General features: G+C 55.3%; 4 protein-coding genes across 4 annotated transcripts in view; 1 reads left to right on the top strand and 3 right to left on the bottom strand.

Annotated features, from left to right (window-relative positions):
* The window catches only part of LOC148809316 (steroid 21-hydroxylase-like), a gene marked incomplete at its 3' end in the record, with an annotated part of 4,684 nt that extends 3,043 nt beyond the window's left edge, over positions 1-1,641 (bottom strand). The window contains exons 1-2 of the mRNA XM_088909287.1: positions 1,528-1,641; positions 340-408 (exon numbers count right to left, since the gene is read on the bottom strand). Coding sequence (XP_088765413.1) covers positions 340-408; positions 1,528-1,641 — 183 coding nt within the window. The remainder of the gene's footprint in view (positions 1-339; positions 409-1,527) is intronic.
* Positions 1,642-1,774: 133 nt separating this feature from the next.
* LOC148809315 (LIM/homeobox protein Lhx9-like) lies at positions 1,775-7,659 on the bottom strand. Its single transcript, XM_088909285.1, has 7 exons — positions 7,549-7,659; positions 5,237-5,436; positions 4,460-4,568; positions 3,761-3,893; positions 2,621-2,841; positions 2,002-2,088; positions 1,775-1,939 (listed from the first exon to the last, which is right to left on the bottom strand). The coding sequence occupies exons 1-7, from the start codon at positions 7,657-7,659 to the stop codon at positions 1,775-1,777; spliced, it is 1,026 nt and encodes a 341-aa protein (XP_088765411.1).
* A 10,193-nt stretch (positions 7,660-17,852) lies between these two features.
* Positions 17,853-51,944, bottom strand: LOC148809313 (uncharacterized). Its single transcript, XM_088909284.1, has 19 exons — positions 51,904-51,944; positions 51,245-51,440; positions 50,639-51,113; positions 47,196-47,708; positions 44,852-44,967; positions 40,505-40,658; positions 39,882-40,151; positions 32,998-36,927; positions 29,186-29,308; positions 28,441-28,584; positions 28,216-28,335; positions 27,345-27,491; positions 26,056-26,198; positions 25,170-25,302; positions 24,646-24,797; positions 24,244-24,340; positions 22,903-23,064; positions 22,165-22,328; positions 17,853-17,987 (listed from the first exon to the last, which is right to left on the bottom strand). The coding sequence occupies exons 1-19, from the start codon at positions 51,942-51,944 to the stop codon at positions 17,883-17,885; spliced, it is 7,185 nt and encodes a 2,394-aa protein (XP_088765410.1). The 3' UTR covers positions 17,853-17,882.
* Positions 38,564-39,806, top strand: LOC148809314 (uncharacterized). Its single transcript, XM_088909283.1, has 2 exons — positions 38,564-38,633; positions 38,863-39,806. The coding sequence occupies exons 1-2, from the start codon at positions 38,564-38,566 to the stop codon at positions 39,804-39,806; spliced, it is 1,014 nt and encodes a 337-aa protein (XP_088765409.1).
* Positions 51,945-69,401: the final 17,457 nt, after the last annotated feature.

Genomic DNA, 69,401 nt, shown 5'->3' with positions numbered 1-69,401 from the left:
ACCCCTTTCTCATGCCCTAGGAAAGCCTGCGGTCAGTGTCCAGTGTTCAGAGAGAGCCTGTGATCAGTGTTAAAAAGCCTGCGGTCAGTGTCCAGAGCAGGACCTGATAAATTCAATTCAACTTTATTGTCATGAAACTTACACAGGTGCACAGTACAGTGAAAAGTGTTTCTCATGAGTCCCTCAGGTGCAGTATATAAATAGGACAGAAGATAAGACAGCAGACAGTAACACAATAGCAATAACAGTAACATGTAATAACATAACATAAATAACACGTAATCAGAGAGCAGAGAGACAGGCAGGAGAAGAGCACTCTCCTCCGCTGGTGACACACACCAGCCGAAACGCCGCCCCCCCCCCTTCTCTCTCCAGCAGGGACCGGGAGGTCCGGGCGGGCCGCGTGAACTGGGCTCGAGCAGCAGGAACCACACGGAGACGTGTCTGTCTGTCTGTCTGTCTGTCTGTCTGTTTATTTATCGACCCTCGGGGTGCTCGCACTGGGACACCCCCATCCATCACAGAGATCGGGTCAGGGACACCCCCAGATTACAGAGGAGGAGGGGAGGAGAGGGGGAGGAGAGAGACAGGAGAGACAGAGAGGAGAGAGAGGGGAGAGAGACAGGAGAGAGAGGGGAGAGAGAGAGGAGAGACAGGAGAGAGAGGGGAGAGGGAGAGGAGAGACAGGAGAGAGAGGGGAGAGATAGGAGAGAGAGGGGAGAGAGAGAGGAGAGACAGGAGAGAGAGGGGAGAGAGAGGGGAGAGACAGGAGAGAGAGGGGAGAGAGAGAGGAGAGACAGGAGAGAGAGGGGGAGAGAGAGAGGAGAGACAGGAGAGAGAGGGGAGAGACAGGAGAGAGAGGGGAGAGAGAGAGGAGAGACAGGAGAGAGAGGGGAGAGGGAGAGGAGAGAGAGGGGAGAGAGAGAGGAGAGACAGGAGAGAGAGGGGAGAGAGAGAGGGGAGAGAGTGGGAAGAGAGAGAGGAGAGAGAGACAGGAGAGACAGAGAGGAGAGAGAGACAAAAGAGAGAGGGGAGAGAGAGAGGAGAGAGACAGGAGAGAGAGGGCAGAGAGAGGGGAGAAGAGAGGGAGGAGAGAGGGAGGAGAGAGGAGAGAGAGGAGAGAGAGGAGAGAGAGAGGTGAGAGAGAGAGGAGAGAGAGGAGAGGAGAGAGAGAGGTGAGAGAGAGAGGGGAGAGAGAGAGGAGAGAGAGAGAGAGAGAGGAGAGAGAGAGGAGAGAGAGAGGAGAGAGAGGAGAGAGAGGAGAGAGAGAGGTGAGAGAGAGAGGAGAGAGAGAGGAGAGGAGAGAGAGAGGTGAGAGAGAGAGGAGAGAGAGAGGAGAGAGAGAGGAGAGAGAGGAGAGAGGAGAGAGAGGGAGAGGAGAGAGAGAGAGGAGAGAGAGAGGGGTGAACAGGGATTTCTCACACTGAAGGAGAAACACACACATAATAAGCTCCACAGGGAGCAGAACGACACACGACACACTGCTACAGTTCTACACACACACACACACACACACACCACACACACAGCCCGGCGCGTCTCTGCCCATGGCCCAGCAAGCAGGGGGACCCCCGATGGCGGCCCACCCCCGTTCACGTCCTCACTCTGCAGGGGGGTGGGGGAAACCAGGAGCCTCGCCATCGTGGGGGGGGGGGCAGGACGTGCAGACTCCACACCGACAAGCGTCCAGACTGGCCCCCGGGGAGCGCTACACAGCAGGGGCCCCCAACCCACCGAAATCGCCCCCCGCCCCCCCCCCCCTCCCTCCAGGCGATCAGTAGTAGCTTCCAGATGCGGGGCTGCCCAGGTGGCCCCCCCCGTCCCCGCCGCTGATGGCCTCCCCCAGCTCGAAGCCCACGAAGGGGGGCGGAGTCAGGAGAGGGGCGTGCTGGGCGGGGCAGGGGTCCAGCAGGGGCGCGGTCAGCAGGGAGAGCTCCGACTGGTCGATGGTGGAGGCGAGGGCTGGCGCGGGCCCGGGGGGGAGGGGCTCCCGGAGTCGGCGGAGGCGGGGGGCGGGGTCCCCGAGTCCTGGGAGTCGTCAGCGCAAAGGCTCCGACGCAGCTTAGCCCTGGCGTTCTGAAACCACACCTGAGAGAGAGAGACAGAGGGGTTCATACAACTGGAGAGAGAGAGAGACAGAGGGGTTCATACAACTGACACTGACCTGAGAGAGAGAGACAGAGGGGTTCATACAACTGACACTGACATGAACACTGCACTGAGAGAGAGAGGTTCATACACACACTGACTGGACACTCCAGTACATGAACACTGCACTGAGAGAGAGAGGGGTTCATACAGACACACTGACTGGACACTCCAGTACATGAACACTGCACTGAGAGAGAGAGGGGTTCATACACACACCCTGACTGGACACTCCAGTACATGAACACTGCACTGAGAGAGAGAGGGGTTCATACACACACACTGACTAGACACTCCAGTACATGAACACTGCACTGAGAGAGAGAGGGGTTCATACACACACACTGACTGGACACTCCAGTACATGAACACTGCACTGAGAGAGAGGGGGGTTCATACACACACACTGACTGGACACTCCAGTACATGAACACTGCACTGAGAGAGGGAGGGGTTCACACAGCGGTCGGACCTGCAGCACTCTCTTGGGCAGGCCGGTCCGGGAGGCCAGACAGGCCCAGTCCTTGCCATCCGGGTTGTGCTTCATGGCGAAGTAGGACTCCATCGCCCGCAGCTGGTGGCTCTTGAAACAGGTCCTGATTCGCTTGGCTCGGCCGCCCGCCCCGCCCCCCTGCTCCCCGCTGGCCAATCGCGGCTCGGGGCTGCTCACGGGCTCCTCCCCCTCGGCTGGCTCTGCGAGAGAGAGAGAGATGTCTGTAGATTTTATTTTACTTCTATTTTTGTTTTGTTTCATGTAAATATAATTACTTTCATTTGCTTTGGCAACACTGATTGTACCCATCGGTCATGCTAATAAAGCACCTTGAATTGAATTGAATTGAATTGAGAGAGAGAGAGAGAGAGAGAGAGAGACTCTCGTTAACAGAGAGCTATATTCCCGGATTTTCGGAATTCTGTCCTCGGTGAATGATATTATTTCAAGTGGGGTCAGTTCCAAGGGGTGCTGTCTGTGTGGAGTCTGCATGTTCTCCCCCCTGTTCCTGTGGGTTTCCTCCGGGTGCTCCGGTTTGGACTGGTGTCCAGTGAGGGGCTGGTGTCCTGTCCAGGCTGTGCCCTGCCCTGTGCCTAGTGCCTGCTGGGACAGACCCCAGACCCCAGTGTCTGCTGGGACAGACCCCAGACCCCAGACCCCAGTGCCCAGTGCCTGCTGGGACAGACCGCAGCTCCCCTGTGCCCAGTGCCTGCTGGGACAGACCCCAGCTCCCTGTGCCCAGTGCCTGCTGGGACAGAGTGCAGGCCCCCTGTGCCCAGTGCCTGCTGGGACAGACCCCAGCTCCCCCGTGTCCAGTGCCTGCTGGGACAGACCCCAGACCCCCTGTGTCCAGTGCCTGCTGGGACAGACCCCAGCTCCCTGTGCCCAGTGCCTGCTGGGACAGACCCCAGCTCCCCTGTGCCCAGTGCCTGCTGGGACAGACCCCAGCTCCCCTGTGCCCAGTGCCTCCTGGGACAGACCCCAGCTCCCTGTGCCCAGTGCCTCCTGGGACAGACCCCAGACCCCCTGTGTCCAGTGCCTGCTGGGACAGACCCCAGCTCCCTGTGTCCAGTGCTGGGTGAAGGGTGAGGCTGCCCGGCCTGTCGGTCTCTCACTCACCCCCCTCTGGCTCCTGGTCCCTGAGGCGCTGTCTCCGGGGGCGTGGCCTGTTGCCGTGGCAGTGCGCCTGGCAGTACAGGCTCCTCCCCCTGAGGCTGTACAGGTCCCCCGGCAGCAGCACCGTCCCGCAGGCCTGAGGCAGACAGCGCAGGATCACTTCCGGGTCAGAGGGCATCGGTGGCATCACACGCCCACACAGATACACCCACAGATATACACTCACACTCACACACACACACACACACACAGACACACACACACAGACACACACACACACAGATATACACTCCCACGGACACACTCACAGGCACAATCACGCACTCACACTCACACTCACACTGACAGGCACAATCACGCACTCACACTCACACTCACACTCACACTCACACTCACACTCACACAGACACACACACACAGATATACACTCCCACGGACACACTCACAGGCACAATCACGCACTCACACTCACACTCACACACACACACACACACACACACACACACACACACAGATATACACTCCCACGGACACACTCACAGGCACAATCACGCACTCACACTCACACTCACAGGCACAATCACGCACTCACACTCACACTCACACTCACACTCACACTCACACTCACACACACACACAGATATACACTCCCACGGACACACTCACAGGCACAATCACGCACTCACACACACTCTCGCTCACCTGGCAGGAGAAGCAGTGGGGGTGAAAGGTCAGAGCCCCCGACCTCATGACCAGGGCGCTGGAGGGAATGGGCTGAGCACAGCGGGCACAGCGGCCCACGCTGAACAGCCTGCAACACAGGGCACAGTGAGGAGACACAGGGAGAGGAGACACAGGGAGGAGAGGAGAGAGACACACAGGGAGAGGAGAGACACAGGGAGGGGAGACACAGGGAGGGGAGGAGAGAGACACACAGGGCACCGTGAGGAGACACAGGGAGAGGAGACACAGGGAGGAGAGGAGAGAGACACACAGGGCACCGTGAGGAGACACAGGGAGAGGAGACACAGGGAGGAGAGGAGAGAGACACACAGGGCACCGTGAGGAGACACAGGGAGGGGAGAGAAACACACAGGGCACCGTGAGGAGACACAGGGAGGGGAGAGAAACACACAGGGCACCGTGAGGAGACACAGGGAGGAGAGGAGAGAGACACACAGGGCACCGTGAGGAGACACAGGGAGAGGAGACACAGGGAGGAGAGGAGAGAGACACACAGGGCACCGTGAGGAGACACAGGGAGGGGAGAGAAACACACAGGGCACCGTGAGGAGACACAGGGAGGGGAGAGAAACACACAGGGCACTGTGAGGAGACACAGGGAGGGGAGTGAAACACACAAAGCACTGTGAGGAGACAAAGGGAGAGGAGAGACACACACAGGGAGAGGAGAGACACAGGGAGGAGACACAGGGACAGGCGAGCTCACGGGACAGAGGGCCAGACAGACAGACAGACCTGCAGTAGTCCTCCCGGCAGTAGATGGCGCTGTTCTTGCTGAAGCAGGTGAGCTGGGACTCCAGCTCCTCCTGGCACACGCTGCAGCGCAGGCAGGCCCGGTGCCAGGCCCGGTCCACCGCCAGCAGGAAGTACCGGTCGCTGACCCGGCCCCTGCAGCCCGCGCAGACCACACCCTCGCCGAGGGGCTCCCTGGGGCACTGCAGGGGGAGAGCAGGGCAGGGGCCACAGTCAGACTGGCACTGGAGACCAGCTGTACTGCACTGTCCTGTAGTATACTGCACTGTACTGCACTGCTGAGAGAGAGCAGGGCAGGGGCCACAGTCAGACTGGCACTGGAGACCAGCTGTACTGCACTGTACTGTAGTATACTGCACTGTACTGCACTGCTGAGAGAGAGCAGGGCAGGGGCCACAGTCAGACTGGGACTGGAGACCAGCTGTACTGCACTGTACTGTAGTATACTGCACTGTACTGCACTATACTGTAGTATACTGCACTGTACTGCACTGCTGAGAGAGAGCAGGGCAGGGGCCACAGTCAGACTGGCACTGGAGACCAGCTGTACTGCACTGTACTGTAGTATACTGCACTGTACTGCACTGCTGAGAGAGAGCAGGGCAGGGGCCACAGTCAGACTGGCACTGGAGACCAGCTGTACTGCACTGTCCTGTAGTATACTGCACTGTACTGCACTGCTGAGAGAGAGCAGGGCAGGGGCCACAGTCAGACTGGCACTGGAGACCAGCTGTACTGCACTGTACTGTAGTATACTGCACTGTACTGCACTGTCCTGTAGTATACTGCACTGTACTGCACTGCTGAGAGAGCAGGGCAGGGGCCACAGTCAGACTGGCACTGGAGACCAGCTGTACTGCACTGTACTGTAGTATACTGCACTGTACTGCACTGCTGAGAGAGAGCAGGGCAGGGGCCACAGTCAGACTGGCACTGGAGACCAGCTGTACTGCACTGTCCTGTAGTATACTGCACTGTACTGCACTGCTGAGAGAGAGCAGGGCAGGGGCCACAGTCAGACTGGCACTGGAGACCAGCTGTACTGCACTGTCCTGTAGTATACTGCACTGTACTGCACTGCTGAGAGAGAGCAGGGCAGGGGCCACAGTCAGACTGGCACTGGAGACCAGCTGTACTGCACTGTACTGTAGTATACTGCACTGTACTGCACTGTCCTGTAGTATACTGCACTGTACTGCACTGCTGAGAGAGAGCAGGGCAGGGGCCACAGTCAGACTGGCACTGGAGACCAGCTGTACTGCACTGTACTGTAGTATACTGCACTGTACTGCACTGCTGAGAGAGAGCAGGGCAGGGGCCACAGTCAGACTGGCACTGGAGACCAGCTGTACTGCACTGTACTGTAGTATACTGCACTGTACTGCACTGCTGAGAGAGAGCAGGGCAGGGGCCACAGTCAGACTGGGACTGGAGACCAGCTGTACTGCACTGTACTGTAGTATACTGCACTGTACTGCACTATACTGTAGTATACTGCACTGTACTGCACTGCTGAGAGAGAGCAGGGCAGGGGGCACAGTCAGACTGGCACTGGAGACCAGCTGTACTGTAGTATACTGCACTGTACTGCACTGTACTGTAGTATACTGCACTGTACTGCACTGCTGAGAGAGAGCAGGGCAGGGGCCACAGTCAGACTGGCACTGTAGACCAGCTGTACTGCACTGTACTGTAGTATACCGCACTGTACTGCACTGTACTGTAGTATACTGCACTGTACCGCACTATACTACATTGCACTGCACTGCACTGTGCCATACTGTACCACACCATACCTCAGTATAGTGCATTATACCTCACTATACTACACTGTACTGCACTGTACTACACTGTATCGCACTATACTACACTGCACTGTGCTATACTGTACCTCAGTATAGTGCATTATACCTCACTATACTACACTGTACTGCACCGTACTACACTGTACCGCACTATACTACACTGCAGCACACCATACCTCAGTATAGAGCATTATACCTCACTATACTACACTGTACCCCTGTACTGCAGTATACTACACTGTACTGCACCGTACTACACTGTACCGCACTATACTACACTGCAGCACACCATACCTCAGTATAGAGCATTATACCTCACTATACTACACTGTACCCCTGTACTGCAGTATACTACACTGTACTGCACTGTACTACACTGTATCGCACTATACTACACTGTACTGCACTATACTGTAGCACACCATGCCTCAGTATAGAGCAGTATACCTCACTATACTACACTGTACCCCTGTACTGCGCCCCGCTCACCGCCTGCGGCTGCGATGTTCCGGGGGTGCCGGTGTCCCGCGCGCCCTCCGCACGGGCCCCCGCCTCTGTCTGCGCCGCCGCCGCGTCGTCATGGAAACCGCCCAGCAGCATCGCGTGAAGCCGCCGCCGCCGGGTCAAAGGTCACTGCGAAGACACGCGCACGTGAGCGGAGCGGACCGGACAGGACCGGACAGAACCGGACCGGCGAGCGGGGCCCACGGACAGCGGCGCGGCCCGGCTGCGTTTCCACTCGTGTCGGCGCGGGACTCGCGGCGGAAACACGCGCGGCTCGCGGTGAGGAGTGGAGCGACGCTCGCTCAGGCCCCGGTGTCGGGGTACCGGGGTACAGGGGTGTCGGGGTACCGGGGTGTCGGCGCGCCCCTGCTCCGCCTGTCTGTCCGCCTGTCTGTCTGTCTGTCTGTCTGTCTGCGGTTTTAGTTTCGGTTTCCAGGCGGAGCTTCAGCGCCGGACGCGCGGCTGAGACACAAGGCGCCGCTTCTTCTCGGCAGCCGGGCCGGGCGGAACCGAGCCGAGCCGAGCCCCGCCGAGCGGCACCGGGCCGAGCCGAGCCCCGCCGAGCCGGGCCGGGCGGAACCGAGCCGAGCCGAGCCGAGCCCCGCCGAGCCGGGCCGGGCGGAACCGAGCCGAGCCGAGCCCCGCCGAGCCCCGCCGAGCCGGGCCGGGTCACACCTCCCTCCCCGCCTGCAGGGGGCAGCACGGACCTCTCTAGAGGCCGGAGCAGAGCTGCAGTCCAGCGGACTCACCTGGGCCGGTCCTCTGGGTCTGAGCGGTCAGCGACACTGTCCACTCTCTCTCTCGCAGTGTCCAGCTGGCCAGCTCCACGCTGGAGTGTCGTCTGTGTGCGATCCTCTCTCTGCTCTGTCTGACAGAGACACCCCTGGGCCGGTCCTCTGGGTCTGAGCGGTCAGCGAGCCCGCGGACAGTGTCCACTCTCTCTCAGTGTCCACTCTCTCTCTCTCTCTCTCTCTCAGTGTCCAGCTGGCCAGCTCCACACCGGAGCTCAGCGCAGTGTCGTCTGTGTGCGATCCTCTCTCTGCTCCGTCTGACAGAGACACACCTGGGCTCGCAGCAGGATCCTCAGGTGAGACAGCAGCTCACCTGTAAACAGCCCGGGGGTGGGGGGGGAGGGGAGACTCACCCCGATTGGCCGGCAGGACGACGGAGGGTGGGCCTCGTGGCCCTCTCGGGACTTGGGGGTACCCCGGGGGTCCAATTAGGAGACAGACAGAGGCAGACTGGAGACAACAGGGGGGGCAAACGCTATCGCCTGCAGAACACACACACACTCTCGTCACGGCAACCGCCACACACAGCTCACACTCTCAGCTCTCCTAACGAGCTCTCGGGGGAGAAACATTCATTATTCCTGAGACACAGGGATGCAAGTGTAGTAGAGAGAGGCAATAATACAGACACACTGACTGGACACTATATTAACAGTGTCAGGGAGCCCCCTGTATTAACCCCGTTCTTATTCTGTAGGAGGGACTCTAGCGATACAACCTGTGTTGTTATTTCAAACACTAACACTAGTGATACAAGCGGTGTTGTTATTTCAAACAGGAGCACTATTGATACAAGCGGTGTTGTTATGTCAAACAGGAACACCAGTGATACAACCTGTGTTGTTATTTCAAACACTAACACTAGTGATAGAAGCGGTGTTGTTATTTCAAACAGGAACACTAGCGATACAAGCGGTGTTGTTATTTCAAACAGGAACACTAGTGATACAACCTGTGTTATTTCAAACTGGAACACTAGTGATACAAGAGGTGTTGTTATTTCAAACAGGAGCACTAGTGATAGAAGCGGTGTTGTTATTTCAAACAGGAACACCAGTGATACAAGTGGTGTTGTTATTTCAAACAGGAACACTAGCGATACAACCTGTGTTGTTATTTCAAACTGGAACACTAGTGATACAAGCGGTGTTGTTATGTCAAACAGGAACACTAGTGATACAAGCGGTGTTGTTATTTCAAACAGGAACACTAGTGATACTAGCGGTGTTGTTATTTCAAACAGGAACACTAGTGATAGAAGCGGTGTTGTTATTTCAAACCGGAACACTAGTGGTACAACCTGTGTTGTTATTTCAAACAGCAACACTAGTGATACAAATGGTGTTGTTATTTCAAACAGGAACACTAGTGATACAAGCGGTGTTGTTATTTCAAACAGGAACACTAGTGATACAACCTGTGTTGTTATTTCAAACAGGAACACTAGTGATACAAGCGGTGTTGTTATTTCAAACAGCAACACTAGTGATACAACCTGTGTTGTTATTTCAAACAGGAACACCAGTGATACAACCTGTGATGTTATTTCAAATAGGAACACCAGTGATACAACCTGTGTTGTTATTTCAAACAGGAACACTAGTGATACAACCTGTGTTGTTATTTCAAACAGCAACACTAGTGATACAAGCGGTGTTGTTATTTCAAACAGGAACACCATTGATACAACCTGTGTTGTTATTTCAAACAGGAACACTAGTGATACAAGCGGTGTTGTTATTTCAAACAGGAACACTAGTGATACAAGCGGTGTTGTTATTTCAAACAGGAACACTAGTGATACAAGCGGTGTTGTTATTTCAAACAGCAACACTAGTGATACAACCTGTGTTGTTATTTCAAACAGGAACACCAGTGATACAACCTGTGATGTTATTTCAAATAGGAACACCAGTGATACAACCTGTGTTGTTATTTCAAACAGGAACACTAGTGATACAACCTGTGTTGTTATTTCAAACAGCAACACTAGTGATACAAGCGGTGTTGTTATTTCAAACAGGAACACCATTGATACAACCTGTGTTGTTATTTCAAACAGGAACACTAGTGATACAAGCGGTGTTGTTATTTCAAACAGCAACACTAGTGATACAAGCGGTGTTGTTATTTCAAACAGGAGCACTAGTGATACAAGCGGTGTTGTTAATTCAAACCGGAACACTAGTGATACAACCTGTGTTGTTATTTCAAACAGGAGCACTAGTGATACAAGCGGTGTTGTTATGTCAAACAGGTACACTAGTGATACAAGCGGTGTTGTTATGTCAAACAGGAACACTAGTGATACAACCTGTGTTATTTCAAACTGGAACACTAGTGATTCAGGTGGTGTTGTTATTTCAAACTGGAACACTAGTGATTCAGGTGGTGTTGTTATTTCAAACAGCAACACTAGTGATACAACCTGTGTTGTTATTTCAAACAGGAACACTAGTGATACAAGCGGTGTTGTTATTTCAAACAGGAACACTAGTGATACAACCTGTGATGTTATTTCAAACAGAAACACCAGTGATACAACCTGTGATGTTATTTCAAATAGGAACACCAGTGATAAAACCTGTGTTGTTATTTCAAACAGGAACACTAGTGATACAACCTGTGTTGTTATTTCAAACAGGAACACCAGTGATACAACCTGTGATGTTATTTCAAATAGGAACACCAGTGATACAACCTGTGTTGTTATTTCAAACAGCAACACTAGTGATACAAGCGGTGTTGTTATTTCAAACAGGAACACCATTGATACAACCTGTGTTGTTATTTCAAACCGGAACACTAGCGATACAAGTGGTGTTGTTATTTCAAACAGGAACACTAGTGATACAAGCGGTGTTGTTATTTCAAACAGCAACACTAGTGATACAAGCGGTGTTGTTATTTCAAACAGGAGCACTAGTGATACAAGCGGTGTTGTTATGTCAAACAGGAACACTAGTGATACAACCTGTGTTGTTATTTCAAACCGGAACACTAGCGATACAAGTGGTGTTGTTATTTCAAACAGGAACACTAGTGATACAAGCGGTGTTGTTATTTCAAACAGCAACACTAGTGATACAAATGGTGTTGTTATGTCAAACAGGAACACTAGTGATACAAGCGGTGTTGTTATGTCAAACAGGAACACTAGTGATACAACCTGTGTTATTTCAAACTGGAACACTAGTGATTCAGGTGGTGTTGTTATTTCAAACTGGAACACTAGTGATACAAGCGGTGTTGTTATTTCAAACAGCAACACTAGTGATACAAATGGTGTTGTTATGTCAAACAGGAACACTAGTGATACAAGCGGTGTTGTTATGTCAAACAGGAACACTAGTGATACAACCTGTGTTATTTCAAACTGGAACACTAGTGATTCAGGTGGTGTTGTTATTTCAAACTGGAACACTAGTGATAGAAGCGGTGTTGTTATTTCAAACAGGAACACTAGTGATACAACCTGTGTTGTTATTTCAAACAGGAGCACTAGTGATACAAGCGGTGTTGTTATGTCAAACAGGAACACTAGTGATACAAGCGGTGTTGTTATGTCAAACAGGAACACTAGTGATACAACCTGTGTTATTTCAAACTGGAACATTTCAAACAGCAACACTAGTGATACAAATGGTGTTGTTATGTCAAACAGGAACACTAGTGATACAAGCGGTGTTGTTATGTCAAACAGGAACACTAGTGATACAACCTGTGTTATTTCAAACTGGAACACTAGTGATTCAGGTGGTGTTGTTATTTCAAACTGGAACACTAGTGATACAAGCGGTGTTGTTATTTCAAACAGGAACACTAGTGATACAACCTGTGTTGTTATTTCAAACAGGAGCACTAGTGATACAAGCGGTGTTGTTATGTCAAACAGGAACACTAGTGATACAAGCGGTGTTGTTATGTCAAACAGGAACACTAGTGATACAACCTGTGTTATTTCAAACTGGAACACTAGTGATAGAAGTGGTATTCAGGAGATGCACTACTGAAAGAAGTCATTTTGATGTTATTTTCACTGGCAGCACTAGTGATAGAAGTAGTAGTAATTAATGAGGTCCTATAGTAATAGAGGTTGTAGTGTGTTTCTGTGCTGATCTCCACTCTCAGGAGGAGAGGAGAGAGTCGAGACCTCTCTGTGCATCGTTAGCTGTGACAATCCACACGGCTCATCTGTGCCAAACCGTATGAATATATATAATATATTTAAAATATATAAAATTCTCAGTCATACTGGTTCTTGTACAGCTGTAATAATCCCTCTCAGGTTCTCTATCGCCAACATGCACATTGTGATAATCTTTAGAGACGAGCAAACGCCGGGCTAAAATCCCACAGCAGAGCCTCCTGCTCTCCGAGCTCATGCAGCACGAGCCACAGGGGTCGGGGGTCAAGGGTCAGGACTGACCGCAGTATCAGGCTTTCCAGAGGCTGAAGGCGGCTGGACCCTCTCTCCTGGATTCTCTCTCCGACTTTTCCAGGTTGTCCAGAGGCTGACGACGGGCATGGATAAGGAGTTGTGATGGAGGCTGGATGTTTCCTTTCCCTGATTTTCCAGGGTGTACAGAGCCTGACAGTGGGAAGACAGGTATGGACGCAGGTTGGACTCTCTCTCACAAATCCTTTTCCTGAAATTCCCTCTTCCCTCCTGCTCTGCTCAGCACAACTGCTCTCTGTCCCCAGCAGCACCAGACTGAAGGCCTCCCCTCCTGCCTTTTAACTGTCTCCCCACCAATCGTCTTCCAGCAGTGAGGCAGGTGATTGTGGGGGCAGACTGTTCCGCTCGGCCTTCTGGGGAATGTAGTTCAGACAAGAGCCGCTGTCTCGCCTGGACCCGCGTCCACCTGAGTGGTTACGGGTTCGAGTGCTGGGTTAGAGGCTGTTGTCTGATTATTGCCAGCAGTAAGAGATTGGGAAGTACAGAGATCGGGGCTGGGAGGTGTGTGGAGTTGAAGCCTGTGGGCTCAGGTTTGTGTTCAGTTGAATTCTTCCCAGCCGTACCTGTCGGAGAAGTCAAGGGACTGGGTCTTTGTGTCGTGTGGCCCTGTAGTGTAGTGGGCGAGGTTGTGTGCCCAGATCCTCCTGCGATCGACTTGTTGAGCAGCTCTCAGGGTGTCCGTGTGTTTCCCTGTGAACCAGTCGGGAGGCTCCGTGTTCTCTCAGGACAGCCCCAGGTATCCGTCCGACTGGACCCGCAGTGACTCATCGGGGAATCTCCTGTCTCCTGTGAGACCCAGTCTGTCTGTACTGGGGGAGGATGTCCCACTGGTCCCCTGCAGTGGTGCACTGGGCACCCAGGTGTCGCCACAAGAGGGCGCCACCCCCACACGTCTGTGAAACTGGAGTCTCCTCTCTCTCTCTCTCTCTCTCTCGAGAGAGAGACCCAGTCTCTTGACTCATCCAACAGGTACGGCTGGGAAGAATTCAACTGAACACAGCCGTGAGCTCGCAGTGGGACTAGAGCCCACAGGCTTGCCCTCCACACACCTCCCAGCCCCGATCTCTGTACTTCCCAATCTCTTACTGCCGGGAAGAATCCGACTGAACACCACTCCACAGAGCCCCAGTATCTTTGCTGATCAGTGTGTTGCTGTGACTTGGGCCTAAACTGAGAACGTCTCGGCTTCTGCCGATGAACGAGAGAATCGCACTCGAATGAAAACGCCAAGTTCGCCTTCTAGTGAAAATAACAGATTTATACATATAGGTTTTCTTCATTTTTAGTAACAGCAGGATCTTCGGCGTGAAAGCCGAGGGCATCCAGAGCCACCGACGGGATCGGGACAGAAGACCGGGAGCCGGCGGCGTCCGAGGGACCGGAGACGGCGAGGAAGGAAGGTGACGATGATGACGACGATGACGATGAAGCGATCGATCTACCGGATCGAAGCGATCGGGCGCAGCGAGGAGTAACTCGTCGTCTCCCGATCGTGTCCGGTGTCGGGGAAGCCACAGTTCCAGTATAAATGACACGAGTCAGGTAAGGCATCCTCTATGATCTACTGTGTAAGCGATCTCAAAATGTTAAACTTTCAGACAGTCACCCACTAATATATATATATCTATCTATCTGATGTAGTTTTTAATATGTTGCTTTACTATAATCCTATTATTGTACCAAGCCCCGCCCCTGAACCCAGCCAACAGGGGATAAGGAATCAGCCCCTTGGATGAGTAGCCCCGCCCTCTGCGCCTGCTCTGTTACAACACTGGCCAGGCCTCGCGCCCATCAAGAGTCCAGCTACGGGCTGCCAACGGGGAATGGTTTCTGAGTCAGTCAGTCAGTATGGCCGTCTGTGTGGATGTGTAGAGTCCGGTCTCTATGGATGTGTGGAGTCCGGTCTCTATGGATGTGTAGAGTCCGGTCCTTGTTGATGTATGGAGTCCGGTGGGTATAGTTGTGTAGAGTCTGGTCTCTATGGATGTGTGGAGTCTGGTCTCTATGGATGTGTGGAGTCTGGTCAGTATGGGTGTGTGGAGTCTGGTCAGTATGGGTGTGTGGAGTCCGGTGGGTATAGTTGTGTAGAGTCCGGTCAGTATGGGTGTGTAGAGTCCGGTCTCTATGGATGTGTAGAGTCCGGTCCTTGTTGATGTATGGAGTCCGGTGGGTATAGTTGTGTAGAGTCGGGTCTCTATGGATGTGTGGAGTCGGGTCTCTATGGATGTGTGGAGTCTGGTCTCTATGGATGTGTGGAGTCTGGTCAGTATGGGTGTGTGGAGTCTGGTCGGTATGGGTGTGTGGAGTCTGGTCGGTATGGGTGTGTGGAGTCCGGTGGGTATGGGTGTGTGGAGTCCGGTGGGTATGGGTGTGTGGAGTCCGGTGGGTATGGGTGTGTGGAGTCTGGTCAGTATGGGTGTGTAGAGTCCGGTCTCTATGGATGTGTGGAGTCCGGTCTCTATGGATGTGTGGAGTCCGGTCTCTATGGATGTGTGGAGTCCGGTCAGTATGGATGTGTGGAGTCCGGTCAGTATGGGTGTGTGGAGTCCGGTCTCTATGGGTGTGTGGAGTCCGGTCTCTATGGGTGTGTGGAGTCCGGTCAGTATGGGTGTGTGGAGTCCGGTCTCTATGGATGTGTGGAGTCCGGTCTCTATGGATGTGTGGAGTCCGGTCAGTATGGGTGTGTGGAGTCCGGTCAGTATGGGTGTGTGGAGTCCGGTCAGTATGGATGTGTGGAGTCCGGTCAGTATGGGTGTGTGGAGTCCGGTCTCTATGGGTGTGTGGAGTCCGGTGGGTATGGATGTGTGGAGTCTGGTCGGTATGGGTGTGTAGAGTCCGGTCTCTATGGATGTGTGGAGTCTGGTCAGTATGGGTGTGTGGAGTCTGGTCAGTATGGGTGTGTGGAGTCTGGTCAGTATGGGTGTGTGGAGTCCGGTCTCTATGGATGTGTGGAGTCCGGTCTCTATGGATGTGTGGAGTCTGGTCTCTATGGATGTGTGGAGTCTGGTCTCTATGGATGTGTGGAGTCTGGTCAGTATGGGTGTGTGGAGTCTGGTCAGTATGGGTGTGTGGAGTCCGGTCTCTATGGATGTGTGGAGTCCGGTGGGTATGGATGTGTGGAGTCTGGTCAGTATGGGTGTGTAGAGTCCGGTCTCTATGGATGTGTGGAGTCCGGTGGGTATAGTTGTGTAGAGTCCGGTCTCTATGGATGTGTAGAGTCCGGTCTCTATGGATGTGTGGAGTCTGGTCTCTATGGATGTGTGGAGTCCGGTGGGTATGGATGTGTGGAGTCTGGTCTCTATGGATGTGTGGAGTCTGGTCAGTATGGGTGTGTGGAGTCCGGTCAGTATGGATGTGTGGAGTCCGGTCTCTATGGATGTGTGGAGTCCGGTCTCTATGGATGTGTGGAGTCTGGTCTCTATGGATGTGTGGAGTCTGGTCAGTATGGGTGTGTGGAGTCCGGTCTCTATGGATGTGTGGAGTCTGGTCTCTATGGATGTGTGGAGTCTGGTCTCTATGGATGTGTGGAGTCCGGTCCGTATGGCCGTGTGGAGTCCGGTCCGTGTGGATGTGGTCAGCGGTCAGTCAGTGTAGAGTCCGGTCAGTATAGTTGTGTAGAGTCCAGTCAGTGTGGATGTGGTCAGTGGTCAGTCAGTGTAGAGTCCGGTCAGTATGGCCGTGTAGAGTCCGGTCAGTGTGGATGTGGTCAGTGGTCAGTCAGTGTAGAGTCCGGTCAGTATGGATGTGTAGAGTCCGGTCAGTGTGGATGTGGTCAGTGGTCAGTCAGTGTAGAGTCCGGTCAGTATGGCTGTGTAGAGTCCAGTCAGTGTGGATGTGGTCAGTGGTCAGTCAGTATCGTTGTGTAGAGACCGGTCAGTATGGCCGTGTAGAGTCCAGTCAGTGTGGATGTGGTCAGTGGTCAGTCAGTATCGTTGTGTAGAGACCGGTCAGTATGGCTGTGTAGAGACCGGTCAGTATGGCCGTGTAGAGTCCAGTCAGTGTGGATGTGGTCAGTGGTCAGTCAGTATCGTTGTGTAGTGTCCGGTCAGTATCGTTGTGTAGAGACCGGTCAGTATGGCCGTGTAGAGTCCAGTCAGTGTGGATGTGGTCAGCGGTCAGTCAGTGTAGAGTCCGGTCAGTATAGTTGTGTAGAGTCCAGTCAGTGTGGATGTGGTCAGTGGTCAGTCAGTGTAGAGTCCGGTCAGTATGGCCGTGTAGAGTCCGGTCAGTGTGGATGTGGTCAGTGGTCAGTCAGTGTAGAGTCCGGTCAGTATGGATGTGTAGAGTCCGGTCAGCGTGGATGTGGTCAGTGGTCAGTCAGTGTAGAGTCCGGTCAGTATCGTTGTGTAGAGTCCGGTCAGTATGGCTGTGTAGAGTCCAGTCAGTGTGGATGTGGTCAGTGGTCAGTCAGTGTAGAGTCCGGTCAGTATCGTTGTGTAGAGTCCGGTCAGTATGGATGTGTTGAGTCCGGTCAGTATGGCCGTGTAGAGTCCAGTCAGTGTGGATGTGGTCAGTGGTCAGTCAGTGTAGAGTCCGGTCAGTATGGATGTGTAGAGTCCGGTCAGTGTGGATGTGGTCAGTGGTCAGTCAGTGTAGAGTCCGGTCAGTCTGGCCGTGTAGAGTCCAGTCAGTGTGGATGTGGTCAGCGGTCAGTCAGTGTAGAGTCCGGTCAGTATCGTTGTGTAGAGTCCGGTCAGTATGGCCGTGTAGAGTCCAGTCAGTGTGGATGTGGTCAGTGGTCAGTCAGTGTAGAGTCCGGTCAGTATCGTTGTGTAGAGTCTGGTCAGTATGGATGTGTTGAGACCGGTCAGTATGGCCGTGTAGAGTCCAGTCAGTGTGGATGTGGTCAGTGGTCAGTCAGTGTAGAGTCCGGTCAGTATGGATGTGTTGAGTCCGGTCAGTATGGCCGTGTAGAGTCCAGTCAGTGTGGATGTGGTCAGTGGTCAGTCAGTGTAGAGTCCGGTCAGTATGGATGTGTTGAGTCCGGTCAGTATGGCCGTGTAGAGTCCAGTCAGTGTGGATGTGGTCAGCGGTCAGTCAGTGTAGAGTCCGTATGGGCGGCCCCGAGCTCATCCCGATGTCTGTCTCGGGGGGGCGAAGTCAGCTGGGCGGATCTTCATCTCGGTGAAGGGGATGGAGAAATTCTTCCCTTTCCAGTCCGTCCAGATGATCCCCTGGGAGCAGAACAAAGAGGAGGAGGAGGAGGCTAGTAAAACTGGAGTAAGGACAAAGTCAGGCATGAGGTAGGAGTTCAAGTGTTACAGTGTTACTGAGGAAGGGGTTCGGTAAGAGTACGTCATGAGTAAGATGTGCATAAGGAATGAGTAAGGTACATGTTACTAAGGCCTAACTAAGGTCTGAGTAAGTGTCAGTAAGGTACAAGAAATGTATGAGTAATATACAGATAAGGAATGAGTAAGGCACGTGAAAAGCTAGAGTAAGAAACGAGTCAGGCACGAGTAGGGAGTGAGTAAGGCGAGAGTAGAGGATGAGTACAGTGCGAGCAGGCCGAGAGAGAAGCACGAGTAAGGAGTGAGCAGGGAGAGAGCAGGGCGTGAGCAGAGGGAGAGGACAGCGCGAGCAGGCCGTGAGCAGGGCGAGAGCAGAGGGAGAGGACAGCGCGAGCAGGCCGTGAGCAGGGCGAGAGCAGAGGGAGAGGACAGCGCGAGCAGGCCGTGAGCAGAGGGAGAGGACAGCGCGAGCAGGGCGAGAGCAGAGGGAGAGGACGGCGCGAGCAGGCCGTGAGCAGAGGGAGAGGACGGCGCGAGCAGGCCGTGAGCAGAGGGAGAGGACAGCGCGAGCAGGCCGTGAGCAGGGCGAGAGCAGAGGGAGAGGACAGCGCGAGCAGGCCGTGAGCAGAGGGAGAGGACAGCGCGAGCAGGCCGTGAGCAGGGCGAGAGCAGAGGGAGAGGACAGCGCGAGCAGGCCGTGAGCAGGGCGAGAGCAGAGGGAGAGGACGGCGCGAGCAGGCCGTGAGCAGAGGGAGAGCAGAGGGAGAGGACAGCGCAAGCAGGGCGAGAGCAGAGGGAGAGGACAGCGCGAGCAGGCCGTGAGCAGGGTGAGAGCAGAGGGAGAGGACGGCGCGAGCAGGCCGTGAGCAGGGCGAGAGCAGAGGGAGAGGACGGCGCGAGCAGGGCGAGAGCAGAGGGAGAGGACGGCGCGAGCAGGCCGTGAGCAGGGCGAGAGCAGAGGGAGAGGACAGGGCGAGCAGGCCGTGAGCAGGCCGTGAGCAGGGCGAGAGCAGAGGGAGAGGACAGCGCGAGCAGGCCGTGAGCAGGGCGAGAGCAGAGGGAGAGGACAGCGCGAGCAGGGCGTGAGCAGGCCGTGAGCAGGGCGAGAGCAGAGGGAGAGGACAGCGCGAGCAGGCCGTGAGCAGGGCGAGAGCAGAGGGAGAGGACAGCGCGAGCAGGCCGTGAGCAGAGGGAGAGGACAGCGCGAGCAGGGCGAGAGCAGAGGGAGAGGACGGCGCGAGCAGGCCGTGAGCAGAGGGAGAGGACGGCGCGAGCAGGCCGTGAGCAGAGGGAGAGGACAGCGCGAGCAGGCCGTGAGCAGGGCGAGAGCAGAGGGAGAGGACAGCGCGAGCAGGCCGTGAGCAGAGGGAGAGGACAGCGCGAGCAGGCCGTGAGCAGGGCGAGAGCAGAGGGAGAGGACAGCGCGAGCAGGCCGTGAGCAGGGCGAGAGCAGAGGGAGAGGACGGCGCGAGCAGGCCGTGAGCAGAGGGAGAGCAGAGGGAGAGGACAGCGCAAGCAGGGCGAGAGCAGAGGGAGAGGACAGCGCGAGCAGGCCGTGAGCAGGGTGAGAGCAGAGGGAGAGGACGGCGCGAGCAGGCCGTGAGCAGGGCGAGAGCAGAGGGAGAGGACGGCGCGAGCAGGGCGAGAGCAGAGGGAGAGGACGGCGCGAGCAGGCCGTGAGCAGGGCGAGAGCAGAGGGAGAGGACAGGGCGAGCAGGCCGTGAGCAGGCCGTGAGCAGGGCGAGAGCAGAGGGAGAGGACAGCGCGAGCAGGCCGTGAGCAGGGCGAGAGCAGAGGGAGAGGACAGCGCGAGCAGGGCGTGAGCAGGCCGTGAGCAGGGCGAGAGCAGAGGGAGAGGACAGCGCGAGCAGGCCGTGAGCAGGGCGAGAGCAGAGGGAGAGGACAGCGCGAGCAGGCCGTGAGCAGAGGGAGAGCAGAGGGAGAGGACGGCGCGAGCAGGCCGTGAGCAGGCCGTGAGCAGAGGGAGAGGACGGCGCGAGCAGGCCGTGAGCAGAGGGAGAGGATAGCGCGAGCAGGGCGAGAGCAGAGGGAGAGGACGGCGCGAGCAGGCCGTGAGCAGAGGGAGAGGACAGCGCGAGCAGGCCGTGAGCAGAGGGAGAGGACAGCGCGAGCAGGGCGTGAGCAGAGGGAGAGGACAGCGCGAGCAGGCCGTGAGCAGGGCGAGAGCAGAGGGAGAGGACAGCGCGAGCAGGCCGTGAGCAGGGCGAGAGCAGAGGGAGAGGACGGCGCGAGCAGGCCGTGAGCAGGGCTAGAGCAGAGGGAGAGGACAGCGCGAGCAGGGCGTGAGCAGGCCGTGAGCAGGGCGAGAGCAGAGGGAGAGGACAGCGCGAGCAGGGCGAGAGCAGAGGGAGAGGACAGCGCGAGCAGGCCGTGAGCAGGGCTAGAGCAGAGGGAGAGGACAGCGCGAGCAGGGCGTGAGCAGGCCGTGAGCAGGGCGAGAGGACAGCGCGAGCAGGCCGTGAGCAGAGGGAGAGGACAGCGCGAGCAGGGCGAGAGCAGAGGGAGAGGACGGCGCGAGCAGGCCGTGAGCAGAGGGAGAGGACGGCGCGAGCAGGCCGTGAGCAGAGGGAGAGGACAGCGCGAGCAGGGCGAGAGCAGAGGGAGAGGACAGCGCGAGCAGGCCGTGAGCAGGGCGAGAGCAGAGGGAGAGGACAGCGCGAGCAGGGCGAGAGCAGAGGGAGAGGACAGCGCGAGCAGGCCGTGAGCAGGGCGAGAGCAGAGGGAGAGGACAGCGCGAGCAGGCCGTGAGCAGAGGGAGAGCAGAGGGAGAGGACGGCGCGAGCAGGCCGTGAGCAGGCCGTGAGCAGAGGGAGAGGACAGCGCGAGCAGGCCGTGAGCAGAGGGAGAGGATAGCGCGAGCAGGGCGAGAGCAGAGGGAGAGGACGGCGCGAGCAGGCCGTGAGCAGAGGGAGAGGACAGCGCGAGCAGGCCGTGAGCAGGCCGTGAGCAGAGGGAGAGGACAGCGCGAGCAGGGCGTGAGCAGAGGGAGAGGACAGCGCGAGCAGGCCGTGAGCAGGGCGAGAGCAGAGGGAGAGGACAGCGCGAGCAGGGCATGAGCAGGCCGTGAGCAGGGCGAGAGCAGAGGGAGAGGACAGCGCGAGCAGGCCGTGAGCAGGGCGAGAGCAGAGGGAGAGGACAGCGCGAGCAGGCCGTGAGCAGAGGGAGAGCAGAGGGAGAGGACAGCGCGAGCAGGGCGAGAGCAGAGGGAGAGGATGGCGCGAGCAGGCCGTGAGCAGAGGGAGAGGACGGCGCGAGCAGGCCGTGAGCAGAGGGAGAGGACGGCGCGAGCAGGCCGTGAGCAGAGGGAGAGGACAGCGCGAGCAGGGCGAGAGCAGAGGGAGAGGACAGCGCGAGCAGGCCGTGAGCAGGGCGAGAGCAGAGGGAGAGGACAGGGCGAGCAGACCGTGAGCAGAGGGAGAGGACAGCGCGAGCAGGCCGTGAGCAGAGGGAGAGGACAGCGCGAGCAGGCCGTGAGCAGAGGGAGAGGACGGCACGAGCAGGCCGTGAGCAGAGGGAGAGGACAGCGCGAGCAGGCCGTGAGCAGAGGGAGAGGACGGCGCGAGCAGGCCGTGAGCAGGGCGAGAGCAGAGGGAGAGGACAGCGCGAGCAGGGCGAGAGCAGAGGGAGAGGACAGCGCGAGCAGGCCGTGAGCAGGGCGAGAGCAGAGGGAGAGGACAGCGCGAGCAGGGCGAGAGCAGGGCGAGAGCAGAGGGAGAGGACAGCGCGAGCAGGGCGAGAGCAGAGGGAGAGGACAGCGCGAGCAGGGCGAGAGCAGAGGGAGAGGACAGGGCGAGCAGGCCGTGAGCAGGGCGAGAGCAGAGGGAGAGGACAGCGCGAGCAGGGCGAGAGCAGAGGGAGAGGACAGCGCGAGCAGGCCGTGAGCAGGGCGAGAGCAGAGGGAGAGGACAGCGCGAGCAGGGCGAGAGCAGGGCGAGAGCAGAGGGAGAGGACAGCGCGAGCAGGGCGAGAGCAGAGGGAGAGGACAGCGCGAGCAGGGCGAGAGCAGAGGGAGAGGACAGGGCGAGCAGGCCGTGAGCAGAGGGAGAGGACGGCGCGAGCAGGCCGTGAGCAGAGGGAGAGGACGGCGCGAGCAGGGCACCTGGTGGTTCTTGTGGGTGTTGTAGAGCCCGTTGAGGTTGGCGAAGTGGCAGTTCCTGTACCACCAGCCGCCGCGGTACGACATGGCGCAGCGCGTGATGAGGGGCCGGGGGTCGCGGTCCTTGCTGGAGAAGGGCCGGCCGTCGTGGTAGCTCAGGGAGTCACCTGCGGGCACAGGGCACCCCCGGGTCTGCATGAGCACTGCTGGTCATCATCCCTCTCTCCTTTCTCACTCCTCTCTACCCTCCCTCTCCTCTCTCCCTCTCCTCTCTCTCCTCCCCTCCCCTCTCTCCCCCCTCCCTCTCCTCTCTCCTCTCCCTCTCCTCTCTCTCCCCCCCCCTCCACCCTCTCTCTCCACCCACTCTCCTCTCTCTCCCCTCCCCCCACTCTCTCTCCTCTCCCCTCTCTCTCTCCTCTCTCCCTCCCATCTTTTCTCTCCTCCCTCTCCCCTCTCTCCCCCCTCTCTCTCCTCTCCACCCACTCTCCCCTCTCCACCCACTCTCCCCTCTCTCTCCCCTCCACCCCTCTCTCCCCTCTCCACCCCCTCTCCCCTCTCTCCTCTCTCCTCTCCCCTCTCTCTCCTCTCTCCTCTCTCCCCTCTCTCCACCCACTCTCCCCTCCCTCTCTCCCCTCTCCCCTCTCTCCTCTCTCCTCTCTCTCCCCTCTCCTCTCTCCTCTCTCTCCTCTCTCTCTCCCCTCTCCCTCCTCTCTCCTCTCCCCTCTCTCCCCTCTCTCTCACCAGCAGTGCCTGAGTATCCAGACAGCTGCAGCCTGTAGTGCTGCTTCTCGGTGTCGATGGAGAAGGAGGAGTACTTTGCGAAGGCGAAATCCCCCCCCGCCCGCAGGTCCACTCTCAGAGCCTGAGCGCCCCCTCTGGTGAGCCGGTGTAGCGCGTCGTTCCCTGAACACAGACAGAGAGGGAGAGGAGAGAGGGGAGGGGAGAGAGAGAGGGAGAGAGGAGAGAGGGGGGACAGAGAGGAGAGAGAGAGGAGAGAGGGGGGAGAGAGGAGAGAGAGACAGGAGAGAGAGGGGAGAGAGACAGGAGAGAGGGGGAGAGGGGAGAGAGAGGAGAGGGGAGGGAGGGGGGAGAGGGGAGAGACAGAGGAGAGAGACAGGAGAGAGAGAGAGAGGAGAGAGAGGGGAGAGGGGAGAGGGAGAGACAGAGGGGAGTGAGAGAGGAGAGAGAGGGGGAGAGGGGAGAGAGAGGAGAGGGGAGAGAGGGGGGAGAGACAGAGGAGAGAGACAGGAGAGAGAGGGGAGGGAGGGGGGAGAGGGGAGAGACAGAGGAGAGAGACAGGAGAGAGACAGGAGAGAGAGGGGAGAGGGAGAGACAGAGGAGAGAGACAGGAGAGAGACAGGAGAGAGAGGGGAGAGAGGGGGGAGAGACAGAGGAGAGAGACAGGAGAGAGAGGGGAGGGAGGGGGGGAGAGGGGAGAGACAGAGGAGAGAGACAGGAGAGAGACAGGAGAGAGAGGGGAGAGGGAGAGACAGAGGAGAGAGACAGGAGAGAGACAGGAGAGAGAGGGGAGAGAGGGGGGAGAGAGGGGGGAGAGACAGAGGAGAGAGAGGGGAGGGAGGGGGGAGAGTGGAGAGACAGAGGAGAGAGACAGGAGAGAGACAGGAGAGAGAGGGGAGGGAGGGGGGAGAGGGGAGAGACAGAGGAGAGAGACAGGAGAGAGACAGGAGAGAGAGGGGAGAGGGAGAGACAGAGGAGAGAGACAGGAGAGAGACAGGAGAGAGAGGGGAGAGAGGGGGGAGAGACAGAGGAGAGAGACAGGAGAGAGAGGGGAGGGAGGGGGGAGAGGGGAGAGAGACAGGAGAGAGAGGGGAGAGAGGGGGGAGAGACAGAGGAGAGAGACAGGAGAGAGAGGGGAGGGAGGGGGGAGAGGGGAGAGACAGAGGAGAGAGACAGGAGAGGGAGAGAGAGGAGAGAGAGGGGAGAGGGGAGAGGGAGAGACAGAGGAGAGAGACAGGAGAGAGAGGGGGAGACAGATATAATTATGAGTATTTTATCCCCCGACTTGCCTGCTTTGCGGGTCAGAGGGTCAAAGGTTACTCCGGCACGGCCTCCATGCCTCACCCAGCCAGAACTCCTCGCTCAGGTTCCCGAATCCCGCTTTGTATTCCTTCCATTTCCGGAAGAAGTTGGTCTTCCCGTTCATCCTCCTCTGGAAGACCTGGACACAAGGAACACAGCTTCCCATCAGGAGAGCAAAACACTGACAACAGAAATGGCGACCGGGGGAGGAAACTACAACTCCCACCATGCCGGCAGCATCCTTCTCTTACTGAGGCTTTCTGGGTAGTGTAGTTGATCTCCTTGACTCCTGTGAACCATGTGACTGACGGGGAATGACTTTTAATTATGTGCCCGATCAGTCTATCCCAGCAGCCCCGGCTTCACTGGGAGACGAGAGGACGCGGGGGGGGGGGGGGGGGGCTCGTCCCACCCCTGCACCCTCCGTGTCCCTCTCAGACCCACCGTCCACCCTCCTCCGTCCGTCTCCATGTCGCAGAACACCCGCAGTGGTTCGTCCCCGGCTCCCCCCGGGTAGATAGTGGTCTCTCCCGACTCCAGCAACCCGTTCAGCAGCTCCTGAGAGCAGTCGACAGGGAACGGGAACCGCAGGGAGCCTGAGAGAGAGAGAGGGGTTAATACACTCCAGGACACTGACACTGCACTGAGAGAGAGAGGGGTTCATACACACACACCCTGACTGGACACTCCAGTACATGAACACTGCACTGAGAGAGAGAGGGGTTAATACACACACACTGACTGGACACTCCAGTACATGAACACTGCACTGAGAGAGAGAGGGGTTCATACACACACACTGACTGGACACTCCAGTACATGAACACTGCACTGAGAGAGAGAGGGGTTCATACACACACACTGACTGGACACTCCAGTACATGAACACTGCACTGAGAGAGAGAGGGGTTCATACACACACACTGCCTCCCTGACTGGACACTCCAGTACAGCGCAGTCAGCCTGACCTGTGGTGAACTGGACTGTGAGTGCTGCACTCCTCTGCTCCCCTCTCAGTGCCTGCAGTCTTGCTGTGTACAGCGACACAGGAGCCAGTTGGGACAGCTTCACCTGGGTCACATTGGGCTCAAGGATCAGTTCCTGTGCAGGAGAAAGCAGAAGAAATGTGATTAGTCTGTCCTGTGCACCTGTCCGTGTGTCTGTCCTGTGCACCTGTCTGTGTCTCATTCCTGTGTACTTGTCTGTGTCTCAGTCCTGTGTACCTGTGTGTGTACCTGTGTCTCAGTCCTGTGCACCTGTCTGTGTCTCAGTCCTGTGCACCTGTCTGTGTGTCTGTCCTGTGCACCTGTCTGTGTCTCAGTCCTGTGCACCTGTCTGTGTGTTTGTCCTGTGCACCTCTCTGTGCCTCAGTCCTGTCCACCTGTCTGTGTGTCTGTGTCCTTTCCACCTGTCTGTGTGTCTGTCCTGTGCACCTGTCTGTCTCTCAGTCCTGTGCACCTGTCTGTGTGTCTGTCCTGTGCACCTCTCTGTGCCTCAGTCCTGTCCACCTGTCTGTGTCCTTTCCACCTGTCTGTGTGTCTGTCCTGTGTACCTGTCTGTGTGTCTGTCCTGTGCACCTTTCTGTGCCTCAGTCCTGTCCACCTGTCTGTGTCTCAGTCCTGTGCACCTGTCTGTGTCTCAGTCCTGTGCACCTGTCTGTGTGTTTGTCCTGTGCACCTCTCTGTGCCTCAGTCCTGTCCACCTGTCTGTGTGTCTGTGTCCTTTCCACCTGTCTGTGTGTCTGTCCTGTGCACCTGTCTGTGTCTCAGTCCTGTGTACCTGTCTGTGTGTCTGTCAGTGTCTCGGTCCTGTCCACCTGTCTGTGTGTCTCGGTCCTGTCCACCTGTCTCTCACCTGCAGCTCCTGTGACGCTGTGTGATAGGTCAGCCGGTACCCCGTGACCGCTGTGCGCGGTGGCTTCCATGACAACACAGCGGAGCGGGGTGTCACCTGACTGGCCGCCAGCTCCCGCGGCCCCTCCCCTGCGGCTGCCGCCCCTGAAACGCGGACAGACCCGTGAGCCGGCGGACAGCGCAGGACACCGTGTCCGGCCACGCCGCCAGGAGGAGACACAGCGGTCAGTCTCCAAGGGGACCCGTCCCTTTCCCAGCGGATACAGCCCAGACAGGGCGCGCACACCAGGCCCCACGCTGACCACTGACCGTCCACTGATTGTCTACTGCTGACCCCCTGACTGTCCACTGACCGCCAGCTTGACCACTCCACTGACCGTCCACTGATGACCCCCTGACTGTCCACTGACCATCTACTGATTGTCTACTGATGACCCCCTGACTGTCCACTGACCGTCCACTGATTGTCTACTGCTGACCCCCTGACTGTCCACTGACCGCCAGCTTGACCACTCCACTGACCGTCCACTGATGACCCCCTGACTGTCCACTGACCATCTACTGATTGTCTACTGATGACCCCCTGACTGTCCACTGACCGTCTACTGATTGTCTACTGCTGACCCCCTGACTGTCCACTGACCGCCAGCTTGACCACTCCACTGACCGTCCACTGATGACCCCCTGACTGTCCACTGACCGTCTACTGATTGTCTACTGCTGACCCCCTGACTGTCCACTGACCGCCAGCTTGACCACTCCACTGACCGTCCACTGATGACCCCCTGACTGTCCACTGACCATCTACTGATTGTCTACTGATGACCCCCTGACTGTCCACTGACCGTCTACTGATTGTCTACTGCTGACCCCCTGACTGTCCACTGACCGCCAGCTTGACCACTCCACTGACCGTCTACTAATGACCCCCTGACTGTCCACTGACCACTCCACTGACCGTCTACTAATGACCCCCTGACTGTCCACTGACCACTCCACAGACTGTCCACTGAGCGTCCACTGACGACACCCCGACTGTCCACTGACCGTCTCCTGCTGACCCCCTGACTGTCTACTGACCGCCAGCTTGACCACTCCACTGAGCATCCACTGATGACCCCCTGACTGTCCACTGACCATCTACTGACTGTCCACTGACCGTCTCCTGCTGAGCCCCTGACTGTCTACCGATGACCCCCTGACTGTCCACTGACCACTCCACTGAGCATCCACTGCTGACCCCCTGACTGTCCAGTGCCCGCCCCACGCCCGCCCCGGGGGGTGACTGACCGGTGGTGGAGAAGGAGAGGGTGGCCGGCGAGCTCCGGGCCCCGTGCGCCTCGCTGGTCACCCTGACGGTGTACACCGTGTCCCTGAGCAGCCCCTTCAGCTGCAGCTCGGCCGTGTTCCCCGAGGTGCTGACCAGCACCTCCGGCACTGAGGGAGACCGAGAGGGGGGTTAGTGCAGTAATACTCGTTCCACGCCCCCACCCCCCTCTGTGTACAGTAGAGCCTCCTGTCCTGACTGGAGGAGCTCACCCAGCTGTGTCTGGAGAGAAGCCAGGGTATCGGCTTCAACCACAGGGCTGGGCAGCCTGTTCCCCACCCCCACCCCCCTCTGTGTACAGTAGAGCCTCCTGTCCTGACTGGAGGAGCTCACCCAGCTGTGTCTGGAGAGGAGCCAGGGTATCGGCTTCAACCACAGGGCTGGGCAGCCTGTTCCCCACCCCCACCCCCCTCTGTGTACAGAAGAGCCTCCTGTCCTGACTGGAGGAGCTCACCCAGCTGTGTCTGGAGAGGAGCCAGGGTATCGGCTTCAACCACAGGGCTGGGCAGCCTGTTCCCCACCCCCACCCCCCTCTGTGTACAGTAGAGCCTCCTGTCCTGACTGGAGGAGCTCACCCAGCTGTGTCTGGAGAGAAGCCAGGGTATCGGCTTCAACCACAGGGCTGGGCAGCTTGTTCCCCACCCCCACCCCCCTCTGTGTACAGTAGAGCCTCCTGTCCTGACTGGAGGGGCTCACCCAGCTGTGTCTGGAGAGAAGCCGGGGTATCGGCTTGTTCCCCACCCCCACCCCTCTCTGTGTACAGCAGAGCCCCCTGTCCCCACAGCCCCTCTGATGGCTGTCTCAGACCTCCCGGCCTGCGGCGGGGAGACTCACCGTTCTGGGCGCCGTACAGGACGAGGTAGCGGTCCACGGTGGCCAGCGCCGGTCTCCACAGCAACAGGGCCCTGCTGTCGGTCACGTTGATCGCCCGGAGGTCCGTGGGGGCGTCGGGGACTGGGAGAGAGAGGGAGAGAGAGGGAGAGAGGGAGAGAGAGAGTCCAGCCCCTGACCGCCTCAGCTGTCTGACCCGGCGCCGGTGCGCACTGGGGCTCTGCTTACCGGTCAGGACCACCCCGGTGAGCGGGCGGCTCTCGTCCAGGCCCACCACGGACAGCACGCTGACCTCGTACTGCGAGCCCGGCCGCAGCCGGCTGACCGCCGCGCTGGACTGCTGACCGCCCACCGACAGGGAGTGGGGCTCCCCTGGGGGAGACAGAGACAGAGACAGAGACAGGGGAGACTGGACTACCTGCCCAGGTGACACTGCACACACACTGCACACACACACACGCACTGCTCTGTGTATGTGTATGTGTGCACTGTGTGAGTGCGCAGAGTGTTTGTGTGAGTGTGTGCAGTGTGGTTGTGAGAGTGTGAGTGTTTTTGTGTGAGTGTGTATACAGTGGTTGTGTGTGCAGTGTATGTGAGAGTGTGAGTGTGTATATAGTGGTTGTGTGTTTGCAGTGAGTGTATATGTGTGCGAGTGTGTATGTGTGTGTGTGTTTGTGTGTGTGAGTGCAGTGGTTGTGCGAGAGTGAGTGTGTGTGCAGTGTGTTTGTGAGATAGTCTGAGTGTGTATGTGTGAGAGTGAGTGAATGTGAGTGTGTGCAGTGTATGTGTGTGCGAGTGTGTAGGTGCAGAGTGTGGCAGTGATACTGTAAATACAGGCTCTCGGATACAGATATATTAATATATAAATATAAATCTAGACACTGTATATAAGATCATATAGATGTAGAAGACATACAGATATATGAGATAATATAGGAGACATCTAATATCTGACATTTCTGAGAGTATTTACCCTCCTGCAGGTGAGTGTAGGTGATCTTGAAGGATGTGATGGGCGCCGAGGGCCGCACCCAGGACAGCGTGAAGGAGGAGTCAGTCACATTGCTGAACGCCAGCTGGGAGGGGGGCTCTGGTCCTGAGGGGGCAGGGGGGAGAGAGAGAGGAGAGAGCGTCAGTCACCAAGACAGGAGAGAGAGAGGAGACACAGAGAGGAGAGAGCGTCAGTCACCGAGACAGGAGAGAGAGAGGAGACACACAGAGGAGAGAGCATCAGTCACAGAAACAGGAGACACAGAGGAGAGACACACAGAGGAGAGAGGGTCAGTCACAGGAGAGAGAGAGAGAGAGAGGGTCAGTCACAGAGACAGGAGAGAGAGAGAGGAGACACACAGAGGAGAGAGGGTCAGTCACAGAGACAGCAGAGAGAGGAGAGACACAGGAGAGAGACACAGAGAAGAGAGAGAGGAGACACACAGAGGAGAGCGAGTCAGTCACAGGAGAGAGAGAGGAGGGAGAGAGGAGAGAGAGCATCAGTCACAGAGACAGCAGAGAGAGAGAGGAGACACAGATGAGAGAGCATCAGTCACAGAAACAGGAGACACAGAGGAGAGACACACAGAGGAGAGAGGGTCAGTCACAGGAGAGAGAGAGAGGAGACACAGAGGAGAGAGAGGAGAGAGGGTCAGTCACAGAGACAGGAGAGAGAGAGAGAGGAAAGAATTCCCTGCCAGAATCACAACTGGTCCCGATCCTACTGGGAGAGGGAGGAGGGAACTCAGTTGAACTGGCAGCCCAGTGTGTGATCTCCTGTCCCAGCCTGAGGAGCAATGAGCCCGTCTCCCAGTAATATTATGATGTGTCTGTATTGTAAATATCTGTAGATTTTTTTAAATGCATTTGTAACTGTATTTGTTTTGCTGTGGCAACACTGATTGTACCCATCGGTCAAGTCAATATAGCGCCTTGAACTGAACTGGACTGAGCTGAAAACTGACAGGAGAGGAGAGAGAGAGGTTCAGTCACAGAGACAGGAGAGACAGAACAAAGAGGAGAGGCGTGAGCTCATGACAAACGCAAAGACAGACCGATGGACAGAGAGACAGGCACACCGAGAGACAGACAGGCACTCTGAGAGACCGTCAGTATGGTGAAGATCCAGAGAGAGAGAGAGAGACAGCCCACAGGCTTGTGTGCAGTCAGGACAGCAGAGAGACAGGCAGACAGACACTAGGAGAGAGACCGACTGGTTAATTGAGATTAATCAAGACAGACACGCTTGTATATATACGAATATATATACACACAGAATGTAGAGGTAGTTAATACAAATATGGTCTGATCCTGGGCTAAAAAAAAGTCAGCGTAAAATACATTCAGGAGAGAATTTCACAGTCACGGTCTGCCACGATTTCTCAAGAAATCGTGAAGAAGGATGAAGGTGTGGCCAACTGTGTTCTAACCCTGGGAAAGAGAAAGAGCAAGAGAGGACCAGCATGTGTTGAACAGCAAAGTTTCTCAGCTCTGAAACCAGAAACCTGCCAAAATAATGACCGAGCCCCCCCCCTCCCCCCAAAAAAATCAATCAGTCTGAGCTGAAATACGAAGACACACATGAACAAATACACCTGTGAGCTTTAACCTGGTCAAGGCGTTGGGCAGACTTATTGGCCAACCATCGTCTTACCCTGGGAGCGAGGCGCGGCGAGTCAGTGACGATGGCTGACCGTAACCTTACCCTGAGTGAGAGAATCAGACCAGCAGTGAGTGAGCATGCAAGGATGCCCCTCCCATCCCCGACAGCACCTCATGAATATTCATGACGCAAGCACATCATTAATATTCATGCGGGGGGCGGAGCCTGTTAAACACAAAACAGAACACAGTACATTGTAAAAATTCATTGAGACAGTAGCTAATCCTCCTACAGTTACTGGTACTCAACACTATGACTACTACTGTTACTACAGTTTCTAACACTTCTGCTGTTGAACTAATGGCAAAGATCTTTTGAAGTTTTTACAATGTATCTGATATAAAGTGTTCCCTGCTGATCAGAGAGAGTTTGTCATTCTGTGTAACCAGAGAGAGAGAGAGAGAGAGAGAGAGAGAGACAGCACTGCTAATGAACACAGAACAGCTCAATTAGCCTGGGGGGAGGCTAATTGAGAATGTTAATGACCTCTGCTTAATTAAAACATGCTGGTGCCTCAATTAACAGAGAATGAACTGATAAACAGCACAGCCAGTCGGTAAGCTGAGAAGGCAGTCCAAATAGAGAGACACAATAACACACAGAGACTCGCACAGTGACAGCAACACACACACAGTACACAGTCTCGCACAGTGACACACACAGACTGCAGTAACACACAGAGACTCGCACACTGACAGCAACACACACAGTACACAGACTCACACAGTAACACACACAGACTGCAGTAACACGCAGAGACTCGCACACTGACAGCAACACACACAGTACACAGACTCACACAGTAACACACACAGACTGCAGTAACACAGTCACAGACAGACTAGCACACTGACAGCAACACACACTCACACAGTAACACATACAGACTGCAGTAAGAGTCACAGACTCGCACACTGACAGCAACACACACACAGTAACACAAACTCGCACAGTAACACACACAGACTGCAGTAACACAGTCACAGACAGACTCGCACACTGACAGCAACACACACAGTAACAGACTCACACAGTAACACACACAGACTGCAGTAACAGTCACAGACTTGCACACTGACAGCAACACACACACAGTAACACACACAGACTGCAGTAACACAGTCACAGACAGACTAGCACACTGACAGCAACACACACTCACACAGTAACACATACAGACTGCAGTAAGAGTCACAGACTCGCACAGTGACAGTAACACACACAGTAACACAGACTCACACAGTGACAGTAACACACACAGACTCACACAGTAAGACATACAGACTGCAGTAACACACAGACAGACTCGCACACTGACAGTAACACACACAGACTGCAGTAACACACACAGACTCGCACAGTGACACATACAGACTGCAGTAACACACACAGACACAAGCAGACTAGTACACTGACAGTAACACATACAGACTGCAGTAACGCACACAGACACAAACAGACTCGCACACCGCCAGTTACATGACGACACGCATGCAGGGAGACCACAGAGGCCAGACTCTACAAGCCCAGTGGACTCCGAACTGCCCTGGGATCCGGTCTCACCCAAAGGACTGTGCCTCCTACAGCAGTGGGGTGTGCCAGGCCATACTGCTTATGTGTACTTATTCGTGCACTGTGATTTCACCCACAGTGTGACTGTTACTGTGTTACAGCAGTAACAGTAATACTGCTATGTTATAATAATAGTTATAGTAATACAGTACGTTACTGCTGTGTTATTTCACCCACAGTGTGATTATGACCGTGCTATAACTGCCCTGTGCATTCACCCACAGTGTGATTATTACTGTGTTATAACTGCCCTGTGCTTTCACCCACAGTGCAATTATTACTGTGTTATAACTGCCCTGTGCTTTCACCCACAGTGCGATTATTACTGTGTTATGACTGCCCTGTGCTTTCACCCACAATGCAATTATTACTGTGTTATAACTGCCCTGTGATTTCACCCACTGTGTGATTATTACTGTGTTATAACTGTCCTGTGATTTCACCCACAGCCGGAAGTGCAAGGAAATACGGGAACACGGTGCTGCTTGGGAGGGCAGGTGTCATGGATCATAGGTCAAGGGTCATAGGTCGGGGTGTGTGTGTGTGGGGGGGTGGGGTACCTGTGAAAACGGACAAGCGGTGGATTCTGGACCGGATCCCGGGCGCCTTGCCGGAGAAGGACAGGAGGTACCGGGTCCGGGGCCGGAGGTTCTGGATCGGCAGGGAGCGGGAGGTCCCGGGTACGACAAACACCGTGGCGTCCCCGCCGGGCCCCCCGGACTCCCGCAGGCTCACCGTGAAGTTAGAGAAGAGCCCCTCGGGGGCCTCCCACAGGAGCACGAAGCCCCCGGAGGTCACGTTTCGCACCTGGACCCCGCTGGGGTGCCCGTCCCGGGCTTGAGGGGCCGCCGGGGAGGGGCCACCCCTCGGGGGCAGCGGGGGTCTCCTCCTCCTGTCGTGGCCCGCGCCGGCCCAGGGGAGGGTTTGGGATGGCCGGCCGGAGGGGGGTCTGAGCCTGGGGGGGTCTCCTTCCGGCTGCGCTGCCCCCTTCTCTCTCTTCACCCCCCCTTCCTCTTCCAGAGTCCGTCTCTTGTCCTCTCCGTCACGGTCCTGTGCTTCCTGGGGTCGACTCAGGGACGGTCTCTCGTCCTCTCTGTCTTGGTCCTGTGCTTCCTGGGGTTGCCTCTGGGATGGTCTCTCGTCCCCTCCGTTACGGTCATGTGCTTCCTGGGGTGGTCTACCTCCCTCTCCGTCTCGGTCCTGTGCTTCTTGGGGTCGCCTCTGGGACGGTCTCTTGTCCCCTCCGTCACGGTCCTGTGCTTCCTGGGGTGGTCTACCTCCCTCTCTGTCTCTGTCCTGTGCTTCTTGGGGTCGACTCTGGGATGGTCTCTCATCCTCTCCGTCACGGTCCTGTGCTTCCTGGGGTTGCCTCTGGGATGGTCTCTCGTCCCCTCCGTTACGGTCATGTGCTTCCTGGGGTGGTCTACCTCCCTCTCCGTCTCGGTCCTGTGCTTCTTGGGGTCGACTCTGGGGTGGTCTCTCATCCTCTCCGTCACGGTCCTGTGCTTCCTGGGGTCGCCTCTGGGGCAGTCTCTTGTCCCCTCCATCACGGTCCTGTGCTTCTTGGGGTCGCCTCTGGGACGGTCTCTTGTCCCCTCCGTCACGGTCCTGTGCTTCCTGGGGTGGTCTACCTCCCTCTCTGTCTCTGTCCTGTGCTTCTTGGGGTCGACTCTGGGATGGTCTCTCATCCTCTCCGTCACGGTCCTGTGCTTCCTGGGGTCGCCTCTGGGGTGGTCTCTTGTCCCCTCCGTCACGGTCCTGTACTTTCTGGGGTGGTCTACCTCCCTCTCTGTCTCGGTCCTGTGCTTCTTGGGGTCGCCTCTGGGATGGTCTCTCATCCTCTCCGTCACGGTCCTGTGCTTCTTGGGGTCGCCTCTGGGACGGTCTCTCGTCCCCTCCGTCACGGTCCTGTGCTTCCTGGGGTTGCCTCTGGGACGGTCTCTTGTCCCCTCCGTCACGGTCCTGTGCTTTCTGGGGTGGTCTACCTCCCTCTCCGTCTCGGTCCTGTGCTTCCTGGGGTCGCCTCTGGGGCAGTCTCTTGTCCCCTCTGTCACGGTCCTGTACTTTCTGGGGTGGTCTAGCTCCCTCTCTGTCTCGGTCCTGTGCTTCTTGGGGTCGACTCTGGGATGGTCTCTCGTCCCCTCCGTCACGGTCCTGTGCTTCCTGGGGTTGCCTCTGGGACGGTCTCTTGTCCCCTCCGTCACGGTCTTGTGCTTTCTGGGGTGGTCTACCTCCCCCTCCGTCATGGTCCTGTGCTTTCTGGGGTCGTCTCTTGGACGGTCTCTTGTCCTCTCCCTCTCGGTCCTGTGCTTCCTGGGGTCGCTTCTGGGACGGTCTCTTGTCCCCTCCGTCACGGTCCTGTGCTTCCTGGGGTTGCCTCTGGGACGGTCTCTTGTCCCCTCCGTCACGGTCATGTGCTTCCTGGGGTCGCCTCTGGGGTGGTCTCTTGTCCCCTCTGTCACGGTCCTGTGCTTCCTGGAGTGGTCTACCTCCCTCTCGGTCCTGTGCTTCCTGGGGTCGCTTCTGGGACGGTCTCTTGTCCTCTCCCTCTCGGTCCTGTGCTTCCTGGGGTCGCTTCTGGGACGGTCTCTTGTCCCCTCCGTCACGGTCCTGTGCTTCCTGGGGTCGCTTCTGGGACGGTCTCTTGTCCCCTCCGTCACGGTCCTGTGCTTCCTGGGGTCGCCCCTGGGGTGGCCTCTGGGGTGGTCTCTTGTCCCCTCCGTCACGGTCCTGTGCTTCTTGGGGTCGTCTCTGGGGCAGTCTCTTATCCCCTCTGTCACGGTCCTGTGCTTCCTGGGGTGGTCTACCTCCCTCTCGGTCCTGTGCTTCCTGGGGTCGCCTCTGGGATGGTCCCTTGTCCCCTCCGTCTCGGTCCTGTGCTTCCTGGGGTCGCCTCTGGGGTGGTCTCTTGTCCCCTTCATCACGGTCCTGTGCTTCCTGGGGTGGTCTACCTCCCTCTCTGTCTCGGTCCTGTGCTTCCTGGGGTCGACTCTGGGACGGTCTCTCGTCCTCTCCGTCACGGTCCTGTGTTTTCTGGGGTGGTCTACCTCCCTCTCGGTCCTGTGCTTCTTGGGGTTGCCTCTGGGACGGTCTCTTGTCCTCTCCGTCTCGGTCCTCTGCTTCCTGGGGTCGTCTCTGGGATGGTCTCTCGTCCCCTCCGTCACGGTCCTGTGGTTCTTGGGGTCGTTTCTGGGGTGGTCTCTTGTCCCCTCCGTCACGGTCCTGTGGTTCTTGGGGTCGTTTCTGGGGTGGTCTCTTGTCCCCTCCGTCACGGTTCTGTGCTTCCTGGGGTCGCCTCTGGGGTGGTCTCTTGTCCCCTCCGTCACGGTCCTGTGCTTCCTGGGGTGGTGAAACTGGACTCCTGGTGCCTGTCGCTCCAGCACCAGGAGCAGGTGTCGGGATGATGCTCGGACCCTCGCCGGCCCGGTCCGGCTGCTCCACGGCGCTAGGCCCGCGGGCCTGCGGGTCGCCCTGCGGGGACAGTTCCGCCCCCCCGGGAGCCAGAGGAAGAGAGTGGGGAGGAGGAGGAGGAGGGGGGGAGGCAGCTCTGGGGGTCTCCGCGGACGCCGGGCGCTTGGAGACTGCTGGCGGCTTGCGGGGGGGTCCCCCGGGGGTCCCCTTGGCCGGGAGTCTGGGGGTCACTCTGCGTCCGGCGGACACAGGGGTGGCCCTGTCGGGCACCGGCTTGGGTCTGCCGGGGGAGGGAGGGAGGGTCTTCGACCCCGAGACCGCGCTGCTCGTGGGGCTCCTGCCCCAGGGGGTCCCCTCCTCCTCGCTGGCGTTTCCGGGAGCCCCCATCCCGACCCGGTGCCTCTGGGGGGGCCCGCCTGGCCTGGACTGGTTGTGGGCCGGACCCGGGCCCTGGTCCCGGTCCCGGTGCTGGCTCTGGCGCTGGCCGAGGCGCGGAGGAGCTCTGCTGACGGTTCTGTTGGGGTGGGCTCTAACCGGGCCAGCCCCTCGGTCCCTCGCCGCCGAGCCGGGGAGCTCGGCCCGGGATTGCTCCCGGGACTCGGCGCCGCTGCCCCGGACTGCCGGACCGGGCCGGTCCTGGTTCTGGTCCCGGTCCTGTTCCCCGTCCTGGTTCTGTTCCGGGTCCGGTTGAGGCGTGGGCCTGCTCTCCCTCACCAGGACCGTGATGTTGGACCGGGCCGGCGGGGGACGGGCCTCAGAACCCGGGCTTGGACCGCCTCCGGAGTCCGACCCGCGCCCCGCTCCCTGGGCTCTGCTCCCGTCCGGGTCTCCTCTCTGGGTCGGTGTTCTGGCAGGATCCGGGCCCGGTTTCTTCCTGGGACTGCCGCCGTTCCCCGGCCCGATTCTGGTGCCGCTGTGCCGGTCCTGAGCCTGAGAGACGGGCCGTTTGGGCTGGGCGGTCCCGGAGTCCCCCGGCCCGCTGGCGCCCCGGCCCGAGTACAGGTCCGGCTTCGTCGTCTTCCGAGCCGGAGCGCCGGCGGCCTTGGCAACGGTATCCGGGCGCGGTGCGGACGGCGTTCCTATGGAAACGGGCGATCGGAGAGTTCAGGACCCTCGCTCTCGGGGGGAAACGAGACGCGCGCTAGGAGTCAAAACACCAGCCGTCTCCTGCTCCTCAGCTCACTGCTCACAAATTCACCCACATCTCCTCTCACTGTGTCTCCCGTCCTGCTGTGTGTGTTTATGACTGAGGGGCTCCCTGTGATCTCCTCTCTCTCTCTCACTGTGTCTCCTGTCCTGCTGTGTGTGTTTATGACTGAGGGGCTCTCTGTGATCTCCTCTCTCTCTCACTGTGTCTCCCGTCCTGCTGTGTGTGTTTATGACTGAGGGGCTCCCTGTGCTCTCCTCTCCCTCACTGTGTCTCCTGTCCTGCTGTGTGTTTATGACTGAGGGGCTCCCTGTGATCTCCTCTCTCTCACTGTGTCCCCTGTCCTGCTGTGTGTGTTTATGACTGAGGGGCTCCTGTGATCTCCTCTCTCTCACTGTGTCCCCTGTCCTGCTGTGTGTGTTTATGACTGAGGGACTCCCTGTGATCTCCTCTCTCTCACTGTGTCTCCTGTCCTGCTGTGTGTGTTTATGACTGAGGGACTCCCTGTGATCTCCTCTCTCTCACTGTGTCTCCTGTCCTGCTGTGTGTGTTCATGACTGAGGGGCTCCCTGTGATCTCCTCTCTCTCTCACTGTGTCTCCTGTCCTGCTGTGTGTGTTCATGACTGAGGGGCTCCCTGTGCTCTCCTCTCTCTCACTGTGTCTCCTGTCCTGCTGTGTGTGTTTATGACTGAGGGGCTCCCTGTGCTCTCCTCTCCCTCACTGTGTCTCCTGTCCTGCTGTGTGTTGATGACTGAGGGGCTCCCTGTGATCTCCTCTCTCTCTCACTGTGTCTCCTGTCCTGCTGTGTGTGTTTATGACTAAGGGGCTCCCTGTGATCTCCTCTCTCTCACTGTGTCTCCTGTCCTGCTGTGTGTGTTTATGACTGAGGGGCTCCCTGTGCTCTCCTCTCTCTGTGTCTCCTGTCCTGCTGTGTGTGTTTATGACTGAGGGGCTTCCTGTGCTCTCCTCTCTCTCACTGTGTCTCCCGTCCTGCTGTGTTTGTTTATGACTGAGGGGCTCCCTGTGATCTCCTCTCTCTCACTGTGTCCCCTGTCCTGCTGTGTGTGTTTATGACTAAGGGGCTCCCTGTGATCTCCTCTCTCTCACTGTGTCTCCTGTCCTGCTGTGTGTGTTTATGACTGAGGGGCTCCCTGTGCTCTCCTCTCTCTCACTGTGTCTCCTGTCCTGCTGTGTGTGTTTATGACTGAGGGGCTTCCTGTGCTCTCCTCTCTCTCACTGTGTCTCCTGTCCTGCTGTGTGTGTGTTTATGACTGAGGGGCTCCCTGTGCTCTCCTCTCTCTCACTGTGTCTCCTGTCCTGCTGTGTGTGTTTATGACTGAGGTGCTCCCTGTGATCTCCTCCTATACGATAAGGACAGGAGGCACAGTCGGTCCAGGGTGACTACAGCGCAGTGATACTGGCGGCCTCAGCCGGCAGCTGCTCCTGGAGAGGAGAAAAGGAGGTCATCAGTCTGGACACCGGTCGGACTGGGGCGCAGGGGCGCCCCCGCCTGCTGGAGGAGGGAGAGGGGTCAGCGATCCCGAGCTGGAAGAGAGCCGGGGGGGCGATGGGGCGCCGCCCTTCACATTTCCAGGGATGTGTGGATGAGCTCCTGTCACCCTGCGCGCGGGCGACTGGTCTCTCCATCTCTCCGTCTGTCTGTCTGCTGCGACTCTGTCTCACTCTGTCACCCAGTCAACACGTGATACTGTCTCGAGCGAGTCGTCTCTCGGCCTCTCTGTCCGTCCTGAGATCAATCTCAGCTGATCTGTCTCTCGGCCTCTCTGTCCGTCCTGAGATCAATCTCATCTGACCTGTCTCTCAGTCTCTGTTATTCAATCTCTGTGTATCGATCTGTCTCTCAAGGTCTGTTTGTCTACCTGAGCTCCAGTCTCAGCCTCATCTACCTGAGCTCCTGTCTCAGTCTCATCTACCTGAGCTCCAGTCTCAGCCTCATCTACCTGAGCTCCTGTCTCAGCCTCATCTACCTGAGCTCCTGTCTCAGCCTCATCTACCTGAGCTCCTGTCTCAGCCTCATCTACCTGAGCTCCAGTCTCAGCCTCATCTACCTGAGCTCCTGTCTCAGCCTCATCTACCTGAGCTCCTGTCTCAGTCTCATCTACCTGAGCTCCTGTCTCAGCCTCATCTACCTGAGCTCCTGTCTCAGCCTCATCTACCTGAGCTCCTGTCTCAGTCTCATCTACCTGAGCTCCAGTCTCAGCCTCATCTACCTGAGCTCCTGTCTCAGCCTCATCTACCTGAGCTCCTGTCTCAGTCTCATCTACCTGAGCTCCAGTCTCAGCCTCATCTACCTGAGCTCCTGTCTCAGCCTCATCTACCTGAGCTCCTGTCTCAGTCTCATCTACCTGAGCTCCAGTCTCAGCCTCATCTACCTGAGCTCCTGTCTCAGTCTCATCTACCTGAGCTCCTGTCTCAGTCTCATCTACCTGAGCTCCAGTCTCAGCCTCATCTACCTGAGCTCCTGTCTCAGTCTCATCTACCTGAGCTCCTGTCTCAGCCTCATCTACCTGAGCTCCTGTCTCAGCCTCATCTACCTGAGCTCCTGTCTCAGTCTCATCTACCTGAGCTCCTGTCTCAGTCTCATCTACCTGAGCTCCAGTCTCAGCCTCATCTACCTGAGCTCCTGTCTCAGCCTCATCTACCTGAGCTCCTGTCTCAGCCTCATCTACCTGAGCTCCTGTCTCAGCCTCATCTACTGTGTCTTTCTGTTTATCTGTGTCACCGTCTCACAATCAGTGAGTCAGCTGCTGAAACGGAGCCGGTCATCAAGCTGTCCAAACCTCTGCTAACTTCCCTCTGTCGCCCTCGAACCCTGATGGGCACTGTCGTCCCCGCCCCGCCCCTCCCCGCCGTGCCCCACCCACCGGGCGTGGCCTGGACCGTGACGGGCGGGCTCTGGCCCCGCCCTCTCTCCGCCCACAGCGTGACGTTGTACTGGAGTCCGGCCTGCAGCTGCGGGAGGTGGGCGGAGCTCTTGTCCCGGGGGAGGGTCATCTCCTGGGCCGGACCCCGCCCATCACTGGGCACGTAGGTGAGGCGGTACCTGTCAATCACAGACACCGAGCGATCCCATTGGATGATCACAGAAGAGGTGGTTGTCTTGACCACATGGAGGTTCTTGGGACCAGAGATCACTGTAAGAGAGAGATTGACAGACATCCTACAGACACGCTGACTGGACACTCCAGTACATGAACACTGCACTGAGAGAGAGAGGGGTTCATACACACACGCTGACTGGACACTCCAGTACATGAACACTGCACTGAGAGAGAGAGGGGTTCATACAGACACACTGACTGGACACTCCAGTACATGAACACTGCACTGAGAGAGAGAGGGGTTCATACACACACACTGACTGGACACTCCAGTACATGAACACTGCACTGAGAGAGAGAGAGGGGTTCATACAGACACACTGACTGGACACTCCAGTACATGAACACTGACCTGGGAGAGTGAGGGGGTGAGTACAGACACTTACAGGTCCTGAAGTGCGTGCTGCTCTCTGCGCCCTGTCTCCTGTCCTTCTCGGCCCTGACTGACACACGGTACTCCTGTGCGGGGGCCAGTCCTGTCTGTGTGTAGGTGGTGAGCCCCCCCCTCACCTGCGATGTCACCTTCTGATCGCTCTCCTTCTGCGGGCGACAGGAGCAGAGGCGTGGACACACTGGGGACCCCACAGCTCCACCACAAGAGGGGGAGTCTCAGCGGGACCCCGTGGCTGGAGTCTGGACTGTGCAGAACAGCAGGATGTCCGGCAGGGCAGTGCAGGCAGCCCTCTGCACCTCAGCCCTCAGACTACAGTACTGCAGAGAACAGCAGAGGGGTGCAGTACACAACACTACAGTGTGGTACAGTGGTGTACAGTATACAACAGTACAGTGGTGTACAGTGGTGTACAGTACACAACAGTACAGTGTTGTACAGTGGTGTACAGTATACAACAGTACAGTGTTGTACAGTGGTGTACAGTATACAACGGTACGGTGTGGTACAGTGGTGTACAGTATACAGCAGTACAGTGTTGTACAGTGTTGAAGACTGTGGTGCAGTATACAACAGTACAATGTTGTACAGTGTTGTACAGTATACAGCAGTACAGTGTTGTACAGTGTTGAAGACTGTGGTGCAGTATACACCAGTACAGTGTTGTACAGTATACAGCAGTACAGTGTTGTACAGTGTTGAAGACTGTGGCGCAGTATACACCAGTACAGTGTTGTACAGTGTTGAAGACTGTGGTGTGGTATACAACAGTACAGTGTTGTACAGTGTTGTACAGTATACACCAGTACAGTGTTGTACAGTGTTGAAGACTGTGGTGTGGTATACACCAGTACAGTGTTGTACAGTATACACCTGTACAGTGTTGAAGACTGTGGTGCAGTATACACCAGTACAGTGTTGTACAGTGTTGTACAGTATACACCAGTACAGTGTTGTACAGTGTTGAAGACTGTGGTGCAGTATACACCAGTACAGTGGTGTACAGTATACACCAGTACAGTGTTGTACAGTGTTGAAGACTGTGGTGCAGTATACACCAGTACAGTGTTGTACAGTGTTGTACAGTATACACCAGTACAGTGTTGTACAGTGTTGAAGACTGTGGCGCAGTATACACCAGTACAGTGTTGTACAGTATACACCAGTACAGTGTTGTACAGTGTTGAAGACTGTGGTGTGGTATACAACAGTACAGTGTTGTACAGTGTTGTACAGTATACACCAGTACAGTGTTGTACAGTGTTGAAGACTGTGGTGCAGTATACACCAGTACAGTGTTGTACAGTATACAGCAGTACAGTGTTGTACAGTGTTGAAGACTGTGGCGCAGTATACACCAGTACAGTGTTGTACAGTATACACCAGTACAGTGTTGTACAGTGTTGAAGACTGTGGTGTGGTATACAACAGTACAGTGTTGTACAGTGTTGTACAGTATACACCAGTACAGTGTTGTACAGTGTTGAAGACTGTGGTGTGGTATACACCAGTACAGTGTTGTACAGTGTTGTACAGTATACAGCAGTACAGTGTTGTACAGTGTTGAAGACTGTGGTGTGGTATACAACAGTACAGTGGAGTGTGGTACAGTACATTTCAGCACAGTACAGCATGGCAGACAGTGTGTGTCATGTGTGACTCTGCATGCACACACACACACACACTTCTCTCTCTGTGTGTCAGTGTGTCAGCGATCCAGCTGTGTTGCTGTGATGTCATCTCCTGGACCAGCAGCCCTGTTTCTGCACACTGTTTTCCTGTCGCCCCGGGCAACAGGATCCCACATCTGCGCTCTGCTCGTCAGCCTGCTGCTGCAGAGACAGCCCCTGTGTGGGAACTGGGCTCCCCCAGTCCGACCAGTCCTTCCTGTCTGTCCGCGGAGCTCAGGCGACACACCGCTGGCCAGCAGCGGGCCAGGCCCCCTGGTCACCTGGACTGCCACACCCACAGTGCCACTGCTGACGCCCTGTGTCACTCCTGCAGTCAGTCAGAGTGAGAGCTGTGTCACTCCTGCAGTCAGAGTGAGAGCTGTGTCACTCCTGCAGTCAGTCAGTGTGAGAGCTGTGTCACTCCTGCAGTCAGTCAGAGTGAGAGCTGGGTCACTCCTGCAGTCAGTCAGAGTGAGAGCTGTGTCACTCCTGCAGTCAGAGTGAGAGCTGTGTCACTCCTGCAGTCAGAGTGAGAGCTGTGTCACTCCTGCAGTCAGTCAGAGTGAGAGCTGTGTCACTCCTGCAGTCAGTGTGAGAGCTGTGTCACTCCTGCAGTCAGTCAGAGTGAGAGCCCAGTCACTCCTGCAGTCAGTCAGAGTGAGAGCTGTGTCACTCCTGCAGTCAGTCAGAGTGAGAGCTGTGTCACTCCTGCAGTCAGTCAGAGTGAGAGCTGTGTCACTCCTGCAGTCAGAGTGAGAGCTGTGTCACTCCTGCAGTCAGTCAGAGTGAGAGCTGTGTCACTCCTGCAGTCAGTCAGAGTGAGAGCTGTGTCACTCCTGCAGTCAGTCAGTGTGAGAGCTGTGTCACTCCTGCAGTCAGTCAGAGTGAGAGCTGTGTCACTCCTGCAGTCAGTCAGTGTGAGAGCTGTGTCACTCCTGCAGTCAGTCAGAGAGCTGTGTCACTCCTGCAGTCAGAGTGAGAGCTGTGTCACTCCTGCAGTCAGTGTGAGAGCTGTGTCACTCCTGCAGTCAGTCAGAGTGAGAGCCCAGTCACTCCTGCAGTCAGTCAGAGTGAGAGCTGTGTCACTCCTGCAGTCAGTCAGTGTGAGAGCTGTGTCACTCCTGCAGTCAGTCAGAGAGCTGTGTCACTCCTGCAGTCAGTCAGTGTGAGAGCTGTGTCACTCCTGCAGTCAGTGTGAGAGCTGTGTCACTCCTGCAGTCAGTCAGTGTGAGAGCTGTGTCACTCCTGCAGTCAGTCAGAGTGAGAGCTGTGTCACTCCTGCAGTCAGTCAGAGTGAGAGCTGTGTCACTCCTGCAGTCAGAGTGAGAGCTGTGTCACTCCTGCAGTCAGTCAGTGTGAGAGCTGTGTCAATCCTGCAGTCAGTCAGAGTGAGAGCTGTGTCACTCCTGCAGTCAGTCAGAGTGAGAGCTGTGTCACTCCTGCAGTCAGTCAGTGTGAGAGCTGTGTCACTCCTGCAGTCAGAGTGAGAGCTGTGTCACTCCTGCAGTCAGTCAGAGTGAGAGCTGTGTCACTCCTGCAGTCAGTGTGAGAGCTGTGTCACTCCTGCAGTCAGTCAGTGTGAGAGCTGTGTCACTCCTGCAGTCAGTCAGTGTGAGAGCTGTGTCACTCCTGCAGTCAGTCAGAGTGAGAGCTGTGTCACTCCTGCAGTCAGTCAGAGTGAGAGCTGTGTCACTCCTGGAGTCAGTCAGTGTGAGAGCTGTGTCACTCCTGCAGTCAGTCAGTGTGAGAGCTGTGTCACTCCTGCAGTCAGTCAGAGTGAGAGCTGGGTCACTCCTGCAGTCAGTCAGTGTGAGAGCTGTGTCACTCCTGCAGTCAGAGTGAGAGCTGTGTCACTCCTGCAGTAAGAGTGAGAGCTGTGTCACTCCTGCAGTCAGTCAGTGTGAGAGCTGTGTCACTCCTGCAGTCAGTGTGAGAGCTGTGTCACTCCTGCAGTCAGTCAGAGTGAGAGCTGTGTCACTCCTGCAGTAAGAGTGAGAGCTGTGTCACTCCTGCAGTCAGTCAGTGTGAGAGCTGTGTCACTCCTGCAGTCAGTCAGTGTGAGAGCTGTGTCACTCCTGCAGTCAGTCAGTGTGAGAGCTGTGTCACTCCTGCAGTCAGTCAGAGAGCTGTGTCACTCCTGCAGTCAGTCAGTGTGAGAGCTGTGTCACTCCTGCAGTCAGAGTGAGAGCTGTGTCACTCCTGCAGTAAGAGTGAGAGCTGTGTCACTCCTGCAGTCAGTCAGTGTGAGAGCTGTGTCACTCCTGCAGTCAGTGTGAGAGCTGTGTCACTCCTGCAGTCAGTCAGAGTGAGAGCTGTGTCACTCCTGCAGTAAGAGTGAGAGCTGTGTCACTCCTGCAGTCAGTCAGAGTGAGAGCTGTGTCACTCCTGCAGTCAGTCAGAGTGAGAGCTGTGTCACTCCTGCAGTCAGTCAGAGTGAGAGCTGTGTCACTCCTGCAGTCAGTCAGTGTGAGAGCTGTGTCACTCCTGCAGTCAGTCAGTGTGAGAGCTGGGTCACTCCTGCAGTCAGTCAGTGTGAGAGCTGTGTCACTCCTGCAGTCAGTGTGAGAGCTGTGTCACTCCTGCAGTCAGTCAGTGTGACCCCTGTCTGATCACTGGGGTCAGGACTGGGACTGATCCATGTCCGGACTGATCGGAGTCCGAATGGCTCTTACCCCACTGCTGAAGGTGATGTGGTAACTGTCCACTGGGGCCGTGGGGCGTGTCCAGGTCAGAGTGACCGAGGAGTCTGTGATGTTACTGGTGTTCAGCTGGAGCACAACTGGAACAACTGGATCAGAGAGAGGGGTTAACACACACTGACTGGACACTCCAGTACATGAACACTGCACTGAGAGAGAGAGAGGGGTTCATACACACACACTGACTGGACACTCCAGTACATGAACACTGCACTGAGAGAGAGAGGGGTTCACACAGACACACTGACTGGACACTCCAGTACATGAACACTGCACTGAGAGAGAGAGGGGTTCATACACACACACTGACTGGACACTCCAGTACATGAACACTGCACTGAGAGAGAGAGGGGTTCACACAGACACACTGACTGGACACTCCAGTACATGAACACTGCACTGAGAGAGAGAGGGGTTCATACAGACACACTGACTGGACACTCCAGTACATGAACACTGCACTGAGAGAGAGAGAGGGGTTCATACACACACACTGACTGGACACTCCAGTACATGAACACTGCACTGAGAGAGAGGGGTTAATACAGACACACCGACTGGACACTCCAGTACATGAACACTGCACTGAGAGAGAGAGGGGTTCATACAGACACACCGACTGGACACTCCAGTACATGAACACTGCACTGAGAGAGAGAGGGGTTCATACACACACACTGACTGGACACTCCAGTACATGAACACTGCACTGAGAGAGAGAGGGGTTCATACACACACACTGACTGGACACTCCAGTACATGAACACTGCACTGAGAGAGAGAGGGGTTCATACATACACACTGACTGGACACTCCAGTACATGAACACTGCACTGAGAGAGAGAGGGGTTCATACACACACACTGACTGGACACTCCAGTACATGAACACTGCACTGAGAGAGAGAGGGGTTCATACACACACACTGACTGGACACTCCAGTACATGAACACTGCACTGAGAGAGAGAGGGGTTCATACACACACACTGACTGGACACTCCAGTACATGAACACTGCACTGAGAGAGAGAGGGGTTCATACACACACACTGACTGGACACTCCAGTACATGAACACTGCACTGAGAGAGAGAGGGGTTCACACACACACACACTGACTGGACACTCCAGTACATGAACACTGCACTGAGAGAGAGGGGTTCATACACACACACTGACTGGACACTCCAGTACATGAACACTGCACTGAGAGAGAGAGGGGTTCATACACACACACTGACTGGACACTCCAGTACATGAACACTGCACTGAGAGAGAGAGGGGTTCATACACACACACTGACTGGACACTCCAGTACATGAACACTGCACTGAGAGAGAGAGGGGTTCATACACACACTGACTGGACACTCCAGTACATGAACACTGCACTGAGAGAGAGAGGGGTTCATACACACACACTGACTGGACACTCCAGTACATGAACACTGCACTGAGAGAGAGAGAGGGGTTCATACAGACACACTGACTGGACACTCCAGTACATGAACACTGCACTGAGAGAGAGAGGGGTTCATACAGACACACTGACTGGACACTCCAGTACATGAACACTGCACTGAGAGAGAGAGGGGTTCATACACACACCCTGACTGGACACTCCAGTACATGAACACTGCACTGAGAGAGAGAGGGGTTCATACAGACACACTGACTGGACACTCCAGTACATGAACACTGCACTGAGAGAGAGAGGGGTTCACACAGACACACTGACTGGACACTCCAGTACATGAACACTGCACTGAGAGAGAGAGGGGTTCATACACACACCCTGACTGGACACTCCAGTACATGAACACTGCACTGAGAGAGAGAGGGGTTCATACACACACACTGACTGGACACTCCAGTACATGAACACTGCACTGAGAGAGAGAGGGGTTCATACACACACACTGACTGGACACTCCAGTACATGAACACTGCACTGAGAGAGAGAGGGGTTCATACACACACACTGACTGGACACTCCAGTACATTAACACTGCACTGAGAGAGAGAGGGGTTCATACACACACACTGACTGGACACTCCAGTACATGAACACTGCACTGAGAGAGAGAGGGGTTCATACAGACACACTGACTGGACACTCCAGTACATGAACACTGCACTGAGAGAGAGAGGGGTTCATACAGACACACTGACTGGACACTCCAGTACATGAACACTGCACTGAGAGAGAGAGGGGTTCATACAGACACACTGACTGGACACTCCAGTACATGAACACTGCACTGAGAGAGAGAGGGGTTCATACACACTGACTGGACACTCCAGTACATGAACACTGACCTGTGCTGCAGTCCACTCCAGTGTAGCCCACGTCACAGACACACTCGCCCTGCACACAGCGCCCCCTGTCTCTGCAGTTACCCGGGCAGGCCGGAGGCGGGGTGGTGGGCGGGGCGACCGATTGGCTGCAGTCTGGACCGCCGTAACCCGGGCGACACTGGCACCCCCCCCTCACGCAGCTGCCCCGCCCGCTGCAGTCCCCGGGGCAACGGGGGCGGGAGCAGTCCTCTCCCGAGCGCCCCGATTCGCAGACGCACCTGCCGCTCACGCAGCGGCCCCGCCCGCTGCAGTCCCCGGGGCAGGAGGGGGCGCCACAGTCTTCCCCCGTGAAGCCCCCGTCACAGACGCACTTGCCCTCGACGCACTGCCCCCTGCTGTTACAGCCCGCGGGGCAGGACTGGACCCCGCAGCTCGGCCCCGTGAACCCAGGGAAGCAGACGCAGCGGCCCTCCTCACAGCGGCCCTGGTCACTGCAGTCGTCCGGACACACCTGAGGGGCACAGCTGCCCGGCCCTGAGAGACAGGGAGAGGAGTGTCTCTGGGGTCTGTGTGAGGGTCTGGACTCCCCTCTCTGTGTGAGGTGTGTCTCTGGGGTCTGTGTGAGGGTCTGGACTCCCCTCTCTGTGTGAGGTGTGTCTCTGGGGTCTGTGTGAGGGTCTGGACTCCTCTCTCTGTGTGAGGAGTGCCTCTGGGGTCTGTGTGAGGGTCTGGACTCCTCTCTCTGTGTGAGGAGTGTCTCTGGGGTCTGTGTGAGGGTCTGGACTCCCCTCTCTGTGTGAGGAGTGCCTCTGGGGTCTGTGTGAGGGTCTGGACTCCTCTCTCTGTGTGAGGAGTGCCTCTGGGGTCTGTGTGAGGGGCTGGACTCCTCTCTCTGTGTGAGGAGTGCCTCTGGGGTCTGTGTGAGGGTCTGGACTCCTCTCTCTGTGTGAGGAGTGCCTCTGGGGTCAGTGTGAGGGTCTGGACTCCTCTCTCTGTGTGAGGAGTGTCTCTGGGGTCTGTGTGAGGGTCTGGACTCCTCTCTCTGTGTGAGGAGTGTCTCTGGGGTCTGTGTGAGGGTCTGGACTCCTCTCTCTGTGTGAGGAGTGTCTCTGGGGTCTGTGTGAGGGTCTGGACTCCTCTCTCTGTGTGAGGAGTGTCTCTGGGGACTGTGTGAGGGTCTAGACTCCTCTCTCTGTGTGAGGAGTGTCTCTGGGGTCTGTGTGAGGGTCTGTGCTCCTCTCTCTGTGTGAGGAGTGCCTCTGGGGTCTGTGTGAGGGTCTGGACTCCTCTCTCTGTGTGAGGAGTGCCTCTGGGGTCTGTGTGAGGGTCTGGACTCCTCTCTCTGTGTGAGGAGTGTCTCTGGGGTCTGTGTGAGGGTCTGTGCTCCTCTCTCTGTGTGAGGAGTGCCTCTGGGGTCTGTGTGAGGGTCTGGACTCCTCTCTCTGTGTGAGGGGTGTCTCTGGGGTCTGTGTGAGGGTCTGGACTCCTCTCTCTGTGTGAGGAGTGTCTCTGGGGTCTGTGTGAGGGTCTGGACTCCTCTCTCTGTGTGAGGAGTGCCTCTGGGGTCTGTGTGAGGGTCTGGGCTCCTCTCTCTGTGTGAGGAGTGTCTCTGGGGTCTGTGTGAGGGTCAGGACTCCTCTCTCTGTGTGAGGAGTGTCTCTGGGGTTTGTGTGAGGGTCTGGACTCCTCTCTCTGTGTGAGGAGTGTCTCTGGGGTCTGTGTGAGGGTCTGGACTCCTCTCTCTGTGTGAGGAGTGCCTCTGGGGTCTGTGTGAGGGTCTGGGCTCCTCTCTCTGTGTGAGGAGTGTCTCTGGGGTCTGTGTGAGGGTCTGGACTCCTCTCTCTGTGTGAGGAGTGCCTCTGGGGTCTGTGTGAGGGTCTGGACTCCTCTCTCTCTGTGTGAGGAGTGCCTCTGGGGTCTGTGTGAGGGTCTGGACTCCTCTCTCTGTGTGAGGAGTGTCTCTGGGGTCTGTGTGATGGTCTGGGCTCCTCTCTCTGTGTGAGGAGTGCCTCTGGGGTCTGTGTGAGGGTCTGGACTCCTCTCTCTGTGTGAGGAGTGCCTCTGGGGTCTGTGTGAGGGTCTGGACTCCTCTCTCTGTGTGAGGAGTGTCTCTGGGGTCTGTGTGAGGGTCAGGACTCCTCTCTCTGTGTGAGGAGTGTCTCTGGGGTCTGTGTGAGGGTCTGGACTCCTCTCTCTGTGTGAGGAGTGTCTCTGGGGTCTGTGTGAGGGTCTGGACTCCTCTCTCTGTGTGAGGAGTGCCTCTGGGGTCTGTGTGAGGGTCTGGGCTCCTCTCTCTGTGTGAGGAGTGTCTCTGGGGTCTGTGTGAGGGTCTGGACTCCTCTCTCTGTGTGAGGAGTGCCTCTGGGGTCTGTGTGAGGGTCTGGACTCCTCTCTCTCTGTGTGAGGAGTGCCTCTGGGGTCTGTGTGAGGGTCTGGACTCCTCTCTCTGTGTGAGGAGTGTCTCTGGGGTCTGTGTGAGGGTCTGGGCTCCTCTCTCTGTGTGAGGAGTGCCTCTGGGGTCTGTGTGAGGGTCTGGACTCCTCTCTCTGTGTGGGGAGTGTCTCTGGGGTCTGTGTGAGGGTCTGGACTCCTCTCTCTGTGTGAGGAGTGTCTCTGGGGTCTGTGTGAGGGTCTGGACTCCTCTCTCTGTGTGAGGAGTGCCTCTGGGGTCTGTGTGAGGGTCTGGACTCCTCTCTCTGTGTGAGGAGTGTCTCTGGGGTCTGTGTGAGGGTCTGGACTCCTCTCTCTGTGTGAGGAGTGTCTCTGGTGTCTGTGTGAGGGTCTGGACTCCTCTCTCTCTGTGTGAGGAGTGTCTCTGGGGTCTGTGTGAGGGTCTGGACTCCTCTCTCTGTGTGAGGAGTGTCTCTGGGGTCTGTGTGAGGGTCTAGACTCCTCTCTCTGTGTGAGGAGTGTCTCTGGGGTCTGTGTGAGGGTCTGGACTCCTCTCTCTCTGTGTGAGGAGTGTCTCTGGGGTCTGTGTGAGGGTCTGGACTCCTCTCTCTGTGTGAGGAGTGTCTCTGGGGTCTGTGTGAGGGTCTAGACTCCTCTCTCTGTGTGAGGAGTGTCTCTGGGGTCTGTGTGAGGGTCTGGACTCCTCTCTCTGTGTGAGGAGTGCCTCTGGGGTCTGTGTGAGGGTCTGGACTGCTCTCTCTGTGTGAGGAGTGTCTCTGGGGTCTGTGTGAGGGTCTGGACTCCTCTCTCTGTGTGAGGAGTGCCTCTGGGGTCTGTGTGAGGGTCTGGACTCCTCTCTCTGTGTGAGGAGTGTCTCTGGGGTCTGTGTGAGGGTCTAGACTCCTCTCTCTGTGTGAGGAGTGTCTCTGGGGTCTGTGTGAGGGTCTGGACTCCTCTCTCTGTGTGAGGAGTGTCTCTGGGGTCTGTGTGAGGGTCTGGACTCCTCTCTCTGTGTGAGGAGTGCCTCTGGGGTCTGTGTGAGGGTCAGGTCAGTCCAGTGTCTCTGTAGTCACCTGTGCCCGTTCGCTGTTCGCTGCAGCAGCCTCCCTGCGCGGTGCACTTCTCTCTCAGCTCGGACAGCTCGCCCTCCAGCCTCTCCAGCCTCTGCCTCAGGTCCGTCAGGTCCGGGGCTGTTCCCCCGGGGCAGGAGGGGACCAGGTTGATCCGGTGGGTCAGGACCAGAGGGGCGCCGGGCTCCAGCTCCACGGCGTCCGAGGCGCGCCCCTGCTCGCCGGCCTGGGGGCAGCCCTCCGACACCAGCACCTTCACGGCGCGGGCGGGCTCGGGGGAGAGGGGCGGGGCCTGGGGCTGGACCCGCCTCCCAGGGGGCGGGGGCGTTCCCTGATTGGCTGCCAGGGAGACCCAGAGGCAGAGGAAGGGGAGGGACCAGGAGAGACGCATCTTCGGGGGGGGGGGGGGTGGTGGAGGGGTGGGAGTTGTTCCAGGGAGGGGGGAGAGCAGGGGGCGGCGGGGGTGGGGGGGGGGAGACTGCGAGCGAGGAAGGGCTTTTCGTTAAAGGGGAGGAGCTCTCCCAGAGAGGCAGCAAGGGGGCGTGCCCTCAGAGGGGAGGTCGGTGGGAGGGGGGTGGGGGCGCGAGGGCAGGGGCAGACTCTCTTTACCCCCCTCTCCGTCTTCAAGGGGAGGCCCCGCGCGCGGCTCTGGGGGGGAACAAGCAGAGAGAAGAGGAAGAGGAAGAGGAAGAGGAAGAGGGGGCTCAGGGGCGCGTCCCAGAAGCCCCTCCTCGCTTGCTGTCCCTCCCCGTACAGCCCTCGGCGCTTCGACGCAGCGAAGGGCAGCTCAGCGTGGGCGCCCAGTCTTCACAAAGCTCAGCACTCGATCGGGCAGACGCTCAGAGCCTCCGCAGCTACCTGCGGACCTGCCTGTCTCTCTGCACACCTGTCTTGAGTGTCTCTCTGTCTGTATATCGCTTCACCTGTCTGTCTCTCCACCTGTATATTAACTCACCTGTCTGATTGTCTCTCCACCTGTCTGTCTGTATATCGCTTCACCTGTCTGTCTCTCCACCTGTCTGTAAATCAGTTCCCCTGAGTGTCTCTCCACCTGTCTGTCTGTATATCGCTTCACCTGTCTGTCTCTCCACCTGTCTGTAAATCAGTTCCCCTGAGTGTCTCTCCACCTGTCTGTCTGTATATCAGTTCACCTGTCTGAGTGTCTCTCCACCTGTCTGTATATCGCTTCACCTGTCTTGAGCGTCTCTCCACCTGTCTCTCTGTCTGTCTGTCTCTCCACCTGTCTCTCTGTCTGTATAGCGCTTCACCTGTCTCTCTGTCTGAGTGTCTCTTCGCTCTGCCTCTCCATCTGTCTTGCTGTGTGTCTGTCTGCCTCTCTGTCCGTCCGATGCTGCAGGATTGCAGAACAGAGTAATATTTATCAATTCTGGCTGCCTGTCTCTCTGTCGCTGCCAAGAAGAAAAACATCTGTCAATTTTATCCAGCTTGAGTCCATCTCAGAATCTCTCGGTCTGCCGTCTGTGTGAGTGTGAGCGCCAGTCTCACAGCTTCTGCCTGTCTCTCTCTCCCTGAGCCGCGACCAGACCCCTCTGTCTGTCTGCCCATCTCTCTCTACCTGACCCCTCTGTCTGTCTGCCCATCTCTCTCTACCTGACCCCTCTGCCTGACTGCCCATCTCTCTCTACCTGACACCTCTGCCTGACTGCCCGTCTCTCTCTCCCTGAGCCACGACCAGACCCCTCTGCCTGACTGCCCGTCTCTCTCTCCCTGAACCACGACCAGACCCCTCTGCCTGACTGCCCGTCTCTCTCTCCCTGAACCAGGACCAGACCCCCCTGCCTGACTGCCCATCTCTCTCTACCTGAGCCGCGACCAGACCCCTCTGTCTGACTGCCCGTCTCTCTCTACCTGACCCCTCTGTCTGTCTGCCCATCTCTCTCTACCTGACCCCTCTGCCTGACTGCCCATCTCTCTCTACCTGACACCTCTGCCTGACTGCCCGTCTCTCTCTCCCTGAGCCACGACCAGACCCCTCTGCCTGACTGCCCGTCTCTCTCTCCCTGAACCACGACCAGACCCCTCTGCCTGACTGCCCGTCTCTCTCTCCCTGAACCAGGACCAGACCCCCCTGCCTGACTGCCCATCTCTCTCTACCTGAGCCGCGACCAGACCCCTCTGTCTGACTGCCCGTCTCTCTCTACCTGACCCCTCTGTCTGTCTGCCCATCTCTCTCTACCTGACCCCTCTGCCTGACTGCCCATCTCTCTCTACCTGACCCCTCTGCCTGACTGCCCATCTCTCTCTACCTGACCCCTCTGCCTGACTGCCCATCTCTCTCTACCTGACCCCTCTGCCTGACTTCCCATCTCTCTCTACCTGACCCCTCTGCCTGACTGCCCATCTCTCTCTACCAGACCCCTCTGCCTGACTGCCCATCTCTCTACCAGACCCCTCTGCCTGACTGCCCATCTCTCTCTCCCTGAGCTGCGACCAGACCCCTCTGCCTGACTGCCCATCTCTCTCTACCTGAACCACGACCAGACCCCTCTGCCTGACTGCCCGTCTCTCTCTACCTGAACCACAACCAGACCCCTCTGTCTGTCTGCCCATCTCTCTCTACCTGAACCATGACCAGACCCCTCTGTGTGACTGCCCATCTCTCTCTCCCTGAACCACAACCAGACCCCTCTGCCTGACTGCCCGTCTCTCTCTCCCTGAACCACGACCAGACCCCTCTGTCTGTCTGCCCATCTCTCTCTCCCTGAACCACGACCAGACCCCTCTGTGTGACTGCCCATCTCTCTCTACCTGACCCCTCTGCCTGACTGCCCATCTCTCTCTCCCTGACCCCTCTGTCTGTCTGCCCATCTCTCTCTACCTGACCCCTCTGTCTGTCTGCCCATCTCTCTCTACCTGACCCCTCTGCCTGTCTGCCCATCTCTCTCTACCTGACCCCTCTGCCTGACTGCCCATCTCTCTCTACCTGAGCCGCGACCAGACCCCTCTGTCTGTCTGCCCATCTCTCTCTACCTGACCCCTCTGTCTGTCTGCCCATCTCTCTCTACCTGACCCCTCTGTCTGTCTGCCCATCTCTCTCTACCTGACCCCTCTGTGTGACTGCCCATCTCTCTCTACCTGACCCCTCTGCCTGACTGCCCATCTCTCTCTCCCTGACCCCTCTGTCTGTCTGCCCATCTCTCTCTACCTGACCCCTCTGCCTGACTGCCCATCTCTCTCTACCAGACCCCTCTGCCTGACTGCCCATCTCTCTCTCCCTGACCCCTCTGCCTGACTGCCCATCTCTCTCTACCTGACCCCTCTGCCTGACTGCCCATCTCTCTCTACCTGACACCTCTGCCTGACTGCCCGTCTCTCTCTCCCTGAGCCACGACCAGACCCCTCTGCCTGACTGCCCGTCTCTCTCTCCCTGAACCACGACCAGACCCCTCTGCCTGACTGCCCGTCTCTCTCTCCCTGAACCAGGACCAGACCCCCCTGCCTGACTGCCCATCTCTCTCTACCTGACCCTTCTGCCTGACCGCCCGTCTCTCTCTACCTGAACCACGACCAGACCCCTCTGTCTGACTGCCCATCTCTCTCTCCCTGAACCACGACCAGACCCCTCTGTCTGTCTGCCCATCTCTCTCTACCTGACCCCTCTGTCTGTCTGCCCATCTCTCTCTACCTGACCCCTCTGCCTGACTGCCCGTCTCTCTCTCCCTGAGCCACGACCAGACCCCTCTGTCTGACTGCCCGTCTCTCTCTCCCTGAACCACAACCAGACCCCTCTGCCTGACTGCCCATCTCTCTCTACCTGAGCCGCGACCAGACCCCTCTGTCTGTCTGCCCATCTCTCTCTACCTGACCCCTCTGTCTGTCTGCCCATCTCTCTCTACCTGACCCCTCTGTCTGTCTGCCCATCTCTCTCTACCTGACCCCTCTGCCTGACTGCCCATCTCTCTCTACCTGACCCCTCTGCCTGACTTCCCATCTCTCTCTACCTGACCCCTCTGCCTGACTGCCCGTCTCTCTCTCCCTGAACCACGACCAGACCCCTCTGCCTGACTGCCCGTCTCTCTCCCTGAACCACGACCAGACCCCTCTGCCTGACTGCCCATCTCTCTCTACCTGACCCCTCTGCCTGACCGCCCGTCTCTCTCTACCTGACCCCTCTGCCTGACTGCCCATCTCTCTCTACCTGACCCCTCTGCCTGACTGCCCGTCTCTCTCTCCCTGAGCCACGACCAGACCCCTCTGCCTGACTGCCCGTCTCTCTCCCTGAACCAGGACCAGACCCATCTCTCTCTCCCTGAGCCACGACCAGACCCCTCTGCCTGACTGCCCGTCTCTCTCTCCCTCTGCAGGTACTGTATCTCTCTCTGCACCAGTGCCCGATCCAGTCTCCTGTCTCCAGGACAGTGAGCAAGACAAGGAGACGTCCTCATCCCGGTCGGCCTGACTGCCCGCCTGTCTCACTCTCCGCCCCCAGGCGGCTGTCTGTCTGCGTCTCTCCAAGAAGAAGAGGTCTTACCTGGGACAGAGTGGACCGTGTTGGAGGTGTCTCTCTCTCTCTCCCTCTCTGTCTGTGTGTCGCAGGTCGTCTGTCTGCCTGCCTGCCTGTCTGTCTGTCTGTCTGTCACTCGGCTCTCAGAGTCTGTGATTGAATGAGAGAAGCAGGGAGAGAGAGCAGGGAGAGGGAGGGGTGGGAGGGGAGAGAGGAGAGAGAGAGAGAGAGCAGTAAATGAAAAACGCTCTCATTCTCCAAAAATGTCAGGCTCCCCACTCGCTCTCCCCCTGTTTCTGTGATGTCATTCAGTGTTTTTACACGTCCCGAAGGGGTGAAGCCGTGTTCTGGAAAACTCTCTGATCTGTAGGATGCTCCGCGTGTCTGGGGCTGCCGGAGATAACCTGCACTGCTGAAGGGCCGAGCGGTTTAAAAACCTGTACTTCTGTACTTCACTGTGTCTCCCGTCCTGCTGTGTGTGTTTATGACTGAGGGATTCCCTGTGATCTCCCCTCTCTCTCACTGTGTCTCCTGTCCTGCTGTGTGTGTTTATGACTGAGGGACTCCCTGTGATCTCCTCTCTCTCACTGTGTCCCCTGTCCTGCTGTGTGTGTTTATGACTGAGGGGCTCCCTGTGCTCTCCCCTCTCTCTCACTGTGTCTCCTGTCCTGCTGTGTGTGTTTATGACTGAGGGATTCCCTGTGATCTCCTCTCTCTCTCACTGTGTCTCCTGTCCTTCGGTGTTTATGACTGAGGGACTCCCTGTGATCTCCTCTCTCTCACTGTGTCTCCTGTCCTGCTGTGTGTGTTTATGACTGAGGTGCTCCCTGTGATCTCCTCTCTCTCACTGTGTCTCCTGTCCTGCTGTGTGTGTTTATGACTGAGGGGCTCCCTGTGCTCTCCTCTCTCTCACTGTGTCTCCTGTCCTGCTGTGTGTGTCTATGACTGAGGGGCTCTCTGTGATCTCCTCTCTCTCACTGTGTCTCCTGTCCCGCTGTGTGTGTTTATGACTGAGGGGCTCCCTGTGATCTCCTCTCTCTCTCTCACTGTGTCTCCTGTCCTGCTGTGTGTGTTTATGACTGAGGGGCTCTCTGTGATCTCCTCTCTCTCACTGTGTCCCCTGTCCTGCAGTGTGTGTTTATAACTGAGGGGCTCCCTGTGATCTCCTCTCTCTCACTGTGTCCCCTGTCCTGCTGTGTGTGTTTATGACTGAGGGGCTGTGCTGTCCTCTCTCTCACTGTGTCTCCTGTCCTGCTGTGTGTGTTTATGACTGAGGGGCTCCCTGTGCTCTCCTCTCTCTCACTGTGTCTCCTGTCCTGCTGTGTGTGTTTATGACTGAGGGGCTGTGCTGTCCTCTCTCTCCCTGTGAGACAGACAGGCTAGGACACACAGCCCCTCAGTCACTGCAGCTGTGATCCCCTGCCAGTGGTTCAGGACGGAGTCAATGCCTTTATTCACTCTCATCTTATTTATTTTTCAATTTTCTGCAGTTTCAGCTGCGGCTGGAGGGACTGGGAGAGAGAGAGAGAGAGAGAGGGGGGGAGGGGGGGTCTCTGGGGCCTTTCCGATCCTGCAGGGGCGACTGTCTGAAACACCCCCCCCCCACCCCACACACACATGAACAGACTGCGTGGGGTGCGCACCCCAAAAACCATCCCAGCATTGCACCCCCAGACACCCCTGGGGTTCACCCTGTCCCAGCCCGAGAGAGGAGGAGAGAGAGAGGAGGGAGAGAAGGAGGAGAGAGAGAGGAGGAGTGATGAGCAGAGAGAGAGGAGGAAGAGAAGAGGACAGATGAAGAGAGAGAGAGGAGGGAGAGAAAGAGGAGAGGAGGAGAGAGACAGGAGGAGTGATGAGGAGAGAAAGAGAGGAGGAGTGATGAGGAAGAGAAGGAGGAGAGAGAGAGGAGGAGTGATGAAGAGAGAGGAGGAAGAGAAGGAGGAGAGATGAAGAGAGAGAGGAGGAGTGATGAAGAGAGAGAGAGAGAGAAGGAGTGATGAAGAGAGAGAGAGAGAGGAGGAGTGATGAAGAGAGAGAGAGAGGAGGAGTGATGAAGAGAGAGAGAGGAGGAGTGATGAAGAGAGAGAGAGGGAGAGAGAGGAGGAGTGATGAAGAGAGAGAGAGAGAGGAGGAGTGATGAAGAGAGAGAGAGAGAGAGGAGGAGTGATGGAGAGAGAGAGAGAGAGAGGAGGAGTGATGAAGAGAGAGAGAGGGAGAGAGAGGAGGAGTGATGAAGAGAGAGAGAGAGGAGGAGTGATGAAGGGAGAGAGAGAGAGGAGGAGTGATGAAGAGAGAGAGAGAGGAGGAGTGATGAAGAGAGAGAGAGAGAGAGAGGGAGAGAGAGGAGAAGTGATGAAGGGAGAATCAGGAGGAGAGTGTGAACAGACCAGGCCTGTGCTCAGCTGCTCTGCGGTCCAACACAAGCAGCGGGCAGTGTCCTGGGGCCGCGGCGCTCAGCGCACTGCCCGACACACAGCGCGGCGGCCCCAGCACCCGGCCCGGCGCACGGGCGGGCAAATATTTTCTTTAGTTCGGAGCCTGGCGATCCGCAGGCGGGACTTCTCGCATTCCTGTCCTCCTTTTCTGAATGGGGCTCTTTCACGCCGAGAGCAGCCCGTCCCCCAGTCCCCCTCGCACAACGACACTCTTTCACCACTCCCCCGAGCACAACAGCCCCCCCCCCCGGCTCAAACACGTCAGGCCTCCCCCGCCCGCAAGAAGGAAGACCTGTTTCCTCTGAGGTTATAACCTCCTCCGCCCCAACCCTCCCCAGTCAGGGTGTGTGTGTGAACCCCTCTCTCTCTCAGTGCAGTGTTCATGTACAGGGGTGTCCAGTCAGTGTGTCTGTATGAACCCCTCTCTCTCTCAGTGCAGTGTTCATGTACTGGAGTGTCCAGTCAGTGTGTCTGTATGAACCCCTCTCTCTCTCAGTGCAGTGTTCATGTACTGGAGTGTCCAGTCAGGGTGTGTGTATGAACCCCTCTCTCTCTCAGTGCAGTGTTCATGTACTGGTGTGTCCAGTCAGTGTGTCTGTATGAACCCCTCTCTCTCTCAGTGCAGTGTTCATGTACTGGAGTGTCCAGTCAGTGTGTGTGTATGAACCCCTCTCTCTCTCAGTGCAGTGTTCATGTACTGGAGTGTCCAGTCAGTGTGTGTGTATGAACCCCTCTCTCTCTCAGTGCAGTGTTCATGTACTGGAGTGTCCAGTCAGTGTGTCTGTGTGAACCCCTCTCTCTCTCAGTGCAGTGTTCATGTACTGGAGTGTCCAGTCAGTGTGTCTGTGTGAACCCCTCTCTCTCTCAGTGCAGTGTTCATGTACTGGAGTGTCCAGTCAGTGTGTGTGTATGAACCCCTCTCTCTCTCAGTGCAGTGTTCATGTACTGGAGTGTCCAGTCAGTGTGTCTGTATGAACCCCTCTCTCTCTCAGTGCAGTGTTCATGTACTGGAGTGTCCAGTCAGTGTGTCTGTATGAACCCCTCTCTCTCAGTGCAGTGTTCATGTACTGGAGTGTCCAGTCAGGGTGTGTGTATGAACCCCTCTCTCTCTCAGTGCAGTGTTCATGTACTGGAGTGTCCAGTCAGTGTGTGTGTATGAACCCCTCTCTCTCTCAGTGCAGTGTTCATGTACTGGAGTGTCCAGTCAGTGTGTCTGTATGAACCCCTCTCTCTCTCAGTGCAGTGTTCATGTACTGGAGTGTCCAGTCAGTGTGTGTGTATGAACCCCTCTCTCTCTCAGTGCAGTGTTCATGTACTGGAGTGTCCAGTCAGTGTGTGTGTATGAACCCCTCTCTCTCTCAGTGCAGTGTTCATGTACTGGAGTGTCCAGTCAGTGTGTGTGTATGAACCCCTCTCTCTCTCAGTGCAGTGTTCATGTACTGGAGTGTCCAGTCAGTGTGTCTGTATGAACCCCTCTCTCTCTCAGTGCAGTGTTCATGTACTGGAGTGTCCAGTCAGTGTGTGTGTATGAACCCCTCTCTCTCTCAGTGCAGTGTTCATGTACTGGAGTGTCCAGTCAGTGTGTGTGTATGAACCCCTCTCTCTCTCAGTGCAGTGTTCATGTACTGGAGTGTCCAATCAGTGTGTCTGTGTGAACCCCTCTCTCTCTCAGTGCAGTGTTCATGTACTGGAGTGTCCAGTCAGTGTGTCTGTATGAACCCCTCTCTCTCTCAGTGCAGTGTTCATGTACTGGAGTGTCCAGTCAGTGTGTGTGTATGAACCCCTCTCTCTCTCAGTGCAGTGCTCATGTACTGGAGTGTCCAGTCAGTGTGTGTGTATGAACCCCTCTCTCTCTCAGTGCAGTGTTCATGTACTGGAGTGTCCAGTCAGTGTGTCTGTGTGAACCCCTCTCTCTCTCAGTGCAGTGTTCATGTACTGGAGTGTCCAGTCAGTGTGTCTGTGTGAACCCCTCTCTCTCTCAGTGCAGTGTTCATGTACTGGAGTGTCCAGTCAGTGTGTGTGTATGAACCCCTCTCTCTCTCAGTGCAGTGTTCATGTACTGGAGGTGTCCAGTCAGGGTGTTTGTATGAACCCCTCTCTCTCTCAGTGCAGTGTTCATGTACTGGAGTGTCCAGTCAGTGTGTGTGTATGAACCCCTCTCTCTCTCAGTGCAGTGTTCATGTACTGGAGTGTCCAGTCAGTGTGTGTGTATGAACCCCTCTCTCTCTCAGTGCAGTGTTCATGTACTGGAGTGTCCAGTCAGTGTGTGTGTATGAACCCCTCTCTCTCTCAGTGCAGTGTTCATGTACTGGAGTGTCCAGTCAGTGTGTGTGTATGAACCCCTCTCTCTCTCAGTGCAGTGTTCATGTACTGGAGTGTCCAGTCAGTGTGTCTGTATGAACCCCTCTCTCTCTCAGTGCAGTGTTCATGTACTGGAGTGTCCAGTCAGTGTGTCTGTGTGAACCCCTCTCTCTCTCAGTGCAGTGTTCATGTACTGGAGTGTCCAGTCAGTGTGTGTGTATGAACCCCTCTCTCTCTCAGTGCAGTGTTCATGTACTGGAGTGTCCAGTCAGTGTGTGTGTATGAACCCCTCTCTCTCTCAGTGCAGTGTTCATGAACTGGAGTGTCCAGTCAGTGTGTGTGTATGAACCCCTCTCTCTCTCTCAGTGCAGTGTTCATGTACTGGAGTGTCCAGTCAGTGTGTGTGTATGAACCCCTCTCTCTCTCAGTGCAGTGTTCATGTACTGGAGTGTCCAGTCAGTGTGTCTGTATGAACCCCTCTCTCTCTCAGTGCAGTGTTCATGTACTGGAGTGTCCAGTCAGTGTGTGTGTATGAACCCCTCTCTCTCTCAGTGCAGTGTTCATGTACTGGAGTGTCCAGTCAGTGTGTCTGTATGAACCCCTCTCTCTCTCAGTGCAGTGTTCATGTACTGGAGTGTCCAGTCAGTGTGTCTGTATGAACCCCTCTCTCTCTCAGTGCAGTGTTCATGTACTGGAGTGTCCAGTCAGTGTGTCTGTATGAACCCCTCTCTCTCTCAGTGCAGTGTTCATGTACTGGAGTGTCCAGTCAGTGTGTCTGTATGAACCCCTCTCTCTCTCAGTGCAGCGTTCATGTACTGGAGTGTCCAGTCAGTGTGTCTGTATGAACCCCTCTCTCTCTCAGTGCAGCGTTCATGTACTGGAGTGTCCAGTCAGTGTGTCTGTATGAACCCCTCTCTCTCTCAGTGCAGTGTTCATGTACTGGAGTGTCCAGTCAGTGTGTCTGTATGAACCCCTCTCTCTCTCAGTGCAGTGTTCATGTACTGGAGTGTCCAGTCAGTGTGTCTGTATGAACCCCTCTCTCTCTCAGTGCAGTGTTCATGTACTGGAGTGTCCAGTCAGTGTGTGTGTATGAACCCCTCTCTCTCTCAGTGCAGTGTTCATGTACTGGAGTGTCCAGTCAGTGTGTGTGTATGAACCCCTCTCTCTCTCAGTGCAGTGTTCATGTACTGGAGTGTCCAGTCAGTGTGTCTGTATGAACCCCTCTCTCTCTCAGTGCAGTGTTCATGTACTGGAGTGTCCAGTCAGTGTGTGTGTATGAACCCCTCTCTCTCAGTGCAGTGTTCATGTACTGGAGTGTCCAGTCAGTGTGTCTGTATGAACCCCTCTCTCTCTCAGTGCAGTGTTCATGTACTGGAGTGTCCAGTCAGTGTGTGTGTATGAACCCCTCTCTCTCTCAGTGCAGTGTTCATGTACTGGAGTGTCCAGTCAGTGTGTGTGTATGAACCCCTCTCTCTCTCAGTGCAGTGTTCATGTACTGGAGTGTCCAGTCAGTGTGTGTGTATGAACCCCTCTCTCTCTCAGTGCAGTGTTCATGTACTGGAGTGTCCAGTCAGTGTGTGTGTATGAACCCCTCTCTCTCTCAGTGCAGTGTTCATGTACTGGAGTGTCCAGTCGGTGTGTCTGTATGAACCCCTCTCTCTCTCAGTGCAGTGTTCATGTACTGGAGTGTCCAGTCAGTGTGTGTGTATGAACCCCTCTCTCTCTCAGTGCAGTGTTCATGTACTGGAGTGTCCAGTCAGTGTGTGTGTATGAACCCCTCTCTCTCTCAGTGCAGTGTTCATGTACTGGAGTGTCCAGTCAGTGTGTGTGTATGAACCCCTCTCTCTCTCAGTGCAGTGTTCATGTACTGGAGTGTCCAGTCAGTGTGTCTGTATGAACCCCTCTCTCTCTCAGTGCAGTGTTCATGTACTGGAGTGTCCAGTCAGTGTGTGTGTATGAACCTCTCTCTCTCAGTGCAGTGTTCATGTACTGGAGTGTCCAGTCAGTGTGTGTGTATGAACCCCTCTCTCTCTCAGTGCAGTGTTCATGTACTGGAGTGTCCAGTCAGTGTGTCTGTATGAACCCCTCTCTCTCTCAGTGCAGTGTTCATGTACTGGAGTGTCCAGTCAGTGTGTCTGTATGAACCCCTCTCTCTCTCAGTGCAGTGTTCATGTACTGGAGTGTCCAGTCAGTGTGTCTGTATGAACCCCTCTCTCTCTCAGTGCAGTGTTCATGTACTGGAGTGTCCAGTCAGTGTGTCTGTATGAACCCCTCTCTCTCTCAGTGCAGTGTTCATGTACTGGAGTGTCCAGTCAGTGTGTGTGTATGAACCCCTCTCTCTCTCAGTGCAGTGTTCATGTACTGGAGTGTCCAGTCAGTGTGTGTGTATGAACCCCTCTCTCTCAGTGCAGTGTTCATGTACTGGAGTGTCCAGTCAGGGTGTGTGTATGAACCCCCCTCTCTCTCAGTGCAGTGTTCATGTACTGGAGTGTCCAGTCAGTGTGTGTGTATGAACCCCTCTCTCTCTCAGTGCAGTGTTCATGTACTGGAGTGTCCAGTCAGTGTGTCTGTATGAACCCCTCTCTCTCTCAGTGCAGTGTTCATGTACTGGAGTGTCCAGTCAGTGTGTGTGTATGAACCCCTCTCTCTCTCAGTGCAGTGTTCATGTACTGGAGTGTCCAGTCAGTGTGTGTGTATGAACCCCTCTCTCTCTCAGTGCAGTGTTCATGTACTGGAGTGTCCAGTCAGTGTGTGTGTATGAACCCCTCTCTCTCTCAGTGCAGTGTTCATGTACTGGAGTGTCCAGTCAGTGTGTCTGTATGAACCCCTCTCTCTCTCAGTGCAGTGTTCATGTACTGGAGTGTCCAGTCAGTGTGTGTGTATGAACCCCTCTCTCTCTCAGTGCAGTGTTCATGTACTGGAGTGTCCAGTCAGTGTGTCTGTGTGAACCCCTCTCTCTCTCAGTGCAGTGTTCATGTACTGGAGTGTCCAGTCAGTGTGTGTGTATGAACCCCTCTCTCTCTCAGTGCAGTGTTCATGTACTGGAGTGTCCAGTCAGTGTGTCTGTATGAACCCCTCTCTCTCTCAGTGCAGTGTTCATGTACTGGAGTGTCCAGTCAGTGTGTGTGTATGAACCCCTCTCTCTCTCAGTGCAGTGTTCATGTACTGGAGTGTCCAGTCAGTGTGTGTGTATGAACCCCTCTCTCTCTCAGTGCAGTGTTCATGTACTGGAGTGTCCAGTCAGTGTGTGTATGAACCCCTCTCTCTCTCAGTGCAGTGTTCATGTACTGGAGTGTCCAGTCAGTGTGTCTGTATGAACCCCTCTCTCTCTCAGTGCAGTGTTCATGTACTGGAGTGTCCAGTCAGTGTGTGTATGAACCCCTCTCTCTCTCAGTGCAGTGTTCATGTACTGGAGTGTCCAGTCAGGGTGTGTGTATGAACCCCTCTCTCTCTCAGTGCAGTGTTCATGTACTGGAGTGTCCAGTCAGTGTGTGTGTATGAACCCCCCTCTCTCTCAGTGCAGTGTTCATGTACTGGAGTGTCCAGTCAGTGTGTCTGTATGAACCCCTCTCTCTCTCAGTGCAGTGTTCATGTACTGGAGTGTCTCTCAGAGGGGTGATAGACCTGTTTGTAGTCAGTCTGCTGTTTCTTGATGTTCTTCCAGGCTTTGCTGGGACAGTGAAAATTGACAAACCAGAGCCTCTGACTTCAGAGCAGCACAGACCCCCCCCTGCCCTGTCCAGGAACACGAGCCCCTCTCCCTCACGGAAACACCCCCTTCCTTGCAGAGACGCTACACTCTCTCTCCCTCTCTGCCTGTCCCAGGTCAAGCTCATCCGAAGGAAGAAACGAGATCACTCCGACAGCACAGCAGACCCACAACCGTTTGGAAACAGGGAGCATCCATCCGGCACATCTGACACGTTTGGTACTCAGTAGCTGACTGATCCCACGATCTCATCCAGCTGTGTCTGGAGAGAAGCCAGATATCGGCTTCAACCACAGGGCTGGCCAGCCTGTTCCCCACCCCCACCCCCCTCTGTGTACAGTAGAGCCTCCTGTCCTGACTGGAGGAGCTCACCCAGCTGTGTCTGGAGAGAAGCCAGGGTATCAGCTTCAACAGCAGGGCTGGGCAGCTTGTTCCCCACCCCCACCCCCCTCTGTGTACAGAAGAGCCTCCTGTCCTGACTGGAGGAGCTCACCCAGCTGTGTCTGGAGAGAAGCCAGGGTATCGGCTTCAACAGCAGGGCTGGGCAGCCTGTTCCCCACCCCCACCCCCCTCTGTGTACAGAAGAGCCTCCTGTCCTGACTGGAGGAGCTCACCCAGCTGTGTCTGGAGAGAAGCCAGGGTATCGGCTTCAACCACAGGGCTGGGCAGCTTGTTCCCCACCCCCCTCTGTGTTGAGCAGTCCAGGTGACCACGGCTGCAGGTTTTTTCATCTCTGCTCAGTCCCCTGAATGAGCTGACTGAGGCACAGACCCTGAGCTGCAGCCTCTACAGAACCCTGAGGACCGAGACAGGGGGGAACTGCACGTGTCCAGAGCTGCCGGACCGTCCGTCACACTCACCTCACCTGCCTCCCCGGGGGCGCAGACCGGGCCGATGACATCACCGACACCGCCCCTCTTCCCATGCCTGCTGACAGACTGGAGGACGTCTACAGGAAGTCCCGCCTCATCCTCTGCTTGGCAGCTCGGTGAAAGTGCAGATCTGAGCCACCGATCACTAACCAAGAGAGGAAGACAGGGGTCAGCACTGAACACTGCACTGAGAGAGAGAGGGGTTCATACACACACACTGACTGGACACTCCAGTACATGAACACTGCACTGAGAGAGAGAGGGGTTCATACACACACACTGACTGGACACTCCAGTACATGAACACTGCACTGAGAGAGAGAGGGGTTCATACAGACACACTGACTGGACACTCCAGTACATGAACACTGCACTGAGAGAGGGGTTCATACACACACACTGACTGGACACTCCAGTACATGAACACTGCACTGAGAGAGAGAGGGGTTCATACAGACACACTGACTGGACACTCCAGTACATGAACACTGCACTGAGAGAGAGAGGGGTTCATACACACACACTGACTGGACACTCCAGTACATGAACACTGCACTGAGAGAGAGAGGGGTTCATACAGACACACTGACTGGACACTCCAGTACATGAACACTGCACTGAGAGAGAGAGGGGTTCATACACACACACTGACTGGACACTCCAGTACATGAACACTGCACTGAGAGAGAGAGGGGTTCATACACACACACTGACTGGACACTCCAGTACATGAACACTGCACTGAGAGAGAGAGGGGTTCATACACACACACTGACTGGACACTCCAGTACATGAACACTGCACTGAGAGAGAGAGGGGTTCATACAGACACACTGACTGGACACTCCAGTACATTAACACTGCACTGAGAGAGAGGGGTTAATACACACACACTGACTGGACACTCCAGTACATGAACACTGCACTGAGAGAGAGAGGGGTTCATACAGATGTGCTGTACAGTCGATGGCAGTTCTCCTACATGTACAGAGGCAGTACTGCGCGTACAGCGTGATCTTTCTGCCTCTCATGTGTTTGACAGTGGTTGATGATCTATTGTGCTCACAGTTTCCTCACAGATGTTTAACTCATTGCCGCAGCAAACTGTAAAACATCTGGAGGGTTATTTTTACTAGAACTCCTCGCTCCCCAGCTTCTGAGTACGAGGTGTCCAGGATAACAGCTTGCAGGTGTGAATCTGACCAAGCACGAGACCTGGAGTCTGAGGGGCTGGACCACGGACTGGAGAAGAGAACACCTTCGACACGGTGTACAGACAGTACACTGCAAACTACACTACACCCTACTGTAATACACATCATAATACAGCACTACAGCACTGTAACACTGTGTACTACAGACTACACTGTACTGTAATACTGTATACAGCACTACAACACTGTGTACTACAGACTACACTGTACTATAATACTGTATACAGCACTATAACACTGTGTACTACAGACTACACTGTACTGTAATACTGTATACAGCACTACAACACTGTGTACTACAGACTACACTGTATTATAATACTGTATACAGCACTATAACACTGTGTACTACAGACTACACTGTACTATAATACTGTATACAGCACTATAACACTGTGTACTACAGACTACACTGTACTGTAATACTGTATACAGCACTACAACACCGTGTACTACAGACTACACTGTACTATAATACTGTATACAGCACTATAACACTGTGTACTACAGACTACACTGTACTATAATACTGTATACAGCACTATAACACTGTGTACTACAGACTACACTGTACTATAATAATACTGTATACAGCACTACAACACTGTGTACTACAGACTACACTGTACTATAATACTGTATACAGCACTATAACACTGTGTACTACAAACTACACTGTACTGTAATACTGTATACACCACTATAACACTGTACTACAGACTACACTGTACTATAATACTGTATACAGCACTATAACACTGTGTACTACAGACTACACTGTACTATAATAATACTGTATACAGCACTATAACTGTGTACTACAGACTACACTGTACTATAATAATACTGTATACAGCACTATAACACTGTGTACTACAGACTACACTGTACTATAATACTGTATACAGCACTACAACACTGTGTACTACAGACTACACTGTACTGTAATACTGTATACAGCACTATAACACTGTGTACTACAGACTACACTGTACTATAATACTGTATACAGCACTACAACACTGTGTACTACAGACTACACTGTACTGTAATACTGTATACAGCACTATAACACTGTGTACTACAGACTACACTGTACTATAATACTGTATACAGCACTATAACACTGTACTACAGACTACACTGTACTATAATACTGTATACAGCACTACAACACTGTGTACTACAGACTACACTGTACTGTAATACTGTATACAGCACTACAACACTGTGTACTACAAACTACACTGTACTGTAATACTGTATACAGCACTGTAACACTGTGTACCACAGACTACACTGTACTATAATAATACTGTACTACAGCACTGTAACACTGTGTACTAGACTACACTGTACTATTATACTGTATACAGCACTACAACACTGTGTACTACAGACTACACTGTACTATAATACTGTATACAGCACTATAACACTGTGTACTACAGACTACACTGTACTATAATACTGTATACAGCACTACAACACTGTGTACTACAGACTACACTGTACTATAATACTGTATACAGCACTATAACACTGTGTACTACAGACTACACTGTACTATAATACTGTATACAGCACTACAACACTGTGTACTACAGACTACACTGTACTATAATACTGTATACAGCACTACAACACTGTGTACTACAGACTACACTGTACTATAATACTGTATACAGCACTATAACACTGTGTACTACAGACTACACTGTACTATAATACTGTATACAGCACTACAACACTGTGTACTACAGACTACACTGTACTATAATACTGTATACAGCACTACAACACTGTGTACTACAGACTACACTGTACTATAATACTGTATACACCACTATAACACTGTACTACAGACTACACTGTACTATAATAATACTGTATACAGCACTACAACACTGTGTACTACAGACTACACTGTACTATAATACTGTATACAGCACTACAACACTGTGTACTACAGACTACACTGTACTGTAATACTGCATACAGCACTATAACACTGTGTACCACAGACTACACTGTACTATAATAATACTGTACTACAGCACTGTAACACTGTGTACTAGACTACACTGTACTATTATACTGTATACAGCACTATAACACTGTACTACATACTACACTGTACTATAATACTGTATACAGCACTATAACACTGTGTACTACAGACTACACTGTACTATAATAATACTGTATACAGCACTATAACTGTGTACTACAGACTACACTGTACTATAATAATACTGTATACAGCACTATAACACTGTGTACTACAGACTACACTGTACTATAATACTGTATACAGCACTACAACACTGTGTACTACAGACTACACTGTACTGTAATACTGTATACAGCACTATAACACTGTGTACTACAGACTACACTGTACTATAATACTGTATACAGCACTACAACACTGTGTACTACAGACTACACTGTACTGTAATACTGTATACAGCACTATAACACTGTGTACTACAGACTACACTGTACTATAATACTGTATACAGCACTATAACACTGTACTACAGACTACACTGTACTATAATAATACTGTATACAGCACTACAACACTGTGTACTACAGACTACACTGTACTATAATACTGTATACAGCACTATAACACTGTGTACTACAGACTACACTGTACTATAATACTGTATACACCACTATAACACTGTACTACAGACTACACTGTACTATAATACTGTATACAGCACTACAACACTGTGTACTACAGACTACACTGTACTGTAATACTGTATACAGCACTACAACACTGTGTACTACAAACTACACTGTACTGTAATACTGTATACAGCACTATAACACTGTACTATAATACTGTATACAGCACTATAACACTGTGTACTACAAACTACACTGTACTGTAATACTGTATACAGCACTATAACACTGTACTATAATACTGTATACAGCACTATAACACTGTGTACTACAGACTACACTGTACTATAATACTGTATACAGCACTATAACACTGTGTACTACAGACTACACTGTACTGTAATACTGTATACAGCACTATAACACTGTGTACTACAGACTACACTGTACTGTAATACTGTATACAGCACTACAACACTGTGTACTACAGACTACACTGTACTATAATACTGTATACAGCACTATAACACTGTGTACTACAGACTACACTGTACTATAATACTGTATACACCACTATAACACTGTACTACAGACTACACTGTACTATAATACTGTATACAGCACTACAACACTGTGTACTACAGACTACACTGTACTGTAATACTGTATACAGCACTATAACACTGTGTACTACAGACTACACTGTACTATAATACTGTATACAGCACTATAACACTGTGTACTACAGACTACACTGTACTATAATACTGTATACAGCACTACAACACTGTGTACTACAGACTACACTGTACTGTAATACTGTATACAGCACTATAACACTGTGTACTACAGACTACACTGTACTATAATACTGTATACAGCACTATAACACTGTGTACTACAGACTACACTGTACTATAATACTGTATACAGCACTACAACACTGTGTACTACAGACTACACTGTACTGTAATACTGTATACAGCACTATAACACTGTGTACTACAGACTACACTGTACTATAATACTGTATACAGCACTATAACACTGTGTACTACAGACTACACTGTACTGTAATACTGTATACAGCACTACAACACTGTGTACTACAGACTACACTGTACTAT

This window comes from Atractosteus spatula, unplaced genomic scaffold (assembly GCF_055471065.1).
Source record: "Atractosteus spatula isolate fAtrSpa1 unplaced genomic scaffold, fAtrSpa1.hap1 Scaffold_148, whole genome shotgun sequence".
NCBI lineage: Eukaryota > Metazoa > Chordata > Actinopteri > Semionotiformes > Lepisosteidae > Atractosteus > Atractosteus spatula.
This window is presented reverse-complemented; position numbering and strand designations above follow the sequence as displayed.

What these genes read in the sequence shown, in the direction of transcription:
- LOC148809314 (XM_088909283.1), top strand. Translation starts at nt 38,564, where the DNA reads ATGGGGCGCCGCCCTTCACATTTCCAGGGATGTGTGGATGAGCTCCTG. An exon ending in ACCCTGCGCGCGGGCGACTG is followed by an intron (nt 38,634 to 38,862) that starts GTCTCTCCATCT and finishes CTGTCTCTCAAG; the next exon opens with GTCTGTTTGTCTACCTGAGC.
- LOC148809313 (XM_088909284.1), bottom strand. Translation starts at nt 51,944, where the DNA reads ATGGAGAGGCAGAGCGAAGAGACACTCAGACAGAGAGACAG. An exon ending in CGAACAGCGAACGGGCACAG is followed by an intron (nt 47,709 to 50,638) that starts GTGACTACAGAG and finishes CCTGTCTCTCAG; the next exon opens with GGCCGGGCAGCTGTGCCCCT. An exon ending in CCGCTTGTCCGTTTTCACAG is followed by an intron (nt 29,309 to 32,997) that starts GTACCCCACCCC and finishes CTGCCCCCTCAG; the next exon opens with GACCAGAGCCCCCCTCCCAG.
- LOC148809315 (XM_088909285.1), bottom strand. Translation starts at nt 7,659, where the DNA reads ATGCTGCTGGGCGGTTTCCATGACGACGCGGCGGCGGCGCAGACAGAG. An exon ending in GAACATCGCAGCCGCAGGCG is followed by an intron (nt 5,437 to 7,548) that starts GTGAGCGGGGCG and finishes CTCCCCCTGCAG; the next exon opens with TGCCCCAGGGAGCCCCTCGG. An exon ending in GGACCAGGAGCCAGAGGGGG is followed by an intron (nt 2,842 to 3,760) that starts GTGAGTGAGAGA and finishes TCTCTCTCGCAG; the next exon opens with AGCCAGCCGAGGGGGAGGAG.